This window comes from Heloderma suspectum, chromosome 9, assembly GCF_057233095.1.
Source record: "Heloderma suspectum isolate Gila_16-S chromosome 9, 16-S_ref, whole genome shotgun sequence".
NCBI lineage: Eukaryota > Metazoa > Chordata > Lepidosauria > Squamata > Helodermatidae > Heloderma > Heloderma suspectum.
Window position 1 is genome coordinate 15,496,496 of NC_139466.1, and position 72,089 is coordinate 15,568,584.

The following is a 72,089-nucleotide window of genomic DNA, read 5'->3' on the forward strand; positions in this document are numbered from 1 at the left end:
GTCCACACCACCCGGCTCACCCACCCCAGGTTGATGCATGCCAGGTTGGCTCCCTCATCCATGATCATGGGTGATCATATCATGGATGAGCGAGGTCTTGTTATGAACTGACCTAGTATTCACCAACACTACCACAAGGCCATCTGCCAGTTCAAAAGGAACTTGTGGGATAGGGAGGGGGTCAGAGAGGGAAATGGCTCATAGCCATCTGGGTCGCCTGCCACTCCAATGGCCTTTCCTTCCCATCATACCATAACGTCCCTCACCCATGACAATTCTTAAAGGGGCATGCTCCACCTCCATATCACCCTTGCTCCCACCCAGACACATCCTTACTTGCAAGCACTTTCTTTTCCTAGACGTTAGCAAGAAAAAGAGAGGACAGAAGGAAGGAGGAAGGGAAGAAGGAAAGAAAGGGAAAATGGCCATTGATGGAGACAGGTGGACTCAATCCAGACAAGACTGAGGTACTGTTAGTAGATGGTTTGTCTGCCCAGCTAAATGATATTCAACCTGTTCTAGAGGGGGTTGCACTCCCCCTAAAGGATCAGATTTGTAGTTTTGGGGGTGCTCTTGGACACAGAACTGTCACTTGAGGCACAGGTGAACTCAGTGGCACAGAACACTTTTTATCAGCTTAGGCTGGTATACCAACTATGCCCTTATCTGGACAGAGATAGCCTAGCTACAGTTATCCATGCTCTGGTAACTTCTTGTCTGGATTACTGCAATGTGTTACATGTGGGTCTGTCTTTGAAAATGGGCCGGAAACTTCATCTAGTCCAAAATAAGGCAGCAAAATTGTTATCGGGGACTGGCCAATGAGCTCATATTACACCAGTACTCTTCCAGCTACGGTGGCTGCCAGTCCATTTCCGGGCCTGATTCAAAGTGCTGGTATTAACATTCAAAGCCCTTAACGGCTTGGGGCCAGGTTATCTGAAGGATCGCCTCCTCCCATATGTGTCTGCCCGGACCTTAAGATCATCCTCAGTGGTCCTTCTCCATGAGCCCCCGCCAAAGGAAGTGAGGAAGGTGGCTACTAGGAGGAGGGCCTTTTCTTCTGTGATACCTCGGCTGTGGAATGAGCTCCCTAGTGAGGTTCATATTTTATATTTCTTCTGGCGCCAGGTGAAGACCTTTTTATTTTCCCAGGCATTTTAGCATTTTAGCTTTCTAGTCTTTTAGCTTTGCCATTTTAAATCTGTATTTGAAATCTCTGCATTGCTGGCTAGGTTTTATCCTGGTTTTATTTTGGTTGTATTGTTATATTGTGGTTTTAATGCTTTTCTATTTTATATTGTTTTACTGTGTGCTTTTTGGTTTTAATTTTTGTGAACTGCCCAGAGAGCTTCAGCTACTGGGTGGTATAGAAATGAAATAAATAAATAAAATAAAATAATAAATGGACCTAAATTTTCACCACCACCACCACCACCACCACCACTATCATCCAGAGCAGTACAGAGAGAACGATTGAGCAGTGTGGGACTGACTGGCTGACAGAAAACATCTGGCCTTCTGCCTCATTTGCTATTACTGGCCAGCAAGATGGCCTTTCTTCTTCTTCTTCTTCTTCTTCTTCTTCTTCTTCTTCTTCTTCTTCTTCTTCTTCTTCTTCTTCTTTGTCTTCTCCTTCTCCTTCTCCTTCTCCTTCTCCTTCTCCTTCTCCTTCTCCTTCTCCTTCTCCTTCTCCTTCTCCTTCTCCTTCTCCTTCTTCTCCTTCTTGAGCTTTGGGCAGAATCCAACAGGTTGTTTATGCCCCTGCTTCCCTTCTGCAAGTAGTGGGTCCCGCTGACTGCATTCTGCAGGCAGGACCCACCGCTTATGCAAGGGAGATTCAGTGCTTCCTTGGGGAAGCCCTGAACAGAGGCCGTTAATGATAAAGTAACATCTTCCATCAAACTGGGGGTGGGATGTACTCACCTTTGAGAAGTCCCAGGATTTCCTATATCACATACATTTTATGTCCCAACCTTTAGCAACTGCACTCAGGTAAGATAAACATTTAAAGCCTCTGGCCAATTTCTATCTGTGAGCATTTCTGTGTCACTCAGAGGTTTTTACATGTCTGCCCTGAAGCAGACCAGGTTCAAGAAATGACATAATGAGATAACGTAGGTGAGTTTCGACTTCCAAGAAAGTTCTGTTCTGTGTATTTCAAGTAAGTGGAACCAGAGGGGTTTTAAAGGGCTTTTACTTCTGGGTAATTGTCTATTTGACATTGATAGCCCCAATCAGGTTCCACCATGCCCATAAAAGAGAGTTGCGTCTTCCCTCTTGTAAAAGAGAGGAAAACCATATTCTCTCTCTCTCTTGGTTCACGCTTAAAGCAGTGTGAAATCTGCTGACCATCAGATTTTTCCCCTGGCACCTTCCCCATTGTTCTGAAGACAAATGTTCTCTGTCATTGGCTGCCAACATTCTCCACCCACTCCCCCAGCCTTTCCGTCAGTGACTCCAGTGAATCAGCCCAACCAGGTGAGCTATGGCCTGTCTGTTATGGACATACATAAATATACTGGCCTTCCTGCCTTATGGTGCTGACTCAGCAATGGGAGAAGGGCAGATTGGTGGGAGGGGAATTCAAGAAGGGCTGCCACAGATGTGTGTGTTCATAAATGCAAGGAAGAGAAGGAGAGGGCAAGAAAAGATGACAGTTAAGCGGGAGTAAAAGAAGAGCATATTTTAAAATCCTAGTGTTAGTAGCTATGAAGAAGCTAGAAAAATCAGTGCTGGCCCAAGGTGTTTTCCTACCTGATGTGAATCCCAAATGGCATCTTTTCCCTGTAAGGGACAATGCATTAAAAAGTCTTGCTGCACCATTCAGACACTAGTTCCTGCCTTCATTTATTCTCTCTCTCTCTCTCCACCCCCACATCTGATGGGGGCATAAGGTATATGCACGGGAGGGGCGGGAGAGGTGTTTTATTGCAAGGGGTGCAGTCTCTCTGAATCATGTTGTACTTTGCATTGTCCCTATCAGTGAGGGCTGAGCCTTCAGTGGCAGAGGTGGAGGGTACGTTTTGGCCTCGCCATAACCTTGTTCCCAAGGGCAGCTCTTTCCTCCTCCCTATAGGCATGAGCGGTGACTCTCTGCTGCTGTGGGGTAAAGTATGAATTTTATAAGCCCATTTCCAGGCTATTGCCATGTGTATGTCTTTACACATATACAAGCAGTCCAGTCTCAGAACTCCATTGGTAGGGTGGACACTTAAACGGTGCCAAAAAAGAGGTTCAACAGAGGATATAGATTTGCGTACAACTGCACATGCTGATTCAGCAGTACAGATGCAAATTTAGAAACAATGATGATCATTTAAATAGAAACATAATATGTCTCACCATAGTGGGGAAGATGGTGACCAGGGGACATATGTGCCAGATGCTATCTCTGGATGGACATAAGAACATAAGAAGAGCCCTGATGGATCAGACCAAGGGTCCATCTAGTCCAGAATTCTGTTCACACAGTGGCCAACCAACTGCCAACAGGAAACCCACAAGCAGGACATGAGTGCAGCAGCACCCTCCTGCCCATATTCCCCAGCAACTGGTGTACTTAGGCAGATGGCCTCTAATACTGGAGATAGCATAGAGCCATTAGGACTAGTAGCCCTTGATATCTCCTCCAGGAATTTGTCCATTCCCCTTTGAAAGCCATCCAAATTGATGGCCATCACTACATCTTGTGGTAGTGAATTCCATAGTTTAACTATGCGCTGAGTGAAGAAGTCCATCCTTTTATCTGTCCTGAATCTCCCACAATCAGCTTCACGGAATGACCCCATTGGGTTCTAACATGTGAGAAAGGGAGAAAAATATCTTCCTATCCACACTCTCCACACCATGCATTATTTTCTATACCTCTATCATGCCTTCTCTCACTTGCCTTTTCTCCAAGCTAAACAGTCCCAGAAGTTGTAACCTTTCCTCATAGGGAGGCTGCTCCAATGACAAGGACCCTGGTCTCTCTTATTTATGGTTCTTTCACTTTTAAAAGGATGTGGACCACTAGATAGCCCTTCAAAGAGAAGATGCCTTCAGGTACATGATTGTCCACTGAAAGCCATTCAAATAGAGGACTGTCCTCTGTAAAAAAGGACACATGCTCACCCTATTCATCGGCCTTGCTGAGCCCAGCTGTCATTGGGCTCCTCTCCTCCCAGAAATTGTCTCCATCAGCAGCTGTTCCACCAGGATGCAGCAGATGAACAAGTGAGACCATTTGGCTTCCCCACTCCAAGAACTGCCTCTATTGGCTGCCATCACACTTCCTCATTAAGCCTTCATGTAACTTTATGAAGAACTAGTGCATACATTTCCTTATTTTGCTTTTCCGTCCTCATCCCTTTTCCCTTTTGTTTTGCGTCTATTAGGTTGTCAGTCTGTGGGCAGGATTATTATTTTTTTTTAACTTTCTGCAGTGCTTACTAAACAGTATGCACTTCAAATAACCAGTCATACACATATAGATGGATATATACATATAGATGATAATAGATAAGGAATTGAGAATAAAACTGCCAAGATCATACTCCCCTTATACAAATCCATGGTGCAACCACACCTGGAATACTGTGTCCAGTTCTGCTCACCTAAAAAAAGATATTGTTGAGTTGGAAGAAGTGCAGAAAAAGGCAACTAAAATTACCAAGGGGCTGGAGCACCTCTATGAGGGAAGGTTACAGCTGCTGGGATTGTTTAGATTGGAGAAAAGGCGAGTCAGGGGAGACATGATAGAGGTGTACACATAACATGGTGTGGAAAAAGTGGATAGGGAGACATTTTTCTCCCTCTCCCAAAATACTAGAACCTTGGGTCATCCCATGAAGCTGATTGGTGGGAGATTCAGGACAGATTAAAGGAAAGACTTCTTCACCAACTGCATAGTTAAAACTATGGAATTCTCTACCACAAGATGTAGTGATGGCCACCAATTTGGATGGCTTTAAAAGGGGGTTAGACAAATTCCTGGAGGAGAAGGCCATCAGTGGCTACTAGTCCTGATGGCTATATGCTACTTCCAGTATCAGAGGCAGTCTGCCTATGTACACCAGTTGCTGGGGAACATGGGTGGGATGGTGCTGTTGAGCTCATGTCCTGCTTGTGAGTTTCCCATGGGCAGCTGGTTGGCCACTGTGTGAACAGAATACTGGACTAGATGGACCTTTCATCTGGTCCAGCATGGCTCTTCTTATGTTCTTATGTTTATATATAGATATAGGTATACATATACATATAGATGATATAGATAGATATAGATACAGATACAGATACAGATATAGATACAGAGAGATAAATGATACAGATATATATCCATTTTCATTTGTGACATATTTATTGGTTTGTTAGGATGGGAGAAGTATGCATTTTGTATGGGGAAAGTGTGCATTTCTGTACACATCTTTCAAAAGTATGCACCCCCCCCTTGACTAAATCCTGAAAATGTGCATCTTGGGGGAAAATGTGCATTTTAAACATGCATTTTCATATATACATAACTAGATCGTAAGTTCAGGAATGTGCAAGCATTTTTCGGAAACACGTGCTCCCATTGGTGCTTGCATTCACGGTTGCAACCAGGGCAAGTGCGGATGATTTGTGTTCCGGACTGAAATTCTCATACATTCCTAGCACACAGCATTAGTATTCAAGAGCTTTCTTAAACAACTCATATATTATTACTGTAAGTCACCCAGGGAACATGGTTATAGGATGACATAGTAATACTTCGGTTTTTCACTGCTTGCCTTAAGGGAAATAGCCACTGACTGGTGGGCCTCCTCAGGAGGATGTTTCATCATGGAGAAGCCGGTTGGAAACGGTGTGGATAAAGTGGATAGGAGACATTTTTCTCCCTCTCTCATAATATTAGAATCCAATCGGTTCATCCCATGAAGCCTAGTGGCTGGAGGTTCAGGACAGATTGAAGGAAGGACTTCTTCACACAGCACATAGTTAAACTACAGAATCTGCTACACAAGATGTCATGATAGCCACTAATTTGGATGGCTTTGAAAGGGGATTGGTCAATTTAATGGAAAATAAGGCTGCCAATGGCTACTACTAGTCTTGATGGCTATATGCTACTTCCATTGTCAGAGACAGTATGCCTCTGAATACCAGTTGCTTGGGAACATGAGTGGGAGAGTGCTATTGCACTCATGTCCTACTTGTGGGTTTCTCATAGGGCCACAGCATGGACAGAATGCTGGACTAGATGGACTCTTGGTCTGTTCAGCATGGCTCTTCTGTTCTTACAATACTCAATCTCTCATGGTTGTCCAGCTGACTTTGGAAGGTTGGAGAACACTAAGCAGGCTTTGCACAATGGCCAGAGTGGGTTATCCATAACTTTAGTTTATTTCTTTCTTGCCTATGTAGTCAAAAGTATCAAACCAGGGAACCACTTTAAATATAAAGTAGGATATTTACCACTGTGGATGTTCCAGCCCTGATGGATCTGGGCAAGGCCTTATCAGGGTGAGGGTCAGGAAAGGTTAGAAAGATACATTCTTAAAGACTTGAGAGAACCTTTGAAAATGATGGCAAGTTGGAATCTCTTTTATGGATGGAATGAAAATAGGGTTGCCCTTTTATTGGGTCTCTTTTTCATTATATTGAAGCAGAAGATCTCTGAAAAGGGATGAAAATAATATAGGACATGATCCATGAGTGGCTGCAAGAATCAATCAGTATAAGGCTCAGTACAGCCTGTTCCCATCTCTCCCCATTCATGGCTCATCCTTAAAGGTACACACACTGCAGTATATAGGGATTTATTTATTTATTATTAAATTTATTAATCGCCCATCTGGCTGGTCACCCAGCCACTCTGGGCGATGTACAGCATACAATAAAACAGTTTAAAACAATAAAATTCTACAATAAAAACATTTTCTAAAATACCCTAACCCACCCCAAATGCCTGCCTGAACAACCACGTTTTTAATGCATGACGGAAGCTCATTAAAGAGGGGGCATGACAGAGTTCCCTAGGGAGGGAGTTCCACAGAGTGGGGGCCACCAGAGAAAAGGCCCTCTCCCTCGTCCCCACCAGTCTAGCTGTCCTGGCTGATGGGACAGAGAGAAGGCCATCCGAGGCTGATCTTGTTAAGCGGCCTGTCTGGTACTGCTGGAGGCGCTCCTTAAGATAGGCTGGGCCGGAACCATATAGGGTTTTAAAGGTCAAAACCAAAAAAAAAAAAGGTGTTTGCATCCTATCAACCCTGGCATCCTTCTCCCCAGGGTCATGGCTTACAAGCTGTTCCTGCTGCACCCACAGGTGAATGGATCATGTCCACATGTATTTATCATGCTGATCCATTCCCCAAGGAGCTCAGAGTTTCCATGTGCAGGGGGTTCCCATTGTAACAAATATTGTGAGGTAGGTTAGGTTGAAGACAATGACATGCCCAACTGAGTTTTCATTTCACCCTAGCTGAAAACACACATGAAATGTAGCCTCACATCTCCTGCAAGATCCGAAAGCATCTTTCTGTTTGTGTTCCTGATACTGAGCAAACATTTTAATGAGCAAATGAGGCATAGTCTTTTCTTGCAAACAGCTGGTATTTGATTTCAAGAACTCTGATTTCCCTCCTTTTGTTGGTGATCACAGAGCAGCCCAAGCATCACAGAGAATTTTCTCTTCTACTGAAATCCTTTCCAAAGATTTAATGTAACTTGATGGGAACTGTTTTGATCATCCGGCCATGACCAAACTTCATATGCAACAGCAAAGTAACACTTTAAAAATGAAGACAGAGGAAAGAGTCCTCTTTGCTCTGTATTTGCATTAAAAATGAATACTGCATACACGCCCCCCCCCCCCGCAACATCTTACAGCATTTCCTCTGACCATAACTCAGAGGTAGAGCACATTAGTGGCATGCAAAAGGTCCTGGGTTCAATCCCTAGCAACACCAGCTAAAATGATCAGGGAGCAGGTGAAGGAGAACCTCTGCCCATCAGAGTAGACAACTCAGGGGCAGGATGAACCAATAGTCTGATGTGGTATATGACAACTTCCTAAGAGGGACTCTTTTGCTTACTGGCAATACCCTGCTCTCTCAGGACCGCTGCCTGTCCCTGATAGTAGGTTATACAATTTGGGAAGGATCCAGCAGTGCACTTCAGCTAGCACAATCGATGGTGCGCTAGTAGAAAACAATGGATGCACAACAGTGCTTGCTAGCATGGTGATTTTCCTGGGAAACCCATCATGCTAGCAAGTGCTATTGTATTGACATTACAAAAGCATTGGTTTCTGCCACTGGTAGTGCAACATCAGTAGTGCTAGTGGTTGCGCATGGTTGGATTGAAGAGCTGGAAAAGATGGAAAAGATTGTTCAGCTTGGAAAAAAGGCAAGTAAGGGGAGACATGATAGAGGTCTACAAAATTATGCATGGGGTGCAGAATGAGGATAGGGAAACATTTTTCTTCCTCTCTCATAATACTAGAACCTGGAGTCCTCTCATGATACTGATTGGTGAGAGATTGAGGATAGATAAAAGGAAGGACTTCTTCACACAGTGCAGAGTTAAACAATGAAATTTGCTACCACAGCATGTAGTGATGGCCACCAATTTGGATGGCTTTAACAGGGTGTTGGACAAATTCCTGGAGGAGAAGGCTACCAGTGGCTACTAGTCCTGATGGTTATATACCAGAGGTGCTGCAGACCATGGGGTGTGAGTGTGTGTGCTGTTGCACTCATGCCCTGCTTGTGGGTTCCCGGTCAACAGCTGTCTAGATGGACTAGATGGACCCTTGGTCTGATCCAGCAGGGCTCTTCTGATGTTCTTATGTTCCTCCCCTATAGCTGTAATCCTATGGTTCCTGGGAGGGTGTCCCAGGGACTATAGGATATTTGGGGTCTCTGAGGGTGAAGAGAGATGTCCACCTTCAGAGGGGGGAGATCTGACCTTGGAAACCCCCTACCAGCCTTCACTGTGGCAACCTCCACGGCCATTACCTCACCAATGTCAGAGCTCTGATGTCTTCAGAGGAAAAAAGGGTGTGTGTGTTCACTGTTCTGTGGACTTGTCAGGGAGGGTCAAGGAAAGTTTGGATCTGCTTTCTCCTGGCATGACCCCAAACCAGCAGCAGATCCACACCAGCCCTGGACCTAACATAGATTAATTCCTTCCCATTGATTTCAGAAGGAGGGGAAAAAAAGACCCCCAAAGTGCTGATTCTCCTTTGCTCCCTTGCATTTGAAGGGGGGGGGATTCCCACCCTGCCATATTAGGATTGCTCTGCCCATGGTGTATACAGTGCCATAGTGTTCATGTGTGTGGAATTCACATATATGCACACCTGCTCTAGTCTAAAGTCAAGACAGATCTGCCTGCTCTGCTCAGTGATTTTAACTTTGCAACCTGACAGAGGCAGCTGGAACTGGTAGACAGCAGCTTCGCTGCATGAGTGTGTGCACACTAACAACATCTTAACCCCCCCACACACACACTGCAAAGTGGGGACAAGGTAGGAGGAGGGATTGATTAAGGACATGAACCTGAAAAGAGAAACTGTCCTTGACAGAGAGGGAGGGTTGGAGTTAGCTTTTGTGGAATAGTCTGCTTTTGAGACATCACTTTTGGGGTGGGTGTGGGGTGGGGTTGGAAAATGTCCATTTAGGCTGCAATCCTATGCACCCTTACCTGAGCATAAGCTACAGTGAGCACAGTGAGTTTTTCTTCTGAGTAAATATGCAGAAGATTGTCCTGTAGGTCTGCATTATGAAGACCCTGGGTTGAGCACAAACTGTTGAGCATTTGTCCTGCGTGTGCCCTATTGAAATGAATTGGTTATGCAGGAGCATTTCTCTCCCCCCTCTTTCCAGCCAGATGCAATAATCTGCTCTCTCAGAGTGCCTGTATTTATTTTGGGGGTGAGGAAGAGAAGGGAAGGGGCAGAAGAGTCATGCATCTGAATTGGACTCAGAGGCAGTAGCTCTTTGCAGAATTCCATTTCCCTACAGTGTGATATTTGCTAAGAATAAGCAGGTCTCATATTGGATAAAAGCAGCATAATGGCATGTGACTGCACTTTCAATGAGGGTTGTCATAATGTGACTGCATTTCCAAGGAGGTTGGTGCCTCCCACTTTGCAGTCCCCCCCTTCTCCCTCCCTCCCTCCTTCTCTCTCTTTCTCTTTTTTCTTTGAAGTTAAAAAGAGGGATGACTCACCAGCCCAGCTCAAATATTGCTACGGCAGATCTCACCATTCCACCAAACAGTATTTAAAGACTTCCTAATTGCATTGCAAATAAACCTTCATCATCCTGCACAGTAGCGGCTTTGAGAAGAAGAAGGGCTTGGGGAAAGATACCCCCCCTTAATTATTGGTTATATACAAAGCATATTTAAGCAGGGCTGTGTGTGTGTGTTTGTGTGTGTGTGTGTGTGTGTGAGAGAGAGAGAGAGAGAGAGAGAGAGAGAGAGATTATTGTGCAGTGTATTGTGCTGTCGTCTGTGTGTGTGTGTGTGTGTGTGTGTGTGCGCGCACACTGTGATTCCATTTCCAGGCACGGTATTAGGCACAGAAATCAGGTTCTCAAGAATTTCAGCATTCATTTTAAAGACAAGTTTCTAGTCCTTAAGGTTATGAAATGATGCTTGAAGGCATGGAACAATGCTAATCAGAACACAGAAGGTGGAGGTGAGAACTGAGCAAGATATTGAGGGGTTTAAGCCCCCCCCCCCCGGAGAAGCAGGAAAATAAATAAATACTGCAAAAGAGGAAAAACACATAGGTCAAGAGATGCAACATGAGAGAAATTATGCTAATTTGTTAAATTTGCATAATGTATCTAGCTTGTGGAATTCAGCATTTCCTGGAAAAGCTTTTGGGCTACCTTGCTGCACAATTTTGGTGTTGGTGGTGGGGTGGAGGTTGGAAATGTATGTATGCACTGTTCTTTATTTTCAGTGCATAGCGCCTTGGTTGTGGACCTCTTCAAACACAGTGGCCGCATTCAAGTGTACTGGCAAACCTATGGGTTGTCATTATAAGCATCAGGAATGCGGCCACCTCCCCCTTCCACTGCTGCAAGAGTTGAGGAGGTTAGAAACTTCTACATACAGCTTGCTCAGCTAAATCCAGCTACCTAATGCTGGGGTGAAAGTTCTCAGGATTTTGGTCTAACTGGGGGTAAAGGTGAAAGGGGGGGGGGAATCCCAACCGCTACCCATACCCCCCTTTTCTTTCTTCACTCCTTTTTTCACTCCTTTTGCCACCACCTGTGCTTTGTGGTGGTGGGTTATGGGTGGCGATAGCCAGCAGAGACTGGTGGCTCTGATTTTGGAGGGGCTGTCCATCCATCCCGGATTTCGGTCAGAACCAGTCAGAACTCTAAAGGAGTTATCCAAGGTGCTGAAAGTATTTTGGGGGCAGGGCTGAGCACCTTGGATAGCCCTTTTAGAGTTCTGGCTTTGACTGAAACCCAGAATGGATCCACAGCCCCACTGAAATCGGAGCCATCAGCCTCCAGTGGTAATAGCAGGGTTTTTTCATCCCCCCACCCCCAAAGCTGCCCCCTCTGGGATGCTGCATCGTGTCATAGTGTTGGTGAGAGGGGGCTTCTGGGAAAAACAGGAAGTAAAGGTTTAATGTATATTAAATTATCTCAAACTGTGTGAGTTTTCTTTGGCGTGAAGAGGAAGAGGACAAATCCCTGAGATTTCTGCAGATTTTCTACACAAACCAAACTGTTCTGTAAATAGGACATTTTCTGTAGAACAGTTGCCCTGCCCTCTGATGAGTTATCTGAGTTATAGGTAGCACTGTGGTGAATATTCCGTACCATACTTGCCCACTGTAAAGACTTCCTTTTCTTTGTTATTAACATTGTATTCATTTTTCCCCATTTTTAGTACAATACAAACAGTAAACTGTTCAGCCCTCCTGCCCCCTCCCATTCCCTTTGTCTCCCGTTTAGGTTCCCCCCATTCTTCTTTATATAATACTATATTTAAAGAATAAAGGTTTTACGTATATAACAAAATCATTAAGCAAAACTGGATAAATACATAGCTACACAGAAAGAAAACAAATGAATTAAAATGATATAATAAAAGAAGGGTACATCAGTGTGGTGTAGTGGCTAGAGTGTTGGACTGGGAGCCAGGAGATCCGGGTTCTAGTCCCCACTCAGCCATGGAAGCTCACTGGGTGACTTTGGGCCAGTCACAGACTCTCAGCCCAACCTACCTCACAGGGTTGTTGTTGTGAGGATAAAATAGAGAGGAGGAGGATAATGTAAGCCACCTTGGGTTCCTTGCAAGAGGAAAAAAGACAGGATATAAATGCAATAAATAAATAAATAAATAAATAAATAAATAAATAAATAAAAATAATCCTAAGCACGTTTGGGCAGAAAATAAAGTCCTACAACTTCCAGCATGCTCCATCACACATTTTTTTTCTGTGTAAGTATCTGAATGATTGTACCCTAAAAGGATTCATGCATGCCTCTTTGCGGGCCTGCACTGGTTTTGAGGCAGATTCCATTACTCTGCATATAATTCAAGAAAAAATCTCCATATTGATTGTAGTTTATTTTCTTTTGGTAATTTGGTTTTAGTGTTTTTTTCTTAAATCAGTAGCCCATTGGTTATTGTGAAGACAGCATACCCAAAACAGAGCATTCTGCAATGCATAATAGCAGGGACTGGGTCAGGGAGGGATCCTTGATTAGGGATGTACGAATCCCTTACCTTGTTCCTTTGTGGGGCTTCCGCAGTTGGGGGGAGGCGCGCTGTCCCTCCCCCCAGAATCCGACCTGGCTGGCTCCGCTCCATGGCGACTCTGCAGAGCTGCCAGCTGGGGCTGGCCGCAGACGGACTTCTGGCCACTGCTGAGCTGCTGCGGCCGCAAATGGTGGCTGCTACGCCAGCCACCATTTGCGTCCCTGCCAAGCCCTGATAGGCTACATAAATATTTACATAGCCTATCACGGCCTAATGCAGGCGCACAAATGGCGGCCGCTATGATGGGTGCCATTTGCAGCCACAGCAGCCCAGCAGCAGCCAGAAAACAAGCCGGATCCACTGCTGCCACTGCATCCGCCTCCAGGTAGGTCCATCCCAGGGGGGGATTTTGTGTGGTGGTGGTGGTGGTGGGGATGCCATTCTGCCAAGGACTCTGGGGGGCCAGATTCCAAAGAATCCGGCTTCACTGGAGTCTGTGGCAGATTTCTCCAACATCCCTGTCCTTGACATGAGAATTGGATGGAGCCTGGAGACCCACAGCTCATTGCAAGAGAAGAGGCTTTATTTAGAAATGGTTCCAGGTTCAAGCCCTGATGAGGTACTCCCAAAAGGAAAAGGCTGGAAAAACAACTGACTTCAGACCCCTGCCCTGTCCTGAGGAAATCCCAGATGCCTGTCTTGGGAGTATGTTGAGAACCTCCTCACATGCCTTCCCAGATGCTGCCTTTCTGTCTTGCTTGTGTTCCAGGGATAAGTCCTCAGTAGCATTTCCATCTTCTTGCAGAAGTTTGCATATACAGCACTGGACAAAGGCCCTTTGAAGAACACAACCAGCTCTTCCAGGGAGGCAGTGCCACCTGCAGAACAGGCCTTGCCAGCCTTCACGTTTCATAAGGCTTCATCTCTGTGCTGAGACAACATCCCTCCATTTTCCACGTTAGGGGAGAACTACAGCCAGCGGAGCTCACTGGGAGATTTCTAGGGATGTACGAATCCCTTACCTCCGGGCCCGGCAGAGGGTCCGGGGGGGGGAGGCGATCTGTCCCTCCCCCCGGAATCCATCCGAGCTGGTTCCACTCCATGGCAATCCTGTGGTAAGTAAGTCTCTGGATGCAAGTGGCAGAGTGGGTGCCATCTGCAGCCATAAAGCTCGTAGATTCGCCTAAATGCAGCCATTTACAGCTGCATTTAGGCTAATCTACCTGCTTTACGGCCACAAATGGCGTCCACTACGCCCTTGGCATCCCTGTTTTTTGATACGATAGGCTACGCAAATATTTGCGTAGCCTATTGCGTGAACAGGGACGCAAATAGTGTCCACTCTCTCTCTCATAATTATTATAAGCAGTTCACATTGAAAAGTGTATATAAAATGATATAAAAACAACAAATAATTAAAAACTTATTTATTTAACTTTTTATTATTTATACATTTGTGAGAAATGCCCTAACCCCGGTGCCAGCTTGTTTGGCAAAAGGGGGGAGGAGTTGCAGGTGGGTGGGGTGAGAAAAGGTGGCTGGTGCCTATTGGGTACCCCCCCATGGCACCACCAGGCAGGGGACGGGAGGGGCTGGCAGAGCCCTCTTAAGCTCTGTTGTTGTTTGTTGTTTATTCGGTCAGTCGCTTCCAACTCTTCGTGACTTCATGGACCAGCCCATGCCAGAGCTTCCTGTCGGCCGTCGCCACCCCCAGCTCCCCCAAGGTCGAGTCCGTCATCTCCAGGACCAGAGTATCATCCATCTTAAGCTCTGTGCCCCTCCCAAACCATCTCGATTGCCCTCCTGGCCTCCCTTAAGCAGTATGGGTTTATACCGGTTGCCCTTTTGGGAGCCATGTAGGAATTGTTGGCTCACAGTTCAGTTGGCCTTTTACTGGGTGTCTTTTTGCCCACTTCACACTGTTATTGGGGTAGGGTGTGTCCAGTAGGCGAATATGGTCCAATCTCTCATAGGTCACTTTTCAGTTCGTGGCTAGGATGGGCAAAAGCAGAAAGAGATTAGGGGTGGTGTGCATGCTAGGGATGTACGAAAGTGACTTACCTGTTCGTGATTATGTTTATGGTGGGGGGGGAGGCGTTCCGTCCCTCCCCCTGGAATCCTCGACGGGGGGAGAGGCGCTCCGTTCCTCCCCCCCAAAATCCTCGAACAGCTGGCTGTGCTCTGCGGCAGCTCTGCGGAGCAGCCAGCCATGCCCAGCCAGGCCAGAGCCATCCGCAGTCAGATTTCCGGCCGTGGAGGGCTCTGGGTAAAAAAAACAAAAACAAAACCCCCCCTGCATAAGCAAATGGCGGCGGCTATGGCCGCCGCCATTTGCGTTCCTTCTTTTTGGCCATCTTAATCTACGTAAATATTTACGTTGACTAGGACGGTGAAAATAAAGGGGAACGCAAATAGCGTAGCGGGCGCTATTTGCGTCCCTTTTTGATTCACCGTTTTAGCCTATGTAAACCTTTACATAGGCTAAAACGGCGAATCAAAAGGGGACTCAAATAGCGCCCGCTACGCTATTTGCGTTCCTCTTTATTTTTGCCGTCATAGTCTACGTAAATATTTACATAGACTAAGATGGCCAAAAAGAAGGAACGCAAATGGCGGTGGCTGTAGCCACCGCCATTTGCGTTCGCGGGTGTGTTTTTTTTTTTTAAACTCACCCAGCCATGATAGGCTACGTAAAGATTTACGTAGCCTATCACATCTTTTTTTTTTTTTTTTTTACCAAGACTGGAAATGGCAGCAGCAGCAGCTGGTTGGAAGATCCGCCCCATGTAAATCTCGTCCCGGGGGGGATCCGTGGGGGGGGGTGGTGGGGGGGTGGCAGGCCATTCCGCCACAGATTTCGGGGGGCCGAATGCACTGGCATTCGGCCTCACCGAGATCCGTGGCTGAATTCTCTGCCATTCCTAGTGCATGCAGCAGCACCTTATGGTGACAGGTGACGCCTGAGGCCCCCTGAATAGGTTGTATGGCTCGGCAGGGGGATAAGGGTTGCCTGAGAGACCAACCCTCTTCATTCACCCAGGTGTTTGGCAGCACCGGGGGGGGGTGACAGGGGAAGGTCTACCTCCCCCAGAAGGGGCAGTCCGGAGGGGTGGCGAGATCGATGCCACCCCTCAGGCTGGGTGTGTTTTCGCCCAAGAAGTGCCAGCTAGTTGCTGGCACAGTCAGTTGCCCTTCCTAGGTCCCTCTTTGCAGATATTTTCAATAAATGTGACCCAATTTCCAACCCAAGCCTTGTTGCTTGACTCTTCTTTGACCCAGCTCTGCTCGCAACTAGGTCAAAGCCTCTTCCTTTTGTATGCCCCACCTCAGTGCAAAAGAAAACTTGCCAATGGGCATTTAATTCTCAGGGACTGATGGAATGGCTTTCCAAATCATACGAACATAAGAACATAAGAAGAGCCATGCTGGATCAGACCAAGGGTCCTTCTAATCCGGCACTCTGTTCACACAGTGGCCAATCAGCTGTTGACTGGGAACCCACAAGCAGGGCATGAGTGCAACAGCACCCTCCCACCCATGTTCCCCATCAACTGGTGTACATAGGCTCACTGCCTCTGGTACTGGAGGTAGCATATAGACATCAGGACTAGTAGCCACTGATAGCCTTCTCCTTCATGAATTTGTCTAACCCCTTTTAATGCCATCCAAATTGGTGGCCATCACTACATCCTGTAGTAGCGAATTCCATAGTTTAATATGTGCTGTGTGAATCAACCGTCTTCTCCCAAATTTTGATTACACCTTTCCCATTTTGACTCTGAGCTGCTAGATCAATAAAATCAGCTGGAATATAGTATTGCATTTTGTCCCTGCTGCTCATAGACAAATGCTGGAGTCCAGAACTCTTGAGTGTTGGGTGCATCTTGCACTTTGGAGCTGCTTACGCTGAAAAGATATTTCTCGCTTTTAGAAGCAGATTGCTTTCCCACTCCCTCAGCTACTGGGCTTCCTTTCTTCTCATTGCTGGATCTTCCTTCCTGCCTCTTCTTTGGTTGGTGCCTGGCTTCTCTCAACTATATCTTCTTCACCCGCTTTCTTTGCACAGCTCCTCCTGCCTTAAGCTTCCCTTTGTTCCTTATTCACTCATTCTTGCATGCATTCATTCTCCTGTGCTTTGTCCACTCACCTCCATTATCGGCATGTCCATGCTGATAATGCCCTTTACTGCCATGGCTGGAGTGACCGATCACCCAGCTTCCGCTTTTCTGCTGTACTTTTTCTGGAGCTTGCAGTGGCGGCTTTAGTGCCAGCAAACTTTCCCATTCAGCCTGTTCACAGGGGCCCACATCTGCTTGTGGTGGTTCTGTAATTGCTGTAGTGCCGTTCCCACCTGTACCTTGTTGGGTGTGTAAACTGAAGAGAAAAGAAGTGAGTTGGAATCCCAGCTTGTTAGCTGTTAAGCAGTTTAGATGGGAGAAAACAGCCTCTCTGTTATCTTAGCTTGCACAGATCTTTATTTTATACACAACATTTCCTCAAAGGAGTAATAAAGGAGGACAGAAAAAGAAGAAGACGGATTACCAGCCTCCGCATAGAGGGAACCTTTGCCAATAACAAGTTTATCAGGGCAATGCATGCACAAGGCCTGTGGCGTAGTGTTAATTTGCCTCTCCTACCAAATTAGCTGTGCTCAATTTTGTTTTCTTTCCAATTTTACATCCCTGATTACACATTCATAAAACTGTCCCATCTTCCAGGCATAAATACAAATGCTTTGAAAATATAATTGTGTGTGTGTTTATCAAGTACCTAATTTGTTTTACTTGCCAGTGACTAATTATATAGGAAATATATAAATGAATTGCTGGCCATATAGTCTGTTTTTAAAGACTAAAAAAAAAGGGGGGGGGAAGAGAACTGTTGGAAGCACAAGAAGCAATGCTATGTTCCAGGATGACACTGATTTTCAGTCTGTGTGCAACTTATATAATAATGTTCCACCACACCTCTGTTCGTCTTGCTCTCTGTCTGGCTGCCTGCTCTCTCCTGGAGCATTCTGTGAGTGCAAGCAGGAGCAATATCCCCTGAAAGCTAGGGAGTGGTGATCCTAGTTTTTATCTGGGTAAGATATACTCTTTCAACTGGGAGAGACCACCCTTGCATGTGCCTTCCCATAGGAAATGCATTGGGCAATGGTGTTGCTTTCCCCCCACTTTAGGATGCTGCATGAATCCTCACTCTCACCTCACGCCTATTTGTATGTCTAGGAACCAATATAAGCATTGCAAAGAAAGGGTCCAAAACTGCCATTCTTCTTGTTTTTACTATTTAGTTCTTATTGATTTGGGGGTAAAATTACCTGAAATGACCCATCAACCAACCCTCTGTCCCTCTGACCACTTTGTCACCAGGTATTGCAAACCTGCATGAACATGAACATTTTAAAGCATCTCTTCTTACATAAAGATACACACAGAAAGAAAGACACACACACGCACACACACACTTAACTTTAAACATATCCACCAAGAAATATATTAATTTAAAAGTTAAGTAAGGGTGCAGTCCTATGCATGTTTAGACAGCAAAAAAGTCCTACAGTTCCCAATGTACCCCAGGCAGCATGGCTGGCTGGGGCATACTAGTTATAGGAATTTTTTTTTAAAATCTAAACATACATAAGATTGCAGCATAAATAAATCAAGAATGAGGGAAAAGAGGAAAAGGAGGGGGAAAGGGAATCAATAGGTTAACAAGTTGGATATACCAACACTACAGTCTAATAATTTTTATCAGAGAAATTTTGGCTCATTTTCTCAAAGCATATTGGCAACCGAAGGCACATTTTCTTTAACTACTAGATTAATAAGTCCTCAATTCATTTTTCTGCATGTGGAGGTGTGGCAGCCTTTCAGTTTTTAAGAAGTATGCATTTGGCCACAACTGCTGCTCTGAAGAGTCATTGTTCCTGCCCCTTGGCCAATTTCAGCTCTGCAGGTTTGTTGTTTATTCGCTCAGTCACTTCCGACTCTTCGTGACTTCATGGACCAGCCCACGCCAGAGCTTCCTGTCGGCTGACACCACCCCTGCCTCCCCCAAGGTCAAGTCTGTCACCTCCAGAATATCCTCCATCCATCTCGCCCTTGGTCGGCCCCTCTTCCTTTTGCCTTCCACTTTCCCTAGCATCAGCATCTTCTCCAGGGTGTCCTCTCTTCTCATCATGTGGCCAAAGCACTTCAGTTTTGCCTTTAATACCCTTCCCTCAAGTGAGCAGTCTGGCTTTATTTCCTGGAGTATGGACTGGTTTGATCTTCTTGCAGTCCAAGGCACTCTAAGGATTTTCCTCCAGCACCACAGTTCAAATGCATCTGTCTTCCTTCACTCAGCCTTCCTTATGGACCAGCTCTCGCAGTCATAGATGCTCTGCAGGTACTCATCCTTAAAGTGAATGTAGTGCTGTGACGTTGCATGTGGCATTCAACATTAGGGGCATATGAGAAATCCATTTCAGTCCATTTTTGATCAGGATTTACCCAGTTCACACCTTCCAAACTGAACATGGGCTGGAGTGCAATCTATGGTGGAAGCCTGTACATTTTATGTCATCACGTGAATGGTTTTTATATTTTATATAATGTATTTTAATGGTTTTCCATTTCTGTGAACCACCCAGAGAGCTTCAGCCATGGGGTGGTATAGAAATATAATAAATGAATAAATAAATACATACAAATTTCCAAGAATGCAGTGTGATTTACTGGCCAAAAATGCATTTGATGGCATGCATACATTGGAAGATGTGCATTAAAAAATATGTGTACCTTTGAAACATGTGCACAAACATGCTTTAATCAATGGGAGAAAACGTTACACAACTCAAAGATGTGTACAATTGATCCATATATCTGGAAAAATACACACAAAAATGCACATGAATTTCCATGCAAAACAACAAAACAAAAGATTGCAATCTGATACAGATACGAGAGGGATTGGGCTTCAAAGTAGAATTTGGAGAACTTCAAGAAATTCAAGTTTTGTATGTACATAATCTGTATTCAGCACAAAGTTAATTCTCAGAGATGTTTCTCCCAAAGGTTTTGATTATAGGAAAAGGTCATTTACCTTCTTTACCTGATGTCTTCCAGATGTTGTTGAACTACAATTACCAGCTTCCATGACCACTAGCCAATAAAAAGATAAAAGGAAGTACTTCTTCATACAGTGCATAGTTAAACTATGAAATTCACCACCACAGGATGTAGTGATGGTCACCATTTTGGTTGGTTGTAAAGGGTTAGATGAATTCATGAAGGTTAAGGCTATCAGTGGCTACTAGCACTGATAACTATGTTCAGAGCAGGCCCAAGACATTTTGCTTCCTGAAGCAAAGAACAAGATGGTGCCCCCTCCCATTCCATGTACAAAAGCCAATTGGACTAGGAGATGAATCTTCCTTCAACTCTGAGAATGAGACAGTTTCCTCCACTGCATCTGAAGGCAGCAGGGTAGCTTAGGGGGTGCAAGGAAAGCCACATGGCCCACAGCTTTCTTCTCCAACACTTTCCTGCTGCCTCCCAGCTCTGCCACCTGAAGTGTCTGCCTCACCTGCCTAATGGTAGGGTTGGTCCTGGCTATATTACCTCCAGTACTGGAAGCAGCATACTATGCACACCAGTTGCTGGGCAACACAACTGAGAGGGTGCTATTATATGCCTGTCCTGTTTGTTGGCTTCCCTGGTTGGCCATGTGAACAAAATGCTGTACTAGATGGATCTTGGTCTGATCCAGCATGGCTCTTCTTATGTTCTTATGGCTGGGAAAGATGGGAGTTGTAGTACAAATCATCTGGAGGATATCAGGTTAGGGAAAGCTGGCATATGTGATCACCAGCCACCTAGCCTTGGAGCAAAGTTCTCTGTATGAAAAAAGTAAGCTCCCCCAGTTGGCAGGGGGCAGGGAAAGGTTTGACCTTTTCATTTAAATGTATCTGAATGCTCTTGACTGATACATCTGTATTCAGTTTAAGAAAATGTTTTGGAAGCCTAGAGCAGCCTTCCCCAAATTGGTGTCTTCCTGATATCTTGGACTACAACTCACAACATTCCTGAAAATTGTCCATACTGGCTGGGGCTAATAGGAGCTGAAGTCCAAAACATCTGGAGAGCACCAGTTTGGGGAAGACTGGCCTGGAGAGTTTTCCACATCCCTCTTTTCTATCCCAATCTTGCTTCATCACTCTTGAATTTTGTTTGTGTGGCAGCAAAGCAAATAAATGCAGACAACCAAAAATGTTTCTGGGTTTTACCTTCTTTGCCATTCATTTTGCATCTCATCGATTTTCTGAAAGAGATCTGTAAGTTGTCTGTTTCCTCTGAGTTGGATTATTGTACCATCGCTGTCCATTCAAAGTAAGAGAATGCAGTTTAATAGTCTCGGTTAAGTAATTGTTCAGGAAACATATCCTTTTCTAGTCTCTCTGGAAAGCTGAGCTATGGGCATAAAAGCTAAACTTCTTTACAGAATTAACATAATTACAGAAATCTGATTGCAAACCTCTCATGAGATATGTAGGGATCATTCACTGGGCTGACTCACAGTTGCATACCCTCTCCAGTGGCCCTCCTGTGTGGTCTCCACAACCTCCTGTAGTCCAGGATGGTCATCCCACAGAGCCTGTTGGTGGATCTGACTCCAGTGCAGGACAACCTCCCTGAGAACTTCCTGTTCACCACCTTTTCCAGCACCTTACAATTCACATTGCACAGGTAAAGGGTCATCCAGTTCTCAATGCCACACTGGTCTCCATTCTTGGCCAAGAAGGTGAATATGGCTTCCTTGAATGTGGTTAGCAACTCACCTCTTGCCAGGGTCTCATTGTAAACATCCACCAGGGTGGGGATGAGGCTGCCCTGGAAGAACTGGAAGATCTCCTAGGTGATCCTGTCTAGGCCCAGGAACTTTCAGGAGCTTTCCCTCAAGTTCTGGTTTACCACATCTCCTCTTTGTCATGGCTTCCACACACTCTTTTCTCTCTGAGATCTCACCCACTCTCCTTCATAGGTGCCTTGACCCACTCACATACCTTCTCCTCCTCCTCCTCTGTGCACATCAACTTCCTTCTCACCCCTCAAAGAAGTCCTGATAATAAGCCTCCATGACTCTCAACATACCTTAGGGGCTCCTGGTTGACTTTTCAGTTCACATGCATGTGTGAACATGGCTCATAGATGTTGAGAGCATGGCAGGCTGCTTTGGGGGTGGATGGGCTGACCATGAAAATTGCTTGCAATGAGGAGGTTGTCTGAAAAGTTAGCTAATACTGGAATCTAGGCCCTAGATACATACTAGAATCTAGGCCTTAGGTGGTGCTTTGGTCTGCTGTCACAAATCTTCTAAAAGCTATTTCAATATCCATTCACAATTTGGACCACTGGTGGAACCCCTTCAACAACCCTTTTCCAATGAACAAACTGGACAAACTGAACAAAGATCCACACTGGGCCATGAAGCAACCCCATATCAGACCTCCTGGGAGACGGGGGGGGGTATGCAATTGTAATAGCTCCATGTACATTTCCCCAAGCTGCACAGAGAAAGAATAAGATGCAAATATGATTGGTAATAGTAACATAGCAATGTGATAATGAAGTGGCTTTCCAGTTCCACATGCCTGTTTTTTTATCGGAGAGAGCCCATAGCTCAATGATACATTGCAGAGTTGCATACACAAGATCCCCTTCATGGATCACTGCCTTGTTGTGGCGAAGGGGCTTGCGTAACTCAGTGAAGCCATAAGCTATGCCGTGCAGGGCCACCCAAGACGGACAGGTCATGGCAGAGAGTTCTGACAAAATGTGGTCCACTGGAGAAGGAAATGGCAACCCACTCCAGTATTCTTGCCAAGAAAACCCCATGGAACGTATCACAAGGCTAAAAGGGATGACGCCGGAAGATGAGCCCCTCAGGTCGGAAGGTGTCCAATATGCTACTGGGGAAGAGCAGAGGGTATTTCCAAGTAGCGCCAGAAAGAGTGAAGCGGCTGGGCCAAACCCGAAAGGACACTCAGCTGTGGATGTGTCTGGCGGTGAAAAGAAAATCCGATGCTGTAAAGAACAATATTGTTTAGGAACCTGGAATGTCAGATCAATGAATCAAGGTAAGCTGGAGGTGGTCAAACATGAGATGGCAAGATTGAACATCGACATCTTGGGAATCAGCGAACTAAAATGGACAGGCATGGGCGAATTTAATTCAGGTGACCATCATATCTACTATTGTGGGCAAGAATCCCTTAGAAGAAATGGAGTAGCACTCATAGTCAACAAAAGGGTGGGAAAAGCAGTACTGGGGTACAATCTTAAAAATGATCGAATGATCTCAGTACGAATCCAAGGCAAACCATTCAACATCACAGTAATTCAAGTCTATGCCCCAACCACTGAGGCCGAAGAAGCTGAGGTTGATCGGTTCTATGAAGACCTACAACACCTTCTAGAACTAACACCAAAAAAAGATGTCCTCTTCATCATAGGGGATTGGAATGCTAAAGTAGGAAGTCAAGAAATCACCGGGATAACAGGCAGGCATGGCCTTGGTGTACAAAATGAAGCAGGACAAAAGCTAATAGAGTTTTGCCAAGAGAACATGCTGATCATAGCAAACACTCTTTTCCAACAGCACAAGAGGCGACTCTACACATGGACGTCACCAGATGGTCAATATCGAAATCAGATTGATTATGTCCTTTGCAGCCAAAGATGGAGAAGCTCCATACAGTCAGTAAAAACAAGACCTGGAGCTGACTGTGGCTCAGATCATGAGCTGCTTCTTGCAAAATTTCGGCTTAAATTGAAGAACGTCGGGAAAACCACTAAACCTTTCAGGTATGACCTAAATCATATCCCTGATGAATATACAGTGGAGGTGAGGAATAGATTTCAGGGATTAGACCTGATAGACAGAGTGCCTGAGGAACTATGGACGGAGGTCCGTAACATTGTTCAGGAGGCAGCAACGAAATCCATCCCAAAGAAAAAGAAATGCAAGAAAGCAAAGTGGCTGTCTGATGAGGCTTTACAAGTAGCTGAGGAAAGAAGGGAAGCGAAAAGCAAGGGAGAAAGGGGAAGATATACCCAACTGAATGCAGAGTTCCAGAGAATAGCAAGGAGAGACAAGAAGGCCTTCTTAAATGAACAATGCAAAGAAATCGAGGAAAACAACAGAATGGGAAAGACTAGAGATCTCTTCAAGAAAATTGGAGATCTCAAGGGAACGTTTTGTGCAAAGACGGGCATGATAAAGGACAAAGAAGGCAGGGACCTAACAGAAGCAGATGAGATTAAGAAGAGGTGGCAAGAATACACAGAAGAACTATACAGGAAAGATCTGAATGTCCCTGATAGCCATGATAGTGCGGTCACTGAACTTGAGCCGGACATCCTCGAGAGTGAAGTCAAGTGGGCCTTAGGAAGCATTACTAACAACAAAGCTAGCGGAGATGACAGTATTCCAGCCGAGCTATTTAAAATCCTAAAAGATGATGCTGTTAAAGTGCTGCATTCAATATGCCAACAAATCTGGAACACTCAACAATGGCCGCAAGACTGGAAAAGGTCAGTTTACATTCCAATTCCAAAGAAGGGCAACGCCAAAGAGTGTTCAAACTACCGCACCATTGCGCTCATTTCACATGCCAGCAAGGTGATGCTCAAAATCCTGCAAGCTAGGCTTCAGCAGTATGCGAACCGAGAACTACCGGAAGTACAAGCTGGGTTTCGAAGAGGCAGAGGAACTAGAGATCAAATCGCCAACATTCGCTGCATCATGGAGAAAGCAAGAGAATTCCAGAAAAACGTCTATTTCTGCTTCATTGACTACGCTAAAGCCTTTGATTGTGTGGATCACAACAAACTGTGGCAAATTCTGAAAGTGATGGGAGTACCAGACCACCTTACCTGTCTCCTGAGAAACCTGTACGAGGGTCAAGAAGCAACAGTCAGAACCAGACATGGAACAACCGATTGGTTCAAAATTGGGAAAGGAGTACGACAAGGCTGCATATTGTCACCCTGCTTATTTAACTTATATGCAGAGTACATCATGAGAAATGCTGGGTTGGATGAATCAGAGGTCGGAATTAAGATTGCCGGGAGAATTATCAACAACCTCCGATATGCAGACGATACCACCCTAATGGCAGAAAGCGAAGAGGATCTCAAGAGCCTCTTGTTGAGGGTGAAAGAGGAGAGTGCAAAAGCTGGTTTGAAACTCAACATTAAAAAAACGAAGATCATGGCATCTGGCCCCATCACTTCCTGGCATATAGAAGGGGAAGAAATTGAAGCAGTGACAGATTTTACTTTCTTGGGCTCCAAGATCACCGCAGACGGTGACTGTAGCCATGAAATTAAAAGACGCTTGCTCCTTGGGAGGAAAGCTATGGCCAACCTAGACAGCATAGTAAGAAGCAGAGACATCACCTTGCCGACAAAGGTCCGTCTAATCAAAGCTATGGTTTTCCCAGTAGTAATGTATGGCTGTGAGAGCTGGACTATAAGGAAGGCTGAGCGCCGAAGAATTGATGCTTTCGAACTGTGGTGCTGGAGAAGACTCTTACGAGTCCCCTGGACTGCAAGGAGGTCAAATCAGTCCATCCTAAAGGAAATCAACCCTGAGTGCTCATTGGAAGGACAGATAATGAAGCTGAAGCTCCAATATTTTGGCCACCTAATGCGAAGAGAAAACTCCCTGGAAAAGACCCTGATGCTGGGAAAGACTGAAGGCAAAAGGAGAAGGGGACGGCAGAGGATGAGATGACTAGATAGCATCACGGATGCAATGAATATGAACTTGAGCACACTCCGGGAGAGAGCGCAGGACAGGAAGGCCTGGCGTGCTATGGTCCATGGGGTCACGAAGAGTCGGACACGACTGAACGACTGAACAACAAATACACAAGATCCCAGTTGGAGAGCTGGGAAAGGCCCCTGTCTGAGTCCCTGGAGAGCAGACACCAGCTAGAGCTAGAGCAGACAACGTTGGACTAGATAGACCAATGGTCTGACTTGGCATAAGGCAGCTTCATATGTTCATGTCTTTTATCAGACCAAAGCACTGTTTCAAATGTGGCAAGCTTTCAAATCCACATGGTCACATTAAGGTATTGATCTTTGTACCCCAAAGTAGTGGGGGCTGGTGGCTCTGGTGGGGCTGTGTGTGAATCCATCCTGGGTTTCAGCCAGAACCAACCAGAACTCTAAAGAAGATATCCAAGGTGCTGAACCCATTTTGGGGATAGGGTTCAGCACTTTGGATAGCTCCTTTAGAGTTCTGACTGGTTCTGAGTGAAACCCAGAATGGATTTACAGCCCCACTGAAATCAGAGCTACCAGCCCCCACTGCCAAAAATCATGTCATTTTTTAAAATATGTATTAAGGGTGTTGGTGAGGTGAGAGGAAACATAATCTAGATTGAAGACAATTTGGACCACTGTTATGAAGTACAGCTCAGCTTTGTCTAAGCTATTACCAAAAGCTTTGTTTGACCCTTTTCCTTGTAGGTCTTCCATTTCAGATCCTATTATTATTATTATTATTATTATTATTATTATTATTGCCTTCTTGTTTTTGCTCTTACCTATCATCAGCCTAGCCAAGTCGAGCTTTTCTTTAAAAAGTGCAAGAACACTGGAAGTTTGACTCAAGGGAGGTACTGTGTTGAATCATTATTATCTCTTTAAGTCAGAGTACATAGTACAGTACATCTGTTGCAAGGGGTGAAAAAGGTGATGTAGAAAAGAATAAGTTTGAAATGAATGGACTGATAATGGGGACTGTAAGATAACAAGGTGCCACAATGCCAACGATGAAGAAATCAAATGTTCTTCAGCATAATGGATGAGCAGATGCTATTCATCAACCACAAACCATTTAAAGCCTGAAGTACAATTTCCTTGGATGCATAAAAACAGTTCTTCCAATGAATATGTCAGATATTGATAGAAATATGAGCAAGTGATCTTGATTTGAGAGGCACTGACTTCATCTGAATCAAAATCACCCTGTTCACGTCAATATTCATGCAGCAACCTAGATGTTTCTGGATTCTCCTATGTGTATAGATAAAATTCACTATTCAGCTGAATCTCGAATGGATCTTTTTTAAAAGTGAAGGTCTGTTGACATTTCATGGTTTTCTGACCTCCAAATTAAGTGAAATATGTATGCACAACATTTTTCCATGAGATGGTTGTACTAAGACAGCTTTCTCCAACCTGCTGCCTTCCAGATGTTTTGGACCACAACTCTCATCAGTCCCAGCCAGCATGGACAATGGCCAGAAATGCTGGGAGTTGTAGTCCAAAACATCTGGAGGGCACCAGGCTGGGAGAAGTCCATACTAAGAGCTCAGTGCTGTGTTTACCTCTTAGCATCAGCAAACCCAGACTAGACAACCCCTGGCGACGCTTTGTCAATGGCACGTAAAAACATCTCAGAACTAACTGCCATCAATCTCCTGTATAATAGGGGGCACAGACTAGAGGTGACATTAAGGCTGCAATCCTATACTCACTTACCTGGGAGTAAACCCCATGGAACTCAATGAGGCTTACTTCTGAGTAGACATGTATAGGATTGCACTGTAAATACATTTTTGCAGTTAACATACATGGTTCTTCTTTCTTTTTTTAAGGCAAAGAGCAGCCACTTCATGGGGTGAGGGGATGGGGTGGCTGATCATTACTGGGATCACAATGGGCAGGAAAGACTAGCTTATCTTTTTTTACTCCTGCCATGGTCCCAGTGAAAATGACTGCTCCGAAGCTGTTATTCACATTGGGATGAAAGCTCCCACTGAATTTTGAGTTTTCAGCTTCCATTTTAAAAACAACACGCCTCTCGTTCTGTTACTTGTGGAGAAAGGAAAAGAATGAGGTAGCATATCTTCTAGCCAATATCTGGACCTTCTGCAAGGATTCCCTAGTCCTTTTGGCCCACTCACCACTAAATTTCTGGCTACAGGCTTTGGATACCACCAGTAAAGGCAACCCAGTTGGTTTTAAGATACTACTCCTGTATTTTCCCACTTATCTCCAAACAACATATTTAAATAAATTGTACCCAAATTTGGGACCAAGCTAGACTATAGATAGATAGATAGATAGATAGATAGATAGATAGATGATAGACAGACAGACAGATGATAGATAGATAGATAGAAAGAAAGAAAGAAAGAAAGAAAGAAAGAAATAGATGTTGGTGTAAAGCGGCACAACAGCAAAGCAACAAGGAGGCTCTGGGTCCACCGTGGATGCTGTCAGTCTTGAGGTAAAATATATAAGCAAGATAGAAAGACTAACAAGAGAGTATTCAAATATATATTTTAAGCTAAACATTTTGGCTTCTTCCCTCATCGGTAGCTGTGCTGTGAACTGTGTATAAGGAAGCCGAAATGTTTAGCTTAAAATATATTTTTAAAACTCTGTTGTTAGTCTTTGTATCATATATATATACACACACATACACACACACATATACATACATACGTGTGTGTGTGTGTGTGTGTGTGTGTGGAAATACAGTAATAGCACTGCAGTGAGTTTGGTTCTGGAAGACTAGTGAGGAATCAGGTGTTCAACTGACACGGTGTCCTACATGCTGTTTACAAAATCCTGCATAGCCTAACATAGTGGGCAGCGTTTTAGTTAGCCAAGCAGGCCTCTCACACGAGATAACTGGTACCAAGCAAGTGCAGCCACAGCTGTTTCACCTATGCGAAATGATCTCATCCTTTGAGATAGGATGTTGTTCTCTCCCCTGAGAAATGAAAGAGAGGCCACCCTTTCTCTTGAGAGGGGAGTGCCCAGCTTGGGTTTCTCATGAGTCATGACAGGCTGTGCAGTTTAGGAGAGGCACCTATAAAATCCACCAGGTTGGTTTTGCTCTTTGGTCTCACTCCAAGGGGGAAAATGTGCACTACCAGCCTGGAGAAGTCTGTTGGTCCATGGGGCAATGCCTGTGTGCTGTGGGGACCTGAGCACACACAATCAGCTGTGATGGAGGACTGCTCTGATCTGCTAAGGGAAGATGTGAGCTACCTTTGTATTTCTTTCTGCATCCATTTATCACCTCTGTGTAATCAATACACTCTTAATCTGACACATCTGTAACTCTCTTTCACTTGGCCATCCTTGAATCTGGTTTGACTGGGACCTACGTAAATCACGATCTCAAAATCCTTACAAGCACCTTAAAGCTAACTGTGTGTGTGTGTGTGTGATTGGTTGGTATCCAGTGCCTGTAGCCAGAAATGTAGTGTCTGTGTCTGTGTGTGTGTGCATGTGTTACATTTTATTTATTTATTTCATAAAATAATAGCTGGAGCTCTCTCTATGGTTCACAACAATGAAAACCATAAAATACAACACAATAAAATATGACATCAAAGTTTAAAAGTTTAAAACTGCAGTATAAAATAAAACCAAAACAAACAAACAAAAATCTAGCTGTAATGATCATCCACTCGAAACGGAACAAAAAGGTAGATAGGACCATAAGGAAGAGCTTGGAGTTTGTTGTCCATGCAGAACCCTGGCAATTGTTATACCTGTGAAGGGGTGCTTCAGTAATGGCAACATCCTGAATAATACCTGATTTCTAACAGGTGCGTGTGTGTGTGTGTGTGTGCATGCTTGAATGTGGGAGAGAAACCTACAATGTAATGAAAATAATCTTTCTTAGGAGTGTGTTTGCTTTTCTCCTCCAGGCTGAAACTCGTCTTTAGCTGCATCTTGTGCAAGACAGATGGATGCCCAGAACTGGTGCCAAAGCATTTATTATGTAGCGAGAAACAAGCTCTCCCGCTGACTGCTCTCTTCTGCCGAGAAATGTTGACCATACGTGCTGAATGCTGGATGGCAGGAACAGAGACTATTTCATGGATGGGAAGGAAATATCAATCAGGACTTGAGCAGAACAATGTGCAAAGGCAATGACTGGAAAAGTTGGAAAGGATGGACAGGAAAATAGTAAATAATCATTATTATCATTATCATCAAGGAGGATAAGGAGCCAGGAAGGCAAGAGGAGCAAGTGAACAAACTGAAGGTGGATATACATTTTACCGCACATCTGTACCTGATGTGTAGGAAAAACCTCCTTACCATTAAGCAGGATAACACAGAGAGCCCACCTTGACTGAATTGTCCCACTGCCAGGGCTAGAACAGGGAAACCCACAGCCCTATGCATAGCTACTTCTTGCAATGAGCAGATGGGAACATCTCCCTAGACCAGCTTTCCTTGACCTGGCACTCTCCAGATATGTTGTATGACAACTCCCATCATCTCCAACCAGCCATTCACCATGCCAGTTGGGGATAATGGGAGCTGTATTGTAACACAACTGGAGGGTGCCATGTTGGGGAAGGCTACCCTAGACCAAGAATTGATGCTTTCGAATTGTGGTGCTGGAGAAGACTCTTACGAGTCCCCTGGACTGCAAGGAGGTCAAATCAGTCCATACTAAAGGAAATCAACCCTGAGTGCTCATTGGAAGGACAGATACTGAAGGTGAAGCTCAAATATTTTGGCCACCTGATGCGAAGAGAAAACTCTCTGGAAAAGACCCTGATGCTGGGAAAGACTGAAGGCAAAAGGAGAAGGGGACAGCAGAGGATGAGATGGCTATATAGCATCACCGATGCAATGAATATGAACTTGAGCACACTCCAGGAAAGAGCGCAGGACAGGAAGGCCTGGCGTGCTATGGTCCATGGGGTCACGAAGAGTCGGGCATGACTGAACGACTGAACAACAACAACCCTAGACCAGGAGTGGTCAGAAAGTAGATTTCCAGATGCTTTGGATTTCACCTCCCAGTATTCCTGACATCTCATTACACACAAAAGGGCTCCCAGGTACGGAGTGACTCCACTTACTCATATTGACTACTGGCTGTCATCAGTGTGAAGAGCATACCCCATACAGGTTTCCTGTTCAGGCTGGCTGGCACTTGGGCTAAGCTCAACAGCTGCTGATAGCTCAGCACGCTCCAGAACAGCTTGGTTTTCTGTATTGTCCTGCCTAGTGGTAAGCAGAATTGTAGCCCAGTATTCTTCAGCTTGCAGTGGCTCCTCAATGTCTCAAGCAGTGGGCTTTCCATCGAAGACCCTTTAACTCAGGGGATTTACCTCCAGCCCCTCCAGCCCATGGAGGCTTGGGCTCCTCCATGGGTTACACCCAATGCTTTCATACAGCCAATGAAAGGCTGGAAGGCTCATCCAGCTCCCCATGGCATCATGGTTGCCCACAGCAGCTTTAACTGGAGGTACCATGGACTGAACACGGGACCTTCATGCAAAGCAAGTGCTAAGCCAATGAACTGCAACCCCAGTCTGTAGCCACTGAGATAACTGACTTACCAAGCGACTTCTTGTGTGCCATGGAAAGTCACCACTCAGTTAATTGCCATCTCTATTCATCGCTGAGCGAGAGTACTTTCTTGATTTACTAATGAGTGGTGTACATGCACAGTAATAACTGGAAATCTGTAACTGGGATATCCTACAAGGATGTTCAGGCAATTTTAGGGACTATCATTGGACAAGGATGAGGAAATTACCATTGGTCAGCATGGTGATGGCACCATCATTATGTATCTAAAGGAATGACTCATCCCATATGTATCTGTTTGGACCCATAGGTTATCTTCAGAGGCCCCTTCAAAGGAAGTTAGGTGGGTAGTTAGAAGAGATCTTCTCCAATGTTCTTCTCCATTGTGGCACCCTGTTTATGGAATACCCTCCCCAAGGAGGCTTGCCTGGTGCCTACAGTGTTACCTTTTTGGCACCAGGCAAAGACCTTTCTCTTCTCCCAGGCATTTTAGAGACTTGGTGTTTTTGTTTTTGTTTAGTTTTTGTTTTAGATTTTATGCTTCACATATTTTATGTTTGTTATTTTGTTTTGTGTTTTCTTCATTTAGCTTATTTTCTTCATTTAGCTTTTTATTGCATCTGCTTCTTTTGGCTTTTATGGATTCATATTGTATATTGTTCTTTTCATTTTTGTGATACACCCAAAGAACATTGGTTATTGGGAAGATTACAGATGAAATAAATAAATGATTCTTCCTCCAGCTTCTTCAGGCAGGAGAAGTGAATCCGCAGGACTTGTACCAACTTAGGCTGTGAGAGGCCTTGTCAAAAGCAAATACAAACAACCCTGTAAGAACAGATTCTTGACCACACAAGAAGATGGTCATGTGGGAAACCAGCCATCTGTGTAAGTCCTATGGACAGCTAGCTGAGTGAATGTATGAAGACAGAAATACTTCACAAGGGGGTTCCATATCTCCACTCCCACTACTGCAATTCATTTGTTATTTATTAGCAACATGTATATTGCTAATAAGGGGCCGCGGTGGCTTAGTGGTTAAGACGCTGAACTGCAGACTGGAAGGTCGGCAGGACAGCAGTTCGAGACCCAAGTGCTGTGTGACGGAGTGAGCTCCTGTCTTCAGTCCCAGCTCCTGCCAACCTAGCAGTTTGAAAGCAAGAAATTGCAAGTAGATAAATAGGTACCACCTCGGCGGGAAAGGTAACAGCGTTCCGTGCACCTCGGTGTTTAGTCATGCTGGCCGCATGACCACGGAAGCGTCTTTGGACAGCGCTGGCTCTTCAGCTTAGAAGCGGGGATGAGCACCGTACCCTAGAGTCGGACACGACTGGTTGGGGACACCTTTACCTTTTACCTTTTTTATATTGCTAATAACAAGTCACCTAATAGCAAGTCGAGGGAGTGACACAGGGGTCTCTGTAAGCAAGTACAAGTCTCCCACAACAGCAGCATTAAATTCTGGTGGCATTGGGTGATAGTAGTAGTTTAAAGACATTGGCCCTGATGTCATGCTAAGCCATGGTGATTAGACTTTTTTGTTTTTTTGCTAACCATGGTGGCTTAGCATGTCATATGGGGGAAAACAGCAACAACATTCTGTATGTTACTAAGCCACCCTGGGTAACCTCCCCTGCAAAAGAGTTAAGGGACCCTGGGTGGCTTACTGTTATGTGTGGCGGGCTCCCCGGTGGCTTATCAGGCTCAGGAGGATTCCCAGACTGTGATCATAGAGTCTGCTGGCTAGAGTATCCACTACCGTGGGCGACTGTAGCTGCTGCAGACTTCCTCTATGGTTGCATGGCCATTCTGGCCAATGGAGCGGCCGCTGAGATCCTGCAAAGTTTACATTGCAGAGGTCATTGGGATGCCCACAAACTAGTCAGGTAGGCTCACCCGGTAACTACGGGAGGGGCGGCAGTGGTACCATGCAGGCCCATGTGGTTCCTGGTCATATGACAGGCCTGTGAGTAGTGGTTTCACTAACTCCCTCTCAGTAGTTACCCTAACCACCCTCCCCACATGAGCATGTGAATAGGGCCCATTGTGTTACACAGATAGGCCAACCAGAGTGTGTCAGTAAGTACCAGGATCTCTTAGAAATGTGCAACAAGCACCTCAGAAAGACCCATATGCCAAACACTGTAGGGGACTGCTTGAGGGTGCTGGAAAGTGCAATCGTATTTATTTTAAGCTAGACAACATTATGTTTTGAGGACACTGGGGAATGAATGACCAGATGGCAAAGAGTCTATAATGGGAAAATGCATTCCTTTCCAAGTTTTAACATTCCAGTGATGCCCATCTTCAGTTTCCTGAATATTATTGGAAAGTGGTGTTACCGATGGATCTCTCCCTCCCAGGAAGTTCTAGCTGCGTAACAGAAAAAGAGATATTCCAAACTGATAGGAAATTAATGTTCGCTTAAAACAAATGTACCCTGGGCCCTTTTGCTCCATCAAGACAAAGGACCGTATATGACTATACATTGTGAATGAATGAATTGATCCCTATGGTTCCTATCCTAGTAGAGTTGGGGGCTTGTGGATTCTGCCATTTAGTGGTGAAAATGGTGTGTGTGTGTGTGTGTGTGTGTGCATGCACACAACATTTTATGTATTCAAATGTGTGAACCAAGTGTTGTTTCATACCTAAAATAAACCTGCAGAATTTGTACTAAGTGTATTATTAGCATTCGCCACATTGCTAGCACATAACATTTTGAAAGCATATGATGAGAAATGGCTCTTGCTTAAAAAAAAATAAAAATAAAGGAACAACTCCTCACATTCCATCTGATGAAGTGGACTGTAGGCCCATGAAAACTTGTGCTATAATTTCTTTTAGTCTTCTTTAAGGTGTCAGAAAACTCTCTTTGGTTTCGCTGCAACAAATGTAACCGATTCCACCAAACTGGAAATCCACTAGGGATGTACAAAAGTCACTTACCTTTCTGCAGATTATGTTGATGGTGGGGGGGGAGGCGTTCCGTCCCTCCCCCCGGAATCCTCGATGCGGGGGGAGGCTATCCGTTCCTACCCCCCAGAATCCTCCATGGCCAGCTGTGCTCCGCGGCAGCTCCTAACCAGGCCGGCTCCGCTCTGCTGAGATTATGCTGAGCCACCAGCCGGAGCCGCCCGCAGCCGGACATCTGGCCTCTGGGCAGCCTGCAGGGAACCCCCCCCGCATACGCAAATGGCGGTGGCTATGGTGGCCACCATTTGCGTTCCCTTTGTTTTTGCTGTTTTAGCCTATGTAAATATTTAACGAAATATTTAGGCGAAAAAAAAGGGGAACGCAAATAGCATAGTGGGCGCCATTTGCATTCCTTTTTCCCCCTCCATTTTAGCCTATGTAAATATTTATGTAAGCTATTACGGTGAAAAAAAAAGGAACGCAAATAGCGCCCACTACGCTATTTGCATTCCCCCCTTTTTTTTTCACCGTAATAGCTTACGTAAATATTTACATAGGCTAAAACAGCATAAAAAAAGGGAATGCAAATGGCAGCCGCCGTAGCCGTCACCATTTGTGTACGCAGTTTTTTTTTTTTAAGCTTGCCGTGATAGGCTACGTAAATACTTACGTAGCCTATCATGGCCTCCGCAGGGACGCAAATGGCTATCACAGCCCTGTCTATCACAGCTATGATGAGGAAGCGAATGGCGGCTGCAGTGCGGCCTTCATTCGCAAGTCAGCGCGGAAGGCAGCAGGTAAGTGCTCCGTTTCGCATGCCTTTTGTGGGGTGGGGGGGCAGGGGCTTCGTTCTGCCATGGATTTTGGAGGGCCAAATGCACTGGCATTTGGCCTCACTGAGATCCGTGGTGGAATTCTCTGACATCCCTGACTTACGTAGCCTATCATGGCTAATGCAGGGACTCCATTTGCATCCCTGCGGAAGCCGTGATAGGCTATGTAAGTATTTATGTAGCCTATCACAGAGGAAAAAAAAGGGAACGCAAATGACGGCTGCCCTCATGAAATTCTACGTAAATACTTACGTAGCCTATCATGGCTAAAGTGGGAACGCAAATGGCATAGGGGACGCCATTTGCGTCCCCGCTTTAGCTGTGGTTGTTGTTTATTCGTTCAGTCGCTTCTGACTCTTCGTGACTTCATGGACCAGCCCATGCCAGACCTTCCTGTCGGCCGTCGCTACCCCCAGCTCCCCCAAGGTTGAGTCCGTCACCTCCAGAATATCATCCATCCACCTTGCCCTTGGTCGGCCCCTCTTCCTTTTGCCTTCCACTTTCCCTAGCATCAGCATCTTCTCTAGGGTATCCTGTCTTCTCATTATGTGGCCAAAGTACTTCAGTTTTGCCTTTAATATCATTCCCTCAAGTGAGCAGTCTGGCTTTCTTTCCTGGAGTATGGACTGGTTGATCTTCTTGTAGTCCAAGGCACTCTCAGAATTTTCCTCCAGCACCACAGTTCAAAAGTATCTATCTTCCTTCACTCAGCCTTCCTTATGGTCCAGCTCTTGCAGCCATAGGTTACTACAGGGAATACCATTGCTTTAACTATGCGGACCTTTTAGCCGTGGTAGGCTAAGTAGATATTTACGTAGCCTTTCATGGGCTGGCATAGGGATGCAAATGGCATCCCCTACACAGGACGCCATTTGCGTCTGCACCAGCCCTGCAGCGGCTGGAGGCCCCACTGCGGGTTGGCCTGGCCAGCGGCTCCATGGCCTGGCCGCGGAGTGGAGCCAGCCAGGCAGGATTATGGGGGTGGGAGGAACGGATCACCTCCCCCCACCTGCGGAACCTGGCGGAGCCAGGAAAGCAGGGTTTCATACACCCCTAAAAACTACACAAACATATAATTTGGTATCTGGGTCAGAATTGAAGGTCCAAATAATACCCATTTTTGTTGGATATCCACTGGAAAAACTTATGGGCAATGCCTTTCGAACTCACAGAAGCCAGAGCAGGGTGGGGGTGGAGCCTATATATGCAGGAATGCTTGGGGTGGGATTAGCATATGGAGGGGTGGAGTCAGCAGGGGGGAGTTAATAGGAATGGGATATTGGGGCAGAGGCAGTGTGAGCACTACCATTTCTTCTCCATACATTCTTTGAATGTGTGGGGTGATAACGTCTGAATAAGGCTTCTGCGAAAATAATATGATCACATAAATGGGACTTTCCTGAAACCTTCCTCCTCTGAGGTCATGGTTTGCACAGGAAAGAGTAGTGATGTGTGGATTTTGATAAATCCACTCTACCTGTGTTTTGCGGATTGTCCTGACTGAGTCTTTCATTCCGTTGTCTACTCATTGGAATCAGATTTTTTAAGGGATGTACAAGAATTTTGTTCTGCTTTTGCTAAAGTGCATGAGTGTTAACTCACACTTGCACTAATGTGCATTAGCACTATTGTGCATTGGCACAAGTGCACATTTGCACTATAGCACATTAGCGCAAATACAAATTTGTTCACATCCCCCCAAAAGTTAAGTACTGGTCTGCAAGTCCATGGAACCTGCATGACTCAAAAAGCTGGTCTGCTGTGGAATCTGCATAGAAACTGAAACTCACTTGAATCCATTGTGGATCCTTCCAACGGCCCTAGGAAAGAGTCACATGACGGATGCCCCCACCATCTGCCTGGTCACAGGAGGAAGGTCACATGTGTGCCCATGAAGCATGGGATGGTACCTTGCTGAAGCATCTCCCGTGATGCTGGGAATGTGTGTTCTACCCAGAAAGATCTTGGAAGAACAGAAAGTAGAATGTTGGAATCCTCTCCTGGCTTTCTACTGAAGCACAAATAAAGCTTTCAGCATCATTAAATCATGTTCAACTGGACCTCAGGTAACCTTTAAAAGCAATAAAAGATTCATTTGTTCTCTCTTCTCTTAAAAACAATAACAAAAACCCCACACATCTCCCCATCTACCTTTTGCTGTATTTATATACAATGTTAAGGATGGGCTTATGGGCATCACGTTTGAAAGCTGTTCACCAAGTAGGTGGGAAATCTAGGGATGTTGGAGAATTCCACCATGGACTCCAGTGAGGCCGGATTCTTTAGAATCTGGCCCCCCAGAGTCCGTGGCGGAATGGAGCAATCCCCCCCGCCACCCCGCAGAATCCCCCTGGGACAGAGCATACCTGGCAGCAGATGCGGCGGCAGCGGATGCAGCGGCAGCAGCTCTGGCTCGTCTCCCGGCTGCTGCCGGGCTGCTGCGGCCGCAAATGGTGGCCGTCATAGCAGCCACCATTTGCATGACTGCCTTTCTTCGTGATAGGCTATGTAAATACTTATGTAGCCTATCACGGCAAAGAGCAGGGGCGCAAATCGTGGTCGCTATGCCATTTGCACCCCTGCTCTTTGCCATAATAGGCTATGTAAATATTTACGTAGCCTATCACGAAGAAAGGCAGCCATGCAAATGGTGTAGCAGCCGCCATTTGCTTGGCTGCCTTTTGTCGTGATAGGCTACGTAAATACTTACATAGCCTATCACGGCTTGGCAGCCACACCAATGGTGGCCGGGGTAGCGGCTGCCATTTGCGGCCGCAGCAGCCCAACAGCGGCTGGAATTCTGGCTGCGGCTGACCCTGAACAATGGCTCCGTGGAGTTGCCATGGAGTGGAGCTGGCTGGGGAGGATTCTGGGGGGAGGGATGGAGTGCCTCCCCCCCACCGTGGATGCCCTGGAATGGAGCCTAGAGAAATCCATTCTGTCAGATTTTTTTCCTGCAGATTTTAGGGATGTATGAAAGTCACTTACCTTTCCACGGATTATGTTCATGGTGGTGGGGGGGAAGGCGTTCCATCCATCCCCCCGGAATCCTCAAAGGGGGGAGGTGATCCGGTCCTCCCCCCCCCGGAATCCTCGACAGCCGGCTGTGCTCCGTGGCTGCTCTGTGGAGCAGCCGGCCCGGCCCAGGCCAGAGCCGTCCGCAGCCAGATTTCCGGCCACAGAGGGCTCTGGGTAAAAAACAAACAACCCCCCCCCACGTACGCAAATTGTGGTGGCTACAGCCGCCGCCATTTGCGTTCCTTATTTTTTGCCGTCTTAGTCTACGTAAATATTTATGTAGACTATTATGGCGAAAATAAAGGAGAACGCAAATAGGGTAGAGGGCGCTATTTGCATCCCTTTTTGATTCACCGTTTTAGCCTACGTAAATCTTTACATAGGCTAAAACGGCAAATCAAAAAGGGACGCAAATAGTGCCCGCTACGCAATTTGCGTTCCCCTTTATTTACGTAGAATAAGATGGCCAAAAAGAAGGAACGCAAATGGTGGCGGCCGTAGCCACCGCCATTTGCGTACGCTAGGGATGTCAGAGAATTTCTCCACGAATCTCAGGGAGGCCGAATGCCAGCGCATTCGGGCCCCTGAAATTGGTGGAGAAACAGTCTGCCCCCCTGCTCCCCCGGGATGAGACTTACCTTGTGCGAATGTCCCTGGCGGCGACGGCGGCTCCGGAGGCTGGTCTTCTAACCAGCTGCCGCCGCTGCCATTTCCAAGGTAAAAAAAAAAACACGTGATAGGCTACGTAAAGATTTACGTAGCCTATCACGGCTAGATTTTTAAAAAACACCGTGATAGGCTACGGCTGAGTGGAAAAAAAACAACAACCTGCGCGTACGCAAATAGCGTTGCCCTTATTTTCGCCGTAGTCTATGTAAATGTTTACGTAGACTACACGTGCCAAAATAAGGAACGCAAATGGTGGCACCCATGGGTGCCGCCATTTGCATATGCGCAGTTTTTTCTTTCTTTCACTCAGCCGTGATAGGCTACGTAAACATTTACATAGCCTATCACGGCTGACTGTAGGGACGCAAACGATGGCGGCTACGGCCGCTGCCATTTGTGTCCCGGCAGGACAAGATTACCGGCGGGAGGGACGGGGCGCCTCCTCCCGGGCCAGAATTTTGGCAGGGAGGGACGGGGCGCCTCCCCCCTGGCCAGAATTTCCAGGGGAGGGACGGAGCGCCTCCCCCCCCACCGCGAATCAAGCTTCGGGTTCAGGTAAGGGACTTTTGTACATCCCTAGCGTACGTGTTTTTTTTTAATCCAGCAGTGATAGGCTATGTAAATCTTTACGTAGCCTATCATGTCTCTGTAAAAAATAACAAAACGACAAGACTGCAAATGGCAGCGGTGGCAGCCGGTTGGAAGACCAGCTGCCACCACTGAAGCTGCTGCTGGAGCCGAGAACATCCGCCCCAGGTAAGTCTCATCCTGGGGGGGATCCGTGGGGGGCGGGGCAGTGGCAGGCCATTCTGCCACAGATTTCGGGGGGCCGAATGCACTGGCATTCAGCCTCACCGAGATCCGTGGCATAATTCTCTGACATCCCTAGCAGGTTTCCCCAAAGCATACCACCCAGAAACATGGAATAGATGCCCTTCTTGTTTGGAAAGCCATATGTTTCAGGACTTGCAATGGCTTCCATAGAACAGAAGAAATAAGTCCGATAAAATGCGCCCATTTGAAAGGTGTAACAGGAAAAATACTGCATTAAAAAAGGTGGGCTTGTGGGTCAGATGCAACCTCTGGATACTTCCACAGGTTTTTAAAAAACACCGTGATAGGCTACGGCTGAGTGGAAAAAACACACAACTGTCCACAACTTTCTCTCTCCTTTCCCACTTACCTTCCTGTGCAGAAAGTATGTCCCCCCCCCCACCCCACCCAGAATGTCCCAATGGAAAGTTAATTACCATGCAGGTGGAATTGCTGTGTGTGTGTGTGTGTGTGTATGTGTATGCATGTGCACATGCATCTATTATGTATTCAGTGTTTATGAACATAAGAAGAGCCATGCTGGATCAGACTAAAGGTCCATCTAGTAGGGATGGCACAGGTGCCTGACTTGGTCCGGGAATCCGGTGGACTCCCCCCCCACTGCCCGCTGAGCCCCCTGCCCTGCTTGAGTTCCCCCTGCACTTGCTGAGCCACCCATGCTCACCTCGGACCATTTATGCCTGCAGTCTTGCATACGTCAGCCATTCACGTCGCCATTTTGCATAAGATCGGATGGGCGCATTTTCACTTTTGCCATTTTCTTTCACAAAATGCTGATTGCTGAGCTCACTGGACAGGCCCAGGGGGAGTGTGGGTGGCTCATTGAGCAACGAGGAGCTCGGGTGCAGGTTCAGGGCATGCAAGCTGCATCAGCAGCTGTGTGGGCACCCAGAGGACCCGAGCTGGGGGCACCTGGCCATACCAACCAATCCAGCATTCTGTTCACACAGTGGCCAACCAGCTGCCCACAGGAAACCCACAAGCAGGACATGAGTACAACAGCACCCTCCCGCCCATGTTCCCCAGCAAGTAGTGTACATAGCAGACTGTCTCTGATACTAATATATAGCCATCAGGACTAGTTGCCATTGATAGCCTTCTCTATCAGGACTTTGTCCAATCCCCTATTAAAGCCATCCAAATTGGCGGCCATCACTACACGTTGTGGTAGCAAATTCCATAGTTTAACTAAGCACTGTGTGAAGAAGTCCTTTCTTTTATCTGCCCAGAATCTCCCACCAATCAGCTTCATGGGAAGGTGCCATGAGAACAGGCATGTGTGCATGTATGTGTGCGCATATGCGTGTGTACATGAAAGGGGGCAATGCCACTAATTTCTTTGCTTTTGTCCCACCCACTTTTTGGCATACATCACCCAGAAGGTTAGCTCATGCATGGAGGTTACCATATTGAACCTTCCTACCATATCGCTGTAAAAGATGAGGAGCTGGTAGAGAATGCAGTGAGCTCTGGTGGGGACCAGCAAATGACAACATTATGCTCTGTCATGATTACACTAAAGAAATTGCTGACAGAAGAAGGCTTTTTGCCAAGGCAAGAAGTTTGGCAAAGCAAATTAACCTGCAATATCATATTAAATATCTGGCTACATTTTGTGTTCTTTTTGAAGATCAGATGAAAAAATTATTGGATCTTGATGCTGCAGAAACATTTTTAATTGGTATTAAAATTAAATTCAGGGAACCAACTCTCTCAGCCTCCGTCACTGTTCTTTTGAAGTGTTGTTTGGGTTTTAGCTGAAAAGGAGTTGGGCAGTAGGCCAAAGATAGATGTTTGCATATTTTTCTTCTTCTTTCTCCTTTTTCTTTATGTTATATTGTAATAAAGTGCATATTTGTGTGCGTATATGTGAGTACACATATAAAGCTATTTTTAGATATGATACTACTTAAAATATATAAATGATTTGTTCCTGTTTTTGTCTTTCTCTCAAACTTCTCTTTTCCCCCCTTTTCTTTGGTATTATTACTATTGATATCACTATGGGATTATTGTTGTTGCTGTTCCTTGCCAGCTAAACCTTTAATCTTTATTAATACGTGTTAACTGAATAGTAATTTATGGCTAATGGAAATGGATTGCTTGCTTCTATTTTTGTGCTATAAGACTGTTTGGATATTTGGTTTGTTCTTATTGAAGTTTAATATAATTCTGTTTTTTTCTTTTTTTTCTCTCTCTTTCTTCTTTTGCTATCCTCCCTTTCTTTTCTTTTTTTAGAATATTGTAATGTCGGAAACTGAAGATTTTGATTATATTGTTGGTAGTGTTTATTTTATTTGTAAAAACAAAATAAAAATAGATTAAAAAAAATAAAGATGAGGACCTGGTAACCCTAAGTAGGCGTTATGATGGCTGAATCCACAGGGATTCAAACCAAGACTCTTAAGAGCTAAATACGCCAAACCCTGGGTCTGGATGGATGACTCCATCAGTTATGGTTTTCCTGCAATCACTTTTTAAAATCTCAAGTTCTTTCCATCCTTAATATGAAGAAATGTGTAAGTTTTGATAAATTCTTACCGAAAACAAACTGAAACAAAATACTCACCAATCCCCAGTTGTTGCCATGGTGAAGATCAGCAGAAGATCATCAGTTTCCACCAGCAGAATCATAGAATCATAGGGTTGGAAGGATCCTACAAGACCATCGAGTCCAACCCCCTGCTCAATGCAGGAAGCCTGGTTCCCAGGCAGTCTCTCATCCAAGTACTAACCAGGGCTGACCCTGCTAAGCTTCCGAGATCAGAGGAGATCGGGCGCATCCAGCACTTTAAGACCCCGGGAATGCTTGCAGTTATATGTTCATGTGTTTTATAACTGTACAAGCTGCAGTTTGTGAGGTCAGTGTGCCCTGAAAAACATTTTTTTTTTTTAAAAAAAGAGACAAAAATAAAATGTTAGGTTACAGTCAAGGATGACTTGGAAGAAGCTGGATTTTCCTCATACATTGCTGCCGCTATTGCCGCAGCGTTGCCTTGACATTCCAACATGAGGTGCGCCCTGTTAGGATGTAGGTGGAATTCTCTCACAAAGAAGCTACATGGGGCTTGGTGTGGGTGGGCAAAGGTGCTAAATCTAAGGAAAGGTTAATAAGAACATATAATATTGCTTCACTTTAGGGCGTTGGAGGCAGATTGGAAGAGTGGCAAGGGGGAAGCTAAAGCAACTGCTGCAGAATTAGGAGTAGAGCTGCTATGGAAACAAGGAGATAATGGGGGTGTGGGGGCAGCCTTTCTAGAGTAACGGCCACTGTAAGACTTTTAGGAGATGATCAGAAAACACAATTTTTGTCACTAAGCAACTTTATCTCAAATTTTAATCATCTTGATGAAAGTTGGGGACAATAATAGCCGTGCGAGTGGGAAGAAGTGGCACTACCTCCCTCAGCAGAATATGAGAGGAAAACCTTGTTACCAAGTGGGTGGAAGAAAGTGAGACAGCTTGCTGGGATAAAATGGAGGATGCCAGAGAGATCTTTCTCTCTCTCTCTCTCCACCGCTTTATGCCTACCTCTTCAGTTAGCTTAAGAACAAGTAAAAGACAATTCTGCCAGATCAGAATCTCAACATAAAACTCTTCTAAGATTTAAAAATACATTGATAGGACCCTGCCAAGTGATGGGATGACCTTTTATCTAAGCTGTTATATTGTTGCTAGTTAAAATGCTTTCTCAATCAGAATGAGTGTTTGTTAAGAAGTCTGTTGATGGCTGGGGGCTGCCAGCTATTGAACGTATCCTACCTGTCAGGATGTGTGTGTGCGTGTGGTGTGTGTGTGTGTGTGTGTGTGTGTGTGTGGAGCTGAGGAGAAACTGTTTGGCTATTCGAGTCAGAAAGGGTACAGAAGTCTTGTGGTCGAGTGGGCTGGAAGGACTTGGCTTTGGGAGCAGTCATTTTGCTTTAAAGAATAATACTAACTGATCTCCATTCCTGCCTGGTTTCCCTTATACATCTGCAAGTAGGTATTACAAGAACCACTTATGTCTCAAGCAGGACAGATGAATCTGTCAGTTTTGGTTTATCTCAGTTTCTCATTTTTCCATTCTTAAATTCAGTTCATCATGAACTTTGAGCAAAAAGTTTGCATGAACATTCAGACGCATTTTTGTGCACATTTCTCCCAATAAATGCATTTTGGCATACATGTGTGCAAGCAATTTCCCTAATATAATGCATTTTTTAATGTTATTTCCCCTAATATACACATTTTTGTACACATTTTTACTTGGAGAACGCCGCTGCAAAATTTGGAGAAGTGCGAATTTTGAAGTATACCTGAGTTTTGGTTCACAGAGTGGTTCAGAAGTGTGAAACCCGGTAAATTCACATTAAAATGCAAACTGAATGAATTTCTCACCCACCTCTGATCCTCAGGGATGTCCTGACTAGGGATGTCAGAGAATTCCGCCATGGATCTCGGTAAGGCCGAATGCCAGTGCATTCAGCCCCCTGAAATCTGTGGTGGAACGGCCTGCCACCCCCCTGCCTCCCCGTGGATCCCCCCCGGGATGAGACTTCCTGAGGCGGATCTTCCGGGCGGCAGTGGCTCCAGCGGCAGCTCCGGCGGCGGCTCCAGCGGTGGCGGACGGTCTTCCGACCGGCTGCCGCCGCCACCACTTCCAGGCTTGTGAAAAAAAAAGACATGATAGGCTACGTAAATCTTTACATAGCCTATCATGCATCCCCTTTTGATTTGCCGTTTTAGCCTATGTAAAGATTTACGTAGGCTAAAACGGTGAATGAAAAAGGGATGCAAATAGTGCCCGCTACACTATTTGCGTTCCCCTTGATTTTCGCCGTCATAGTCTACGTAAATATTTACATAGATTAAGACGGCCAAAAAGAAGGAACGCAAATGGCAGTGGCCGTAGCCGCCACCATTTGCGTATGTTTTTTTTTTTTTTACCCAGAGCCCTCCACGGCTGGAAATCCGGCTGCGGATGGCTCTGGCCTGGCCGGGCCTAGCCGGCTGCAGCGCAGAGCTGCGGCGGAGCACAGCCGGCCATTCGAGGATTTCGGGGGGAGGGACGGAACGCCTCCCCCCCCACCATCAACATAATCCGCGAAAGGTAAGTCACTTTCATACATCCCTAGTCATGACCAATTTATTTCAGGTGCAACTACATTTGGTAAGCTCCAACTGAAGTCTCCATGGGCTGGATCTGGGCCACAGGCCCACCCATATTTTGAGGGGGGGTCATGCAAAATTTCTGTACATTAGAGACACTGGTGAAGTTCTCCATACTCAGGCTCAGAAATGAACTTTGGCAGCTCCGATTTCAGGAGGACGGAGAATGAATAACGTGGTTGTGTTGTCATACTGAGGGGGGGGGGTTACTGACTTGGCTATAAGGTCATCCAAAATGTGCTTGGTGGTGGCAGCCTCCACTCTACAGGCCACTCCCCACAGCTTGATCGGACTTGCCCTAAGAGTCTGAAACCCCCTGGGGTAGCAGCGGAACCATGTTAATCCAGAGTCCGGCTTTGAGGAGGGGCTCACGCCTCCGGAAGGACGTGCCATTAAAGCCATACTAAGTTGAAACCATGCCCATGGATACATGCGCACAGCAGAAGTGAACCTGGTTCGATGGTGTGGCAGCCGCAGTCCCTACACTGCCCAAACTGAGCCAGCGCGAGAAGGCACGGTCAGGGGCCACTACCCGAACTGTGAAAAGAAGATGCCCTACAATATCTTGCATGGCCCCCCAAAGGAAAACCCTAAGAAGATGTATAACTGCTTGGATCTGTGCCCAAAGAACCTGAAAGTTGTCCTGAGGGGGCGAGAATAACACCTAAGGGTATTGGATTGGCTTCACTGAATGTTGATGTGGGAGACAGGCCCTCAGCCTTTTGTGAGCTAAGGGACACCAAGGTAGCAGGAAAGGGGAGCAATACTTGCATTAGGTTAGAACAATGACCACCATCTTTGGACTCCATGTAGCACATGCCCATCAGGGACCCGTGGCCAGGATCCCAGACCAAGACAGCTGCCTCATCGGAGAGGTGTATCGCACTGAGCACAGATGATCAGGAATCACGTGATTAACAGACTGGCCCTCAGGGAAGAGAGGTTATGAATCAGGATAAACTCCCTAGAGGATTTTCTGGGCACCCTTTCAAGAAGGGAGATCCCTAGAGTAGATAGCGGGGTGTGGAAAAAAGGGAGGGGGCTAAAACCCTTCTGCCAGCACTGCCTTGTTAACCTCTCAAGAACTTGTCGACACCTGGCGAGAAGAAATGTTGCTTACGAGGTAAGGATGGCCTATGTTGACCTAGAGAAAGGGGGAAGGGGTCCTAGAACCTAGCATAAAACCGTGTTTCAAGTTAAGATGCATTCCCCCAGTTGGGGTATCATCTTAAAGCTTGAGTAGCGGTGCCAACCTAACCGGGCATGGGCCAACCAGAGCTTCCTACCGCCTCGGCCTTTCCAAGGGGGACCCTACCATCCCCAGGCATTGGGCAAGAGGTGCACAAATGCTGACTACTACAAGGGAGCACTCACGACGGAAACGGCACGTGTCCTGGGAGTATGTGCCCTTGGGGCTGTATTCCCAGCACAGACCAAGGTGCTGAAGCAGCGGACCCGCCATAGGCCGAGGGCCAGTGCGGGAGACAGCCTGGTGAATGTGGCCACTGCCAGATCTGTCGCCGAACCCAGCCGGGAAGGAGTCAAAATTGGAGCGAAAGGTCCTGGACCAACGGGCCCCTGCGCAGAGAAGGGCAATGGTGGCCCTCCTGTGCAAGGCCTTGACATAAGCCAGTCACACACCTCCTCAGGTGAAAGCCCTTACGAGAAGGAGTAGCCCTGGTGGTATTACAACTCACCAGATTAGTGTAGGGATCTGATATGCCACCTATGTGGATGCCCGAGTGGGCGGGGGCAGGTGAGGGATCCTAAATTAACTGAGCAAAAACCCTGTAAGATGCTGCGTTAAGCGGCTGGGGCTACTGTGGGGTGTGACTGATGGAGCTGCAGGCGGCCCGGGCATCATATAGGGAGATGACATTGGGAGGGACAGCCATCCCAGGGAGGTAAGCTAAGGCGGCAACACCACGGCCCTGAAGGTCACCCTTCTGGACAAGTGGGGTGAGGTGCAGTCATCTCACCCATATCCAGAGTAGCCGTGTCCGGGTCCCCGGGAGCAAGGGAGACGATGCTGCTTGCAGCGCTCCTGACGGAGATGCCCCAGGAGGGCGGACCGCCTCCAGCTGTGGTTGTCGCCTGGGTGAAAACCACAAGGAGGAGGATGTTGCTTGGATCACTGCTGATGGAGATGCCGCAGGAAGGTGGACTGCCTGCAGTGGTGGAGTGCTGCCATGGTGAACCTGTGAAGGCGAGGTGGAGGCCTCAATGGCGTCCAGGTGCACTGAACCCAAGACGAGCTGAAATAGAAGGAAGTAGCGAGCGTTGGGTCGGCTGTTGCGTTTGCTTAAGCTGGACCACAGAGGGTTTCTTAGGCCTGGCCGGGGGAGGGGGAAGGGATCCCTGAAGAACGCTCAGCAGCTTCCTCAGACGAGAAGAATTGATGCCAGTACCGAGTCTGCTTCATCATCGGACTCGAACTCAGGCCTAGGAAGCAATCTGTTGGGGAGGGGAGGCGGGGCCCTACCCTTCCCGTTCTTTCAACCTTGGCCATTCTTGGGGGGCATGTTGTAGAAAGTGAGATAAGCTTGGCACGATATTGGCAAGAAGAAGGAAGGGCCCGGGTCCTTGGACCCAGTCCAACACTCCAACCACCACCCCTAGAAGTAAAAGTGGCAGGGGTCAAAGCACACCGCAGGAGGTTCCAGTGGGCTAGTCGCTGGGCACCCAGGGTAACAGGCAGCAGTGCCGCCATTACCGCTAGACAGGAGGGGCACCCCCCGCATCCGACAGCGGTTAGAGAGGTGAGTGCAAAACATTGATCCTCTTTCTGTATGGCTCTGTGTGTTCACATTTAAGACACCGTGTGTCTAGCTATTGACCTTATTTGTTTATAGGGCAGGGGTGGAGAATTTGTGGCCCCCCAATGGCTCTGCCAGGGGTTCAGGGAGGGTTTTTTTCCCCCCTAGCCCTACCTGGAGATGCCAGGGACAGGACCTGGCACCTTCTGCATGCCCAGCAGGGGCACTAGGACTGAACTATGCCCCCGGAAATGAGACTAGAACCTGGATCTCTCAAGTCCCAGTTCAACACTGCAGCCACTAGACCAGTGGCCCTGAAGGGTTACCGCCCACTGCAAGTCCGGCGCCCAAGAGGTGCGGCCAGGGACCACAGCCATGGAAGCCACGCCTGAGTGTGGGTGCCCCCCGCCAAAAGTGCCCGCGACCCAGGAGCCGTGGTAGGCACACAACAGGGAGCAGAGGGTTTTTTTTCCCCCGTTCTCCCCCTTTTGGGAAGGGCGCACAAGTGCTGGCGAGTGAAGGAATGGGGAGGCACACCGCCGCCGTAAGCGCCGGCACCCCCCGAGGCCGGTAAGCGCTGGCAACCACTGGCGCTGCACATGAGCACGCGCCACTACACAAACGCCGGCACTTACACTGGACCAGCCAGCTAAGACCAGGAGGGGCGGCGCCCTCAGACACGCGCCCCGCCGTGAGCGCCAAGGACCCTGAGGCCACGGCAAGGGGGGGCGGGCGCCTGGCCGCCGTGAGCGCCGGCGCCCCCGCAAGTGCCGGTGCCCCCGCAGGGCAGCGGGGCAACAAGCGCCGCACCTGGGCACGTGCCGGCACAGTCGCCGGCACTCCTGCCGGGGCGGCAAGCGCCGGCTGAGGGGAAAAGGAGGGAGGGGCGTGCGCTCGATCTCCACGAGTGCCGGCACCCCCCACCCCAGCAGGGAGCGAACAACAGGCGCCGCAGATAGGTGTGTGCTGGCACAGCTGCAGTTGCACCCGCCGGGTGGCCAGAGCTGGCCGAGGGGGAGCGCCCGCGCACACGCGCTCCCGCCGGCAACCCCAGGGTCGTGGCGGCATAGGCGTGCTGCAACTGCCAGAGGAGGAGAGAAGGAGGGAGGGGCGGGTGCTCGGCCTCCATGAGTGTGGGCACCCCCCGGCAGGGAGGGAACAACAGGCGCCGCACCCAAGCACGTGCCGGCACAGCTGCTGACGCGCCCACCGGGGCGGCAAGTGCTGCCCGCGGGGGCAGCGCCCATGCCTGTGCGCCCCCGCCGAGAGCCCCGGCAAACCCTGGAGCCACGGCAAGCGCAAGAAGCGAGGAGAGGGGGGGCGCACCGACACCTCAAGCGCCGAGGCCCGCAGGCGCAGTGCCCTAGCGTTTGCTGCCACCAACGCCGGCGCCTCCTCCGGCAGGGCAGGCACCAGCCACGATGGAGCCGCGCTGGAGCGCGTGCGCCCCGCCGTAAGTGTCAGTGAAGGTTTGGGCGCGCAGATTGCACACGGAGTCCAGGTGCTAGGAAGACGATGAAGCCGGTCTCCCGCAGGCAGGTGTTTTTCGTGGTTTCCAGTTGGAGCTGAAGCCCTCTCTAGCTGCGTCGAGCCAGAGAGCTGAGATTGGGAGGGGGAGCTGAGTTTAAGGCAGCACAGCCTGCCTCTCCCTGCATGGTGCTTCCACTGGGGTGCACCAATCAGAGGCCCCTACGTCTTGTCACCCCACCCACCCGCAAGGGTCCCCCTTTCAGCCAGACAAGCTGGCGCCGGGGTTAGGGCATTTCTTTGACAAATAGGGCAAGGTGTTCCCTCTCCTCCATTGGTTGATCTTGTAGATTGGTGATGTCGCCGAAGATGGTACCTGCCAACATTTCTGTTTCTCTATAGCAGAAACAGCCCTAGGGCCAAATTTCATTTTGGAGAAGCTTTTGGGAGCTGCATTCCAGTGGTGGATTGTCCCCCAAATACCAACATATTTGGGAGAGGCACTTCTACCATTTAGAAAGGGGAAAACCCAGGAAACGAAACAACTGGTGGCTGGGGGAAAGGGACATGATCATCTGGGAATCCCAGAAGTCTGGATTGGGACACAGGTGGGCTGGATTGGACCCCTGGGCCGAGGTTCTGCACTTCTGCATTATAGCATATGAATAAGTGCACTAGATTCTGTTCAACTGCTAGCTGGCCAGCTCTGAATTTGAGTCCTGGAGTTCATAAGATGGGGGTGGGGTCAAAAAACATAGGTCTCCTGTTTCCTTCCCTGCCTGTCTTGAAAGCTCACTTCCTGCCCTGCAAATTCCAAATGGTACTACAAGCTTCTACTCCCAAGTTGGCTGGAGCTCTGAACAGAATTGTTCCTCTTGGGAAATGTGACATTTTGTTGCAACATTTTGTTCTGCTGATGACATGTTGGGACAGCCCCCTAGTTGTCATGGCGGTGGCCATGCAGTCCTGAGCCGCCCTGGATACAGTGGCCTTGGCATGAAAGTTGAGATCCCCCAGTACCATCATCCTAGGGGTCCTCAACACCAAGTCCGAGACCACCTCCGTCAGCTCAGGAAGAGTCTGATGGGCAGCGGGGTGGGTGGTACACCAACAGAATCCCTAATCTGTCCTGGGTACCCAACACAAGGTGCAAGCACTCAAGATCTTCAATCGAATGAGCAGAAAGCCTACAGAGGGAGATCGAATTACTATAGACCACAGCAACACCCCCTCCCCGACCCTCGAGTCAGTGTTGGTGCTGCACTGAGTACCCAGGAGGGCACAGCTGGGAGAGAGTGACCCATCCCAGTTCTCCCGTGCAGGTCTCAGAAATATATACCAGGTCAGCCCCCTCATCCACCATCAAATCATGGATGAGGGAGATTTTATTTTGGACGGACCTGGCATTCAGCAGCAGCACCACCAGACCTGAGGGCAGTCTGGTAAGGCCACCAGGAACCATCAGGTTGGGGGAAGACCCAGAAGAGGGGATAGCAATAAGGTGTCTAGCCCCTCTTCTCCTCAGCTGGCCTACTAATCCCGCAATGCCATACCTCCCCCTACCCGTGACCGTGGTTATGGTGGCACCTCCCTGACCCCCTGAGTTGCTCAATGGTCCTCCCAGGCACATATTAAAATGTTAAGATATAAAACATACAACAGTATAAAGGGATATAAAAGAGAGCAGCAGCTAAGAAGGAGCAGATAAGATCTGCATTTGCCCCTTTCTCCCTGGTCTTTACAGCTGCTGCCCTCTGCTGCTGCTATTTGCTGCTGGTATCTCTGGCTGCTGCTGTCTCTGGAGAGGTGGTGGGTGGGTCTTCATATGCGCCTCCATGTGTCTCCAAGTGCGACGCATCTCCAAGTGTGATGTTAAGTGCACACTTAGTGTTGCAGTTGGCGTGACGCCGAGGTGCTGCTTCTGGCAGCCCTGCCTTAAGTACCTGTTTGGTGGGGGCAGAAACAGGTGCAGGGTCCACCTGGTGCAGCTGGTCCTCTTCCCACAAGCTCCTTCCCAAGAACTGCCTTGGGTTTTGGAAGCTCCCATTCAGTCCTATGGGGCAAAGGAAACGGGCAGTGATCCGGAGGGCAATTGAGAGGGACCAAGACCTATCCTCTTCCCTTATTCCCATATATGTAGCTACCTGTTTGGAGGGGAAATGTGTCTTTTATTCTCCTCAAGTAGGGTGGCCGTGTGTCCTCTTTTACAGAGGACCATCCTATATTTGAAGACATCTTGCTGCACAGTCTAAGACTGGTTTGAAAGATAAAGAGCCACAGGAATGGTTGCCCATCATGAGTTAGCCCCTGGACAGCAGACCGAACAGGCCGGTATAGAGGTAATCTGCTCAATGCCTCCCACAGTATGGTGAGATGTACTGTTTTTCTATTTAAATTATAATAATTATTCCTAAATTTGCATCTCCACATATAAAGCAGCATATTCAAAATGCACGCAGAGCAGTGTCCTCTTTTTTGGGTGATGCAGGAAAAGGGGAGAAGAAGTGGCATGAAAAGAAACGGGTGCCTACTGATGGCAATGCTCTTTTCTTAGTGGCTGGGATCTTTTGGAAAGATGCTATGAAGGTAGCATCATTCTGTGGGGAATGGGGGGGATTTCATTGTTCAGAGGAGAATTATGGGTAGTATCCAATGTTAGTCCTATGTAGTGTAGCCCGCTGGAATGAAGGGACTTAAGTTAGTTGTGACTAATCTAGCATTCATTTCAGTGGGTCTACTCTACATAGGAATAACACTGGATACTATCCTATGAGAGGAAAATATGGCAGCTGCCAGCCCCTGAGAGGAATATTTTATTTATTTATTTATTTATCGATTAAATTTATATCCCACCTTTTTTCCTCCTAAGGAACCCAAGGCAGCATACACAATCCTCCTCCTCTCCATTTTGTCCTCACAACAACAACCCTGTGAGGCAGGTTGGGCTGAGAGTCTGTGACTGGCCCAATTTCACCCAGTGAGCTTCTATGGCCAAGTGGGGACTAGAACCTGGATCTCCCGACTCCCAGTCCAACACTGTAGCCACTACACCACACTGGCTGTCAGTGTACTATATTGCTAGGAAAAATCATACAGAAGAATCAAAAGAGGCAGGCATGGCACAATAAGGTAAGACAGAGGGTGTCTTAATGCTACTTTTTGCTGCCACCAGCAAATTTCAAAGTGAAAGTTCTGCACACTCTCTCTATCCATCTTCTTCAACCCAGCCCAACAAAACTTGGATGTATTTTTTTTCTAGTTTCCATATAATGGCTTTGGAACTTGGGAACCCATGCAGAAACTATACAATGCAGCTGGCATTCCACTGCTTTTGAATTTATCATGGAGGGCCTTTCTATTTATGCAGCCAGCAAATTTATGTATGTAAAATGAAGCCAACGGCAATGGATGTGCTTTTCTTAATGTTGACAAGACCCACCTAAGAGCGGAGACAGATCTATCTAATTTCATTTCCATTGGAATGTAGTATTTATGCATTTTAATGGTTTTGTGTCAAAACTTTGATGCACATATTATAAGAGTGTTAGCCAAGCAAGTGCTGGAATAAATACACATTTTTTTTAATTAAGTGGAACCTGAAATCGGCAAGCTAGCTATGCAATTTGCAAAAATAAGTGATAAGGGAAATATTTCACCATTGGGATTTAATAGCTACTTTTGTTTGTGTTGTTTATCGCTTTGTCAAATTAGTTTTACACCTAGCAGGAGGTTATGTGTAATTTTAAGGGAAAATGTGTTTCTATATTTCATTTCTTAAAAATTAGTTAGTTCCCCAATGCATAAGAAAGCAAATTAAGAGAATAAGTGAACTGGAAATATCTGCAACTTAAAGAGAAAGTGGAAAATAGCTCCATTTATTACTTGATTAGATTATATTGGAGTTTGTCCCTTTTTATATGCAGATTTGTGCTTTTATTTCGGGCGTACATTTTGAGTCAAATTAATTGTGTTAAGTAGGATTCGATTCTAGTCTTTTAGTGTTAATTCCATGTTTATTGCCTGTTACATTCTCATATTAAGCTTGATGATTGTAGAAGCAGAAGTAGAATCTTCTCCTGGTCAATCTTGCAAGCTAACCTTGGCTTTTCTGCCCTTGTCATGCACTGATGGGGAGTCTTGAGACCTTGCCTTTTCCACTGTCAGCACCTGGATTGCCTGGTAGACTCTGAACCAAACTACATGCAGCTACATCTGTTCTTACTCAAAAGTAAGCATGGGGCACCTGATCTCAATCACCAGCTTAGCATATTGTAGTGGGTAGGGGGGCTTTTGCCCCCTGCTGTGGTCCTGGTCTAGATTCCTCCCCCCACTTGCATATTGCATATAAAAAGGTCCCTTTGAAGCAAATATTTTCCCACCCCCTATGGAAATTGCAGGCACAGAGGGGAGGTGATCCTGATTGAGGCTGCAGCAGGGGACAAATGTTGAAAGCAGGGGTGTGGAACCTCTCTCAGCTGGGGGCCAGGTTCCATTTGAGATAAGGTTTTGGGAGCTGCATTCCAGTGGTGGGTGGAACTGAAGGCAAAATAATCTGGATGCAAAGGCAAATGGGACAGGGCTGAATACCAGCATATTTTAGTTTAAAAGCTCTTACTGCCAATCAGAGAAACCCATAATGGAATCAAGTGAGTTTGGATTTCTATGAATCTGACCCATGGATTCTGCAGTGGACCAGCTATTCCCAAGTTGCACAGATTCTGTGGACTTGCAGACCATTTTTTTTACTTTCTGGAATTTTATGCAAATATAGTCATAGAAAAATACATCCCTGCTCACAACCCACCAGCCAAAAATGTGCATTTCTGCAAAAGCATGGAAATGCACATGGGGGGTGAGAGGAGGGATTTGCGCATTTGGGGGAAATTAATGCATTTTTGCAAGTGCAAATTTGTGCAAATGTGAATTTGCCCAAATTTGGGAGATTAGAAAATATCTGATTCTGTCAATGAGTGTATGATGAAACGAAAGGCACCTGACAATCCATGAAACACAGATGGAATGACTTTTACAAGAGAAATGAGAGAAATTTTAACCTTGTAGAATTGGCAAAAAAATGCACAAACTAGGAAGCCACCATACAATCAGTGGTTGGGGGGAAAGGGGCGTCACCAGGGGAGGGGATATGGCCATTTGGGGAACCTTGGCAGAGCCAGATTTGGCCTCTGAGCCTGAGGTTCTGCACCCTTGGTTGAAAGCCTCTCTCTCTACCCCCACAATGTTAGGGTCCCAATGTACATTATGACCACAGCAGAGGCAAAAGTCCCCCTATCCATCATGCTAGGGACCTAACTGAGATCATATGTTCCACAATGACTTTTTTGAGTAAGAAATATCTATCATCATCTCTCTCTCTCTCTCTCTCTCTCTCTCTCTCTCTCTCTCTCTCTATCTATCTATCTATCTATCTGCATGCTACATATTAAGATGTAATGATTATTTTGACTCTCTTTGAGGACACCATCTAGGATACCTGTGTACTCAGTTTAGGGATGGTGGAGAATTCCACCAAGGACCCCAGTGAGGCTGGATTCCAAAGAATCTGGCCTCCGGAGTCCATGGTGGAATGGGGCACTCACCTCCGCCTCCCTCCAGAATCCGTCACTTCTGATATGGCTGGCAGCTAGGGATGGGGGAGAATTTCTCCCCGAAACGTCGGGGAGCCGAGTGCCAATGTGTTCGGCCCCCCGAAGTAGTTTCAGGGAGAAATTCTCCGCACCCCCCCGCCCCCCGCACCCCCCCCGGGATGGGACTTACCTTTCCCGAATGTCCCTCCCGGCGGCGGGTCCCGGCAGCGGTTCGTCAGGTCTTCGACAGGGGCAGAGGTGGCAGCCGGTCTTTCGACCGGCTGCCACCGCCGCCATTCCAATAAAAGTAAAAAACAAACAAATGCCCCCATGATAGGCTACGTGACAATTAACGTAGCCTATCACGGCTAGATTTGCAAAGTCAGCCGTGATAGGCTACGTAAATCGTCACGTAGCCTATCACGGGTGACTTAAAAAAAAAAAAAGCGCATACGGCTAATGGCGGCCCCCATAGGGAGCCGCCATTCGCGTTCCTTATTTGGTCGCTGTAGTCTACGTAAAGATTACGTCGACTATGGCGAAAATAAGGGCAACGCTATTTGCATTGCCCTTATTTTCGCCGTAGTCTACGTAAAGATTTACGTAGACTACAGCGACCAAATAAGGAACGCGAATGGCGGCTCCCTATGGGGGCCACCATTTGCGTACGCACTTTTTTTTTTAAAGTCACCCGTGATAGGCTACGTGATGATTAACGTAGCCTATCATGGCTGACTTTGCAGATCTAGCCGTGATAGGCTACGTTAATCGTCACGTAGCCTATCACAGGGGCGTTTTTTTTTTTACTTTTTATTTCGCGGCCGGGCAAGGTGAGGCGCCTCCTCCCCGGCCTGAATTTCGGCCAGGCAAGGCGGGAAGCCTCCCCCCTGGCCTGAACTTTGGGGGGAGCAGCGAAGCGCCTCCCCCCCACCGCGAAGCAAGCTGCGAGACCAGGTAAGTGGCTTTCATGCACCCCTACTGGCAGCCACTGCCGTGCTGTATCGCTGGGCTAGGGATGTACGAAAGTGACTTACCTTCTCACAAAATTGATTCGCGGTGGGGGGGAGGCACTCCGTCCCTCCCCCCGAAATTCTGGCAGGGGGGGAGGCGCTCCGTCCCTCTCCCCCGAAATCCTGGCCAGGGGGGAGGTACTCCGTCCCTCCCCCCCGAATCCTGGCTAACCGGGTGAGCAAATGGCAGCGGCCATAGCCACCGCCATTTGTGTCCCTGCAGTCAGCCGTGATAGGCTACGTAAATGTTTACGTAGGCTATCATGGCTGAGTAAAAACCAAAAACCGCATGTATGCAAATGGCAGCGCCCATGGGCGCTGCCATTTGCATTCCTTATTTTGGCATGTGTAGTCTACGTAAACATTTACATAGACTACGGCGAAAATAAGGGGAAAGCAAATAGAGTAGATGCTACACTATTTGCGTTCCCCTTATTTTTGCCGTAGTCTACGTAAATGTTTACGTAGACTACACGTGCCAAAATAAGGAACGCAAATGGCGGCGCCCATGGGCGTTGCCATTTGCGTACGCGCGGTTGTTGTTTTTTTTCTCAGCCGTGATAGGCTACGTAAACATTTACATAGCCTATCACGGTGTTTTTTAAAATTTAGCCGTGATAGGCTACGTAAATCTTTACGTAGCCTATTATGTTTGTTTGTTTGTTTTTTAAACTTGGAAATGGCGGCGGCGGCAGCCGGTCGGAAGACTGGCCGCTGCCTCCGCCCCCGCCAAAACGCCGCTGAAATGCCGCCGGGACCCGCCTCCGAGAGGGACATTCGAAGGAGGTAAGTCCCATCCCGGGGGTGGCGGGGGGTGGTGGTGGCGGAGAATTTCACCAGCAATTTCAGGGGGCCGAATGCGTTGGCATTCGGCCTCTTGGAGATTCGTGGAGAAATTCTCCACCTTCCCTAACCATCAGGCCTTATAACGCCCAAGCCTCAGAGCTGCTTCTCAGTCCAAGCAAATGGCCTCTGGTATGAGGACAATACCTAAGCTCCTGCATCCAAGCCACTCTTGAGTCAGTGCTGGGCTTTGATTGTTGCCTTGGAACATGTTTCTCTTGGATCGTAATACTAGAATCCAAAGGGGTCATTCTATGACGCTGATAAGTGGGAGGTTCAGGACAGATAAAAGGAAGGACTTCTTAACACAGTGCATAGTTAAGTTATGGAATTTGCTACCATAAGATGTAGTGATGGCAACTAATTTGGATGGCTTTAAAAGGAGGTTAGACAGATTTGTTGAGGAGAAGGCTATCAATGGCTACTAGTCCTGACGGCTAGATGCTACCTCCAGTATCAGAAGCAGTATGCCTATGTACACCAGTTGCTGGGGAACATAAGTGGGAGGGTGCTGTTGCACTCATGACCTGCTTGTGGGTTTCCAGTCAACAGCTGGTTGGCCACTGTGTGAACAGAATGCTGGACTAGATGGACCCTTGGTCTGATCCAGCAGGGCTCTTATGTTCTTCTCATGCAACTGCTTGTGGCCCACTTGGATTGATAGCCAGTTCTGCCCAGATCCTGGAGCCTGGCCTTTGCCAAAGCCTGTCAAACCTTAGCTTCTGGAAATAGAGCTTAGTGTCTGCCAGAACTAGCTCTTGTAAAATTGAGTATAATGCGAGCAAGGCAATTGTCATTTCTAGCGGGCAAAAGGAGCTCTCCAAGTCTCTCAGGGCATGGAGAAGCAAGCCTGGCCCAGAATGTCCCCCAACCTGGTGCCATCCAGATGTTTTGGATTACAACTCCCAACATTCCTGGTCATTGGTCATGCTGTTTGGGACTGATTGGAGCTGAAGTCCATAACATCTGGAGGGCACCAGGTTGGGGGAAGGCTGAGCTAGTTTAACCCAACTAAACTTTAAATTGAGTTAATCAGTAGGAATCAAGTTTTAATAAGAGTGTCTGAGAGTTAAGGATGTGGGGTTTCTTTTTAACTTAGTATGGGTTCTGGTATATTTTCACAAATGGGAATACAAAAGAAAAATATAGTTAACTGACTGGTAGCTTTTGTTTACTAACTTTAACATTCTTGCCTTGCCTTTAGTGTCTTAAAAAGGCACATATACAGCCATTTTCTACCATGCAGATTTATCCATATATTGACTAGCTGAATCCTGAAGTTGATGGACAGCTCTACTGTATAGTCAAGGGTTGCCATCATGCAAGGAGGTCTATAAGAAGAGGAGGACCATGTAAGCTGCCTTCAATTCCTTGCAAGAGGAAAAAAGGTGGGACAGTGCTAGGGTTGGCGGAGAATTTCTCCACGAATCGTCGGGAGGCCGAGCGCCGATGCATTCGGCCCCCCAAAAGTGTTGGGGAAATTCTCCGCTGCCCCCCGCCCCCCCCCCGGGATGGGACTTACTTTTGGCAAATGTCCCTCTCGGCGGCGGGTCCCGGCAGCGGTTCGGCGGCATTTCGTTGGGGGCGGGGGCGGCGGCCGGTCTCCCGAACGGCTGCTGCCACCGGCATTGCAAAAAAAAAAAAAAGTAAAACACACACACACACCCGTGATAGGCTACATAACGATTTACGTAGCCTATCACAGCTAGATTTCCAAAGTCAGCCGTGATAGGCTATGTAAATCGTCACGTAGCCTATCACGGGTGACTTTGAAAAGAAAAAAGAAAAAAGCGTGTACGCAAATGGCGGCGCCCATGGGGCGCCGCCATTTGCGTTCCTTATTTTGGCACGTCTAGTCTACATAAAGATTGATGTAGACTACGGCGAAAATAAGGGAACGCTATTTGCGTTGCCCTTATTTTCGCTGTAGTCTATGTAAATCTTTACGTAGACTAGACGTGCCAAAATAAGGAACGCAAATGGCGGTCCCCATGGAAGCCGCCATTTGCGTACGCGCTTTTTTTTTCAAAGTCACCCGTGATAGGCTACGTGATGATTTACGTAGCCTATCACAGCTGACTTTGGAAATCTAGCTGTGATAAACTACGTAAATCGTTACGTAGCCTATCACGGGTGTGTGTGTGTGTTGTTTTTACTTTTTTTTTCGTGGCCGGGTAGACGGGGCGCTCCTACCCAGCCTGAATTTCGGCGGCGAGGGATGGAGCACCTCCCGCCCGGCCTGAATTTCGGCCAGGCGAGGCGGGGCACCTCCCCCCCTCGCCTGAACTTTGGGGGGAGAAGCAAAGCGCCTCCCCCCCCACCGCGAAGCAAGCTGCGGGACAAGGTAAGTCCCTTTCGTCCATCCCTAGACATTGCTAATGCTAATAATAATAGAAGAAGAAGGAGGAGGAGGAGAAGAAGAAGAAGAAAAAGTAGTAGTAGTGCTAGTGGTTGTAGTAAGTTTAAGTCCTTTGCACAACAGGATTGGGACCAATAACACTTCTGGGGCAGAGACAGCAAGTTTGACTCCTCTTATGATCTAATTTGGAAATGTTCAGCTTTCTTGTTGGGCCATGTTGAGGCTCTTGCAGACGCCTTCCTTATTTTCCTGTCATCAAACCGAAGCTTTGATTGAGGATGACATACCTTCCAAGGACAACTTTAAAAGTGACATTCCTGGTTGGCAATTGCCAGTCACCAGCTCCGAATGCGCTAGTCATATATTCAGTGGAGCTGTGGGACTTTGACTCCAACTCATTTCACTTCTGACAAATCCTTTACGACGGAATTATTTGCAGTGGTACAACGTGTGATGGACTTGAACTTGTGTCAAGGAGCTTGCATTAAAGCTGAGATATCCTTGTACTGCAATCATGTTGACCTTGCTGAGTATGATGATGTGCTCGTATGCTCCAAATCTCTGCATAATGCAGTAGGCACCTTTCTTGTGATGGGGTGTTTTCTCATGTAAAGGAATTTGGGCAAAATTTACTAGCAATAAGGATTTGAGGTTGCAGAAATTAATTTCAGTGTATGAAGCCAAGACCAGCCTGACCAGTTCCCTTCTTTTTCCTGGTGTGTGTTCACAATAGAAAAAAGCTGTGTCTACTGTGCCACCCTCCAGGCATTTATTTATTTACTCACTTACTTACTGTACTTTTAAATTCCGCAATAAATGAAATTATCTCGGTGGTGCACAATACATTAAAAACAAGGTACAAACATTAAAAGAAAATAAAAAATGGTGCAGAATAAAACCAAAATAAAAGCAGCAGCAAGGAATAAAACCATTACACCATCATAAAACCAAATTAAAACTCAGCACTAAAACAGTTCTTAAAATGCCTGGGAATTTTTTTTTTAAGGTTTCACCTGGCCTTTGCAAGAACACAATGTAGGCACCAGGCAAGCCTCTCTGGAGACAGCATTGCACAAATGGGGTGCTACCACTGAAAAGGCTCTCTGTCTTCATTAGGTGGGGGAACCCAGAGGAGGGCCTCAGATGATGATCGGAATGTTCAAGTAGGTTAATATGGGAGGAGACGTTCCTTCAGGGGATGTTCCTTCGTCCTTCAGATAATTTGCATTTTGTCATATTTAGTTACGTATTTTGTTTTGTATGATAAGCTTGAAGTGACGGGGTTGTGTTGTGAGTCCCGCCTTAGAGCAGGGATGGGGGAACATGCATAGTATTGTGGTGTCCTTCTCTGTGGCTGTCAGCTGTTATTGGCAACTTGCAATGTGGCTTATGTCTGAGTAGATATGCATATTATTGAGCTGTACTTTCTAGATGAATAAGAATAGCATTTTCAGTCAGGATGGCTAAATCGGTAAGAATGGCAATGCATGTAAAGACCCCAGGACTGCCTGTGCCCTTCCCACCATGTCCCCACCCCCAGTCCTGACCTTCCCATTTTGAGCTGGGAGATACGAAGGGGGCACCTCACCTCCACTTGAACATGAATAGAAACCTCTTTGCTATCAGGAATGCACACAACTTCTACACACGTGCAACTGAAGAGAAATGGAAGCCCCTTCATACCCCCCTGCCTCTAAAGGAACTATCTAAGGTGCTGAACCCTATGAGGTTCAGGGCTTGTGGGTGGTGGAGGCCCCTGGACCCTTGGATGTTGCCCAGCTATACCACTCTAGCTTTGCAATCCGGCACTGACATACCAGCTAACATTTCAGGCCATTCATTAAACGAAATGAACTGGAAAAGTGTCTGCTTATTTTGCACAGTGTCTCCTTACCACACCGACTGAGCTATAGCCAATCCCTGCACCGTTGTCATTCTCAAATGTTCGCTGCTTTCTGGTCTGACCTTTGCGTGCTGAAAGAATTGCTTTTAAAAACACATGCAACTGATCGTGGCTCCTCTCTGTGGATACCGATACAGCCCAGAAGGAATGATAAGCCCTACTGAAATAATTTACATGCAATTGCATATGAGAGTGAAAAGGTCACCTCTGCATCTTGATATGATATTCAGAGCAAATAAATGTGGCTTTTCCATAGGGCTGGTGAATGTTCATTGCACAAGGTAGACTTACAGATCCCATCAACACTGTGAAAAGATCCAAATTAGGAGCTCTCCTCAAAATCAGGAAAAGGTGATGGATACGAAGAACAGAAATAGGGAGCAGAACACTGGTATCAGAAGAAAAAAAGATGATGATATGGAAAAGGCTATGGGCCATTTATGCCTGTAATATTGTGTAGATGGGGTCTTTATGGCTGCTATATGTGCAATGTTAAATTTATGGACATTCCCGAGTCACCATTTTTTCGCAAGATGTCAACCACGGGAATGATGGGCGCTCACGGACAGCTCAGGGTAGGTGCAGGGGGTGCATGAACAGGGGTAGTGGCTCAGCAGGCCCTTGGAGGCCCCAGATTTTTTTGGGAGGGGGGTGTCCATCCATCCCTAGTTCTTTGTTGGTACAAGTTTTCAAAGTGACTTTGAATTTTTGCACAGGCACATCATGAAAGTGCATCTTGGGAATGTGGTATGCATAATATGGTATTTTTTTCTGCCTTGTTTGCCAGCACATTCTGTGTCATGACACATACCTTCACTGATCGGCTGTTATAACATGTGCTTTGATTGACATGGAATCACAGGAAGAGGCAGTGACTATGGAAGCAGAACCAGCAGAACCAGCAACAAAAATGCCTATACCGTGCAGGACCCAGAATGTTCCAGATGCTGTGTAGGAGGACAGGGCAGAATTTGGCTGCTTAGTTATGCCAACCATGCAGACCACATAGGTGCAGAAAATACAAATTATCTCATAATCTCAGTATGAATTACAAAGAAAATATTAAAGTTCATTTGAACCAAATTAGGATCCAATACATTCAAATATTATGAACCTACTGGATCTGACTTACAAACTTTCTAAGTTTGAGCTTTGGTGGCCTCACTAGTTCATACTCATACTATCTATCAGGGGTGGACATCTTGTGACCCTCCAGCTGTTTTGGCCTACAATTCCCCTCACCCCTCACTATTGGCTATCCTTAGGGCTAATGGGAATTATAGGGCAAAACATTGATCATTGGCATGTTCAGTGTTGAGACAGAAACAGACCAGCACAAGTGATAAGTGTATTTTAAACATGATCAGGAACATGTTGAAAACTTAGAAGTCTGAGGATTTTCCCTGTGGCTAGATCAAACTGGTGGTAGTGGAACAACCATTGGCATGCTTTCTCATATAAGAAGCCATCTGTGCATATTAAAAACTAGCATATTTGGAAGAAGGCTGAGCTAGAACCTCCCCCCGATGCTCTAGCTTTGCATATGCAGGGAGGGTTTTGTTTTGTTTAAGTGTGGGAAGCATTCATAGACGCGACCTCTTCCCACTTCGTTCTGAAATAGTACAGCCCAGCTGAGCTGCATCACATGACTACTCTGGTTGTGTGGCTCAGATTCCCTTTTCCAAACTGCAGTGAGCTACGACCATCATGGCTTTGAAGATCTTTACTGCACCTCCCATCTATTGTACAAATTCATCAGTGTGGCTTCGGGGTGTTGCAACCTGTTTTTTATATTTCAGGCTCCTCTGAATACTGAATTTTAAACAACAGGGCCAAACTGGAGGCTGATGCAAAGAGGTACAAATCATCAGTTGAATATTCAGAGCTTTGTGATGTGTTGCTTTGAGTGTCAGAATTAATTAGTTATTGAGGAAATGAAAGCTGCTGCCATTAGAACAAGGTTCAGGTTTTTCATCAACTTTTTAGATTTAGGCAAGAAACATGTATTCCCCCCACCCTACAATGAAAACAGAAAACAGCTTAATTATTCCCATTACATCCTCCAATCACCTCTGTCACGCTCCTTTTGATTCAGTGACTTGCCAGGATTTACCCATTGGCACAATAGGTATTTTTAGTCGCATTGTGAGTTTTTTGACTAAAGCTTGCTGGCGCATATAAATTATCCATTTAAGCATTGATTTGAAAATAATAATATAGAGAGGCTCAGCAGTGTGTCAGAAAGGCATCAAATGGAGTTGTTCTGGTAGCTGTAATTGTAGGCAATGTTTGATGGGGGCAGGGAGAGATCTTTTAATTTTCAAATGATATTGAATGACAGAAGCTGGGAATAAGGCAAAGCAGCTTCGCCTATTCTGGGTGTCTATGGGTTGTATCAAATGTTAGTCCTATGTAGGGTAGACCCATTGAAATGAATGGGACCTAAGTTAGACTAACATTGCATACAACCCATTGACCTCAACAAAAAGGTTGCCATCTTGAAAGCATCTTGGTTGGCTTCCTGTACCCTCCAACTAGTAAGGTCAGACAGGTCATGACTTGGGAATATACCTTCTCTGCAGTGGCATCCCATCTGTGGAATGGGGTGGCCACTTATGCATCACATAAAACAGGAAATACAGGTTTAAGGTTTTGCTACTAGTGCACAAAGCCCTAAACAACTTGGGACCAGGATACCTGAGAGAGCGCCTTCTCCCTTACCAACCTCCCTGATCACTGAGGTCATCAGAGGGCCTGCTCCTGGTGGTTCCACATGGACTTATGGCATGACTAGAGTCCACCCAGAGAAGAGCTTTCAGTGTGGTGGCCCCCTTCCTATAGAACTCCCTGCCTCTGGAGGTCAGGCAGGCACCAACACTGGGTTGTTTTTGGTGCCTCCTGAAAACAGCTCTTTTACAGGAAGCCTTCCTTGGTTAACCAGCCTCAATTTTATCGGCACTCTGATTTTAAAGAATAATTTTTATATCACGTTTCATTCTTCTTATCTTTTGTTCATTTTATGTCTTGTTGTTCACTGCTCCAGAATTTCTTTAGATGTGCTTACAAATAGATACCATAGATACAAATGTTGTAAATAAAATAATAAAAAAATTAAAAAGAGGGAATGCATAGGGATGGGGAAAGGAGCAACATTTGAGATCACCAGGATGCTCCAAACATAATCTCGTTGCTTGTCTTGTGCCAAGTTCCCATTCAAGTTTGATGGCTGCTTGTTCTGTGAGAATGGGAAACTTGTGCAATTCAAGCAGCAATCAAACAGATGTGCGCAAGTTTCCCCAACTGTGCTCAAATTTCCTAATTTGAGCAACTTTCCTCCATAGACTAAAGTGGGGCTGATTCAGTCTACTGAGGAAACTTGCACATATCAGGAAATTTGTGCAAATCGAACAGGGAATCAGGAATGAGATGAATGTGAGCACGTGCTTGACAATTTACAAATATTTTCAGAGGACACGAGCTCGAGCTTGCATTTGGAACTTTGAACGGGGCATGCTCATGTGTGTTGTGATCAAAACTGCAATTCTCAAAATGCATCACAAAAAAGTAGGGATGGCGGAGAATTACGCCACAGATTTCAGGCTAAAATGGCAAAAAATAGGGAACACAAATGGCGGCTGCCGTAGCCCCCGCCATTTGTGTATGCCATTTTTTGTTGTTGTGTTTTTGCTTGGCTTGCCATGATAGGCTACGTAAATACTGACATAGTTTGCCCCCTGAAATCTGTGGTGGAATGGCCCGCCACCCCCCGGCCCCCCGTGGATTCCCCCCAGGATGAAGCTTACCTGGGGCGGATCTTCTGGATGGCAGCGGCTCTGGCGGCGGCTCCGGCGGTGGCTCTGGCAGTGGCGGAGGCAGCAGCTGGTTTTTCGACGGGCTGCTGCAGCTGCCATTTGCATCCTGGTCTTTGCTGTGATAGGCTACGTAAGTATTTACGTAGCCTATCATGGCAAGCCAAGCAAAAAAACACCAAAAAAAGGGCGTACGCAAATGACGGCGACTACGGCGGCCGCCATTTGGGTTCCCTATTTTTCACCATTTTAGCCTACGTAAATATTTACATAGGCTATTACGGTGAAAAAAAAGGGGAACGCAAATAGCATAGTGGGCGCTATTTGCTTTCCTTTTCCCCCCTGCTGTTTTAGCCTACGTAAATATTTACGTAAGCTATTACGGCGAAAAAAAAGGAACGCAAATAGCGCCCACTACGCTATTTGCGTTCCCCTTTTTTTTGCTGTAATAGTGTATGTAAATATTTACGTAAGATAAAACGGCAAAAAATAGGGAACACAAATGGCGGCCGCTGTAGCCGCCGCCATTTGTGTATGCTGTTGTTGTTGTTTTTTTGTCCAGCCATGATAGGCTACGTAAATACTTATGTAGCCTATCACGGCAGCCTGGCTGGATGCAAATGGCGGCCGCTATAGCAGCCGCCATTTGCATCTGCAGCAGCCCGTCTGCGGCCGGAACTCCAGCTGCGGATGGCCCTGGCCGGCTGCTCCGTGGAGCCGCTGCGGAGCGGAGCCGGCTGTGCAGGATTCCAGGGGGGAGGACCGGATTGCCTCCCCCCCATCAAGGATTCCGGGGGGAGGGACGGAGCGCCTCCCCCCCCCACCATGAATCAATTCTGCGAAAAGGTAAGTGACTTTTGTACATCCCTACAAAAAAGAGGACAGGAGAGGACACCAATCTGCATAATATTTGCATATGCTAATTTGCATGTATAGATGCAAACGTATAAATAACCATAATTTAAATAGCAATACAATAAATCTCACCGTAGTGCGAAGGACTGAACAGGTGAGTTTTGTGCGTGTACCTCAGTCTGCTGTCCAGGTAATGATTGTAGATGGGCAACATCAAGGACCATGCTACTATTATCCTTATTGATCTTTGACTTTACTAGACTTGGACTGGACATCTTATCAAATAGAAAACACTGGCCTTGGTCAGCTCTTCAACTAGAGGACTGCCCTTTGGTCACCCTACTGTGGAACACCCTCCCTAGTTTTATCTGCCTGGCACCTTCTCTTATTTATTTGCAAAATAGATAGAAAACCTTGTAATACTTCTCTCTGATATTATAGCAGATGCATAAGATCAGCCCTTTTGAAAACATACATTTCCAAATCTATTCAGGAACTGAGCACCCAACTAAATTTTCCCATCTATTTTTAAAATCTTAAGTGGTGGTTCCTTCAGCATTTAATATGATATTATAAATCTTGGCTTGCCGTCCTTTTGTTTCCTCAGATACATAAAGCATTCCTTTTCAAAACCTGTCAAATTCATATTTGTATTTCCTAAGTTCTTCTTCTTCTTTTTTTTTTTTTTACTGTATAGTTGTTTAACTTTAGATGTTGATACCCTTATGGAAGAGAATTTCCTAACATTTAGCAAATGTTCTGGTCTACTAAGACCTTGATTCTTTTCTTATCTTGGGGAGATAGGGTGAAAACTGATGACCTTCAGGCATACAAGTAGCATGGCCATGTGCCCTACTTTACAGAAGACAGTCCTGTTGTTAAGTTTTGAGGCCTACAGAGGCAAGGAAAAGAAAAAGGTCAGGCCTAAAGTCCTTGAGTTCTTTGTTGGGGGAGGGGGTAACCCTGAGAGGAATTGTTTCATTTCTCCAGTTATTTTCATTTTTATTTCCCCAGCTAAGTTTCATTTCTTCAGGTTTGAAGCAGTACTTTCAGTTTTGAGGGAGGAGGCTATGAAAAGAGAGTGAGAGAAACCAGAAAGAGCAAAGTCAGAGAGACCAGAGCCTGAAGAGGGAGCAAGAAGCAGCAGCCTGGAGAAGTCTAATTACAGCTAGGGTAAAGGAACTTGCATTTCATGACTTTTATTTTCTCTTAATGCCTTTTGTATCACTCACCTCTGTTGTGTAAATACCTATAGTTGTGATTTGCTTGCTTTAATTTACCAGTAAACTGTTGTGGTTAAACCCTGTGTCTAGAGTATCAGTCACCCCACTTCTACAGCCTAAACCCCATGTTATTGGAAAGGGGAAGGTAAAAGGAGGAAAGTTGGACTCTTCAGGAGGCAAGAGATCCTTAAGGAGTTACTGAGGGGGTCCAGGACATAAGGGGAACCTGGACACCTGTATTTGAAGGGCTGTCAGAGAACAGTCCTTGATTTGAGAGCATTTTCTACATGAAGTGGTGCCCACTGCGGTTTTGCAGATAAAGAACGATAAGAAGGGAAGGCAGGAAGTGGCCTTGAAGTTGCCCATCAACAGTTAGCACCTGGACAACGGGCTGAGCAGGCACACAGCAGGTCACCTGATCACAGTCTTCCTTATCATGATGAGATGTATTTCTATTGAAATTATAGTAATTAGTTCTGATTTTGCATCTTTACACATGCATTGGCATTCTAATTATGCTGGGTCACGGCTTAGATAGATCTGGTAATAACATTAGATAGTCCTTGCTGTACCTCTTACCATCCGAGCTGGGTAAAGCAAGCAAGACTGCGGGATCCAAGCCTGCAAAACCTACAAACGATAGCAAAGGGGGTTTGTTCAACTGTGCATCTTGGCTTGCGACCGGGCAGTATCCACCAATCTGACAACTACTTCACCTCTTTAAACATCTCCAGATATAGGAGAGCATTTACACTGGCTAAACTCAATGTCTTGCCATCAACAATGATGGAAAGGTGTCTTTTGGGTCTTTCTCAACATCTGAGGTTTTGTCCTTGAGGAAGTGGCCAAGTCGAAACAGTAGCCCACATTTTACTATACTATGAATTCTATAGAGACCTGACAGCCAATATTATTTCACCCAATCCTTTTATCCTATCTTGGAAATACTGACAACCTTTATGTTTCTGTTTTGCTGGCAGATGTTAAAGCTGGGGTCACACTGGATGTAGGCAAATTTCTAGTCATGGTCATTAACATTAGACCGCAACTGCTAAAGCAGAGATAAGCAAAGGGCACACTCTTTTATTGATGGATGGACGTGGATTTTTACTTTTGTATGAGTTTTTTTAATGTATTCTTAGCTTTTAGTTGGCCATGGATTTTATTTGTGTACAATCTCATTTTACAATTCTTAGTTTGACATTTTAATTAGGTAATCTCCTTTCTGGTTATAATCACTGTGATACCAAATCAGTGTAGTGTATTTGTATATATTTGCATTTTATATATTTGTGTGTTATGGTCTGTAGACTAGAATAAACCAATTGATTGATTGATACATTGTAATGTTGCAAAAATGGACCCTTTACGGCCTCCAAGTATGCAACATTACCTACCCAGAAGTGCCTGGGTTGCCATTGTTGTGCACAATGGTGGCTCGCTAGGGGATGGACAGCTCACCAAAAGGATCTGTAAGTGCCCTGTGGTTCGGCGAGCAGAATCCAGGAGGGCAGGTGAGGGGGAGTCCATCAGAGTCCCCCCCCGATGGACTCTTGTGACATCCTTACCTCAGACATCCTTACCTTGCCCTACGTAGAAACTACCAGAACAGAACTCTCTCTCTCTCTCTCTCTCTCTCTCTCTCTCTCTCTCTCTCCAATACAGCTCCCTGAACTAGGATGCCATTTTATTTACTGCCTATGGTGCTTGTAGATCTAGCTGATATGCTGGGACCCTGGAGAAGAGTGGGCCCCTGGATATGAAACACAGGAAGGGCCTCATATTCATGGTAATGGCTGGGTGCATTACAGGATGTCTGGAACAATATATTCCTAGCTGACGGCCAGTGAAGGAGAAAGGTAAAGGAGCTCAATTGACTCTCTAAGATGGTGGTGGGGAACCTCTTTCAGTCTAAGGGCCAAATTCCATTTTGGAGAAGCTCCTGAGTGCTGCATTCAATTGGTGGGTGGGGCTGGAGGCAAAAAGGTGGTGCCAATGGCAAAATGGGTGGAGGCCAAAATGCAAAAAAAATAAGAATACCAGCATGTTTTAACTTAAAGCTCTCACTGCCAGTAACTAAGTCTTAGTAGAGGCTTTTCAACCTTTTAGAATGGGGGAAAAGCTGCACAAAGGCCAGGAAACCACTGAATGATAAGTGATTGGGGGAAAATGGGTGGGTCCAAGGGAAGAGGCATGGAAACTTAGGGAACACCTCTCCCAGCATGACCTGACTCATGTACTATGCTCTGCATCCAACACCCTCCTCCGGGAGCCACCTCTGAGGGAAGCTTGGAGGGCAGCAACAAGAGAGAGGGCCTTCTTCATGATGGCCCCCCATTTATGGAATGATCTCCCTGATGAAGCCCACCTGGCACCAACATTGTCATCTTTTCGGTGCCAGGTTAAAACTGCCCTCTTCTCTCAGGCATTTGGCAGTCCTGGATGGTCTCTGACTGATTGTTTTAAATTGTTTTAGATACTTTTTTTTTTTTTTGCTGTGTGTGCTATCTGTTTTATGTCCTTATGTGAATGGTTTTATACTTTCTATGATGTATTTTAATGGTTTAATTTTTGTGACCCACACAGAGAGCTTCGTCTATGAGGCAATATAGAAATATAATGAATGAATGAAAGAATGAACCCTGGAGGGCTGGATCTGGCCCACAGACCTGATGTTCCCCACCTCTGCCCTAAGAGAAAGGCTGGCTCCAGGGCTGGGGGTGGGGCTGGCAAAGTGCTGTCTATGGGAACCCCCACCCCTGGTGCTTGCCTGAGATCTCTGTTAAAACTTTTTAAAAATGCGTTTTTATGGCATTCAGTGCCAAGCAGATTCTGACCACCATCTTGGATTTTCCCCCAATGCTGAAGAAGCTGTGTCACTCTGAAGCGTCATGGGGGAATGGCTACTGCAACCAAAACAAATACAAAAAGGTGGCTGCCGTATTTTTTTGTAATGGTGGCCATCTCTCTCCCCTCCAGCCACAACGCTCTGGAATGACATAATTTGGGGGTATTGGAGGCAAATCCAAGATAGCATCTGGAATCTGCTTGGCACCAGACCAGAGCACCGGGGGGGGGGTTAATTCAGAAAAATGGGGCCCATGGTAGGTGTCAGAGGTGGGCCTTCTTGGGCCCTGGCAGCTGGCTGAGTATGCCTTGCATTGGTACCTGGCCTGCCCACAAGGCTCCTGTCCCCTAGATGCTGGACTGGATTGGCTCCACAGACTCAGATTCCATCAACAACCCCCCTTCCCAGATCTACTTGAAAGTTGTGTGCATTTGCATGAAGAAATTATATCATGAGGCCAAGCAAGATATAGCTAAAATTTTCTTGTTTCCATGGAAATTGGGGCAGGAGAGGTCTTTCTTTAATTTTATCAGCTTTTGGAGTTCAATTACAAGCCAAAATAGCACCATGTAATTATGGCAGTAATGTATTCTTATTCCTACATTCAATTTTAATTACAGAGCTATTTTGACAAATCCATCAAGTATGTGTAAAAAGACTATATATATATATATCAGAATCATCTCACAAAAATAAAACCCAAATCCCTAAACAAATGTTACATTTCTTTTGGCAACAGTTGTTAAGAATCTTCGTCAAGACCAAGAAGGAACACAATGTGCAAGAATGTGCAAGACACATAGGGTTGCTTGGAGTTTTAATAGAATAAACTCTCTCAGAAACCTCTTAGCATCTTCATTGAAATATGTTGGGTCCTGATGGATGTGTGTATTTGGGAATGAACTGTGTTTTGCTCCTCCAATTTGACATGGCCAGGGTGCTTAATGCAGTAAGAACTTTGTGGGAGTTTTGTTGAGAGAGGATGAGGCACAAACAATGTAAGGATATTTAACCGAGTGGTCTCTATAGCATCTGTTCTCCTGATCCTGACTGCATCTGAGGGAGAAGTTGTGAAAGTAAGGCCCTCTCTATTGGCCTGGCTGAGACAGGCTGCCATTAGGCTCCTTCCCTTCCATAACTGCTTCCACCAACCGACATCCAACATGGCTGTATCAGAGAGAGAGAGAGAGAGAGAGAGTCAGAGAGTCAGTGAGACTTCTAGCCTGTGCAAAACAGGAGATGGTTGCTGACATGGGACACTGGCAACATATGCCTGTCTCCACAGTAGCAGCTATTAGCAGCTGGGGCCGCGTTTCATACTTGTGCAGGCAAATTACGTTTCATTCTGTCTTTGAATGTGTCTTTTCCACCTTGCTGGGAATCTTGCCCTTGGTGCTGAAATCTATTTGCGGCAAGCTCCTGAAACCTGAAATGGTGCCTCTGTTAACAGAATGACAGATGTGCCTAGGGATGGATGAGAATTTTGTTATATGCGAGCATGACATGTTGGAAGCCCTGAGTCCAAGTTCATGCATGTGTCCACGGAAGACGTTGTGGATTGTCAGGGATATGCTAGCGTTCGATTTGTGCAACTTTCCCAGTTCAATTTTGTGCACATTTCCTCATTTACACCAGTTTCACCCTGCAGACTGAAAGCTCTGCTTCAGCCTATGGAGGAAAGTTTGTGAATTTGCACAAATTGGGGAAAATTCACACAAATTCACCTGATTTGTGTAATTTTCCCATTCACAAAGAGCAAGGAGTGATTTCAAATGCAAACAGGAACTGGGCAGGAGACTGAGCAGCGAGGTGACATTTGGAGCATCCGAGAGATCTTTGACATTGCTCGTTCATCCCTCCCTAGATGTGCCATCACTGAGATCCAAGATGGAGTCCTGGATCATATATTCAGCTGGGGTGGGGTGGGGGTATATTAGTGTGGTTCAGGAGCAGTATGAGCCCTGCCAGTGAGAACTGAACTCTCTAGGGGGTTCAGTTGATCCCCACCCCCATTGAAAGAATACATGAAGGGCCACAAGGTTGCTTAAGCTATCCCTGCCTCCCGTGACTGAGGCACACATCAGCCAAGCTTTAGTATGTGTATAGGACCCTTCCAGAGAAGAGGGATCCTGAAAAAATCAGGCTGCCCCCTCACATGGAGGAGTTCTACACATACTTATAAGTATGCATGTAGAGCCAAATACATGGATGATGGTGGATGTGCCCATTGTGTGTGTGTGTGTGTGTGGGGGGGACGTGGCCAGAGCACACATCATGGTAGGGACTAGCCCATGCTCCTTCACAACCCATCCAACATGTTCTTTCAAGGCATGAGGGGGGGGGCATCTGAACCATTCTTACATGAGTGCCCAATTCACAGAGACCAACTTGGTTCACATGGCCTTTTCCCCCTTCAAAACATTGGGTCAGGTGACATGGGTGGGCTGTTTCCTCAGCTTCAGTGAGAAGTCTGAGAACACCACTTTCTACATTAGTGCCCGATCCCAAGAAGGACTGATTCACCACAAGCTTTCCCTTGCTTCTTTGAGGGAGAGAACCCTGTAAGCCAGGCCTCAGCTGACTTGGAGAGCTCGGTACATCCTGGAGATGATCTACAGAACAAAGGGCTTGCAGTACTTCTCTACAGTGCTGCTGCAGAGCTGCCTGCAATAGCTAATAGTAACACAGGCTGTCAGAGTGACAGTATTATTGCTGATACTGGGGACTGAGTTACAGCCCAAACTGGAGGACATGTGACATTCAAGGCTGCATTTCACACATCGATCTGGATTTGCTTCTTTCAATAGCAGCTGTGTGGGCATAATCAGGATTTCAGCTGCAGCATAAGAGGAAGGAGTGTCACATTCGCCTCCCACACTTCAGTCCCAACAAAAATGGCCTCGCTGCTGTTTCCCGTGGGAAGGAATCCAGTATCGGCACAAACAGCAGCTTGTGGGG